Below are 72,089 nucleotides of genomic sequence, written 5' to 3'. Positions count from 1 at the left end.
GATGGGATGGGATGGGATGGGATGGGATGGGATGGGATGGGATGGGATGGGATGGGATGGGATGGGATGGGATGGGATGGGATGGGATGGGATGGTTAGGTTATGACTTACTTGTTGTATCCTCCGCTGGTACATAAGTAACTAGAAAATAAAATTAAATATTATTATTAAAAAATGTATCATTTATTTTTTTAATTGACCCCCCCGCTGATCAACATCCATATGCACCCACCAACCCCTCCCCCTCCTCCTCCTCCTCATTGACTATACCTTCATCTGACTTTTCATCATATGCTGCTGTCTGTGCATCACAAACGATAGCAATGGTTACCACCAGTAGTGCCAAAGTTAGTATAATTTTCATATTTAATTCAATAATAATTGTATTATAATTCAAAACTATTACTTTAATAACTATTGATTGATACACAAAAAACAATATCTCTATTTATACCATTGAAATACACACACATACACACACACATACACACACATACACACACATACACACAAATACACACACACATACACACACATACACACACTTACACACACACATACACACACATTATACAAGTGTTTGAATAGTCTAAAATAATCTATTAAAATTTTGTTATAGTAATTAATTAATTGTCATATATTTTTTTGTGTGGGATTTTAAAATTTATATTTTTTAGTTTTTTTTTAATTTGGATATTATTTTTAAAAAAAAGATTAACTAATAGCCAATACATGTTGCTATAGAATAACTCTAATAATAATAATAAAATATGTTAAGTCACCTGGATATTTATATTTATTTAAATTAATGATTTTTTCAATTTTACATTTAAAATTTACAATCTAAAAAAATATAACATTAATCAATTAAAAAAAATGTGTGCTATCTTAAACTTATAGTTTTTTTAATAAATTATATATATATATATAGTTATAATATTTAGTATTATTAATAAAAAAGATAAGATAATTAATTAAAATGTGTTTTAAATTTTATATAACGTTATAGCAATGTAATTTGTAATTAATCATTTAAAATGCAATATATATATATAATATACAGTATATATATATTATTATTAATAAATTATTGTTAGCTAAACCTATTAAATTTATAATAAAAATAATCTTTTATAAATAATAATTGTTTTTTAAAAAAAATATTATATTTAATTTTATGATTATTAAAATTAAATCTTAAATAATTATTTTAGAAATTTAGTTAAAAATTGAAATTTATAACTTATTGCATTAAATTTATTAAATATACGTTTATTAAGTTAATAAAGTTGATATAATTGATAGTATTAATAGGTTTTTATATAATAAAATATTAAAACCTTTTTTTAACTTTAATAAACTTTTTTATAAACTTAACTAATATTTATATTTTATAATTATAACTTTTTTTTTGCAAAAAAAATATTAAAATATGTATAATAAATACTGTATAATATGAAATATACTGTATATATCTATGTACATATTAAATATTGTATATATTTAATAAATTAAATGTTTTTAAATGCTAATAATTATAATATTTTATTTATTCAGTTAATTATTATTAATTTTACAATCAGTTAAAAAAAAAGTTTGATTAGATTTTAGCCGTAAAAAAAGTAGAACTATTTATTCAACTTTTAAATTTAAACTGTCTGTCTATTTGTCTGTCCTATTGTTAATTATTATCAACATTTTCATCATCGACTTCTTCTTGTTGTTTTTGTTGTCGTTGTTTTTGTTTGCGATTTTTGTTTCTGTAACCACCGTTTCCTTGTCGTCTACCATTACTACCGGTAATACCATCTACTAGACCAGTTGCTTGGTTGGCCATACCTAATAATTAAATATATTAATTAGCATTATAAGCATTAGTAAATTTGTTTTACTAATAATAAAAAAAACTATGCATTTAATACCAAAAATCTAAAATACATACCAAATCCCTTATCCATCATCTGTTTACCCATACCTACGTATATATATATATATACATTACAATATAGCAATATACAACATATAGCATATATATACATATTATATATATATTATTGTTTTATTGTATAAACTAATTATACTGGTATATAATTATAATTTTTTTATAAATCAAAATATATTATCACTTTTTTGCCCATTCCTATATATATACATATATTTATATATAAATTTAGCATTTTATTATTATCATTTATTTATAATAAAAAAAAATCTAACTATCCTATCTATACTAAATAACTATCAATATTTTTTTTTATAATTTAAAAAATACTATATAATATATAATATATAATACTACAAAAATACTACAAAAATACATACCCAACCCTTTGCTGGCTAATCCTGTTGCCATATTCAATCCCTGGCCTACGGTATTCATACCAGTATCAGCTACCTTACCCATCATATCCAGTCCCTGGCCAAGCATACCTGTTCCCATATTAGCCATTGATTTTATTAGATCCACAAATCTTTTTTTACGTAGTTGTTCATCCAAATCATCATGGTCAGCTTTAAAAATAATATATATTTTAGTATTATTATTATCATAATAATGATTATATGTTATATATATATATATTTTTAAAATTTATTTTATATTGTATATATATAACTATAAATTTTTAACTACAAAATAATATACCAATACATACCCATTGGCTGTTTCACCATTTTTGTGCCAATTTCTTAATATATATATATATATATAATTAAATATATAAAATTTTATTATTATATAATTATATAATTTATAAATTAATAAATTTTATTTATTATACAAACAATAAAATAAAACAAACAAAATACATACCCACTCCCTGATTCACCAATTTTTCAGTCATACCCATTCCCTGGTCTACGGCATTCATACCAGTTTCAGCTAACTTACCAAACATGTCTAGTCCCTGGCCAAACATACCTGTTCCCGCATCAGCTACTTGTTTGAATACATTGCTCAAAAATCGTTTTTTACGTAGTTGTTCATCCAAATCATCATGGTCAGCTATAAAAAAAATAAGATAGATAAATATATTAGTATTATTATCATAATAATAATAATAATCATTATATGTATAAAAATAAGTATAGTATATATATATTAATATATTTTTTTTAAAAAACATATTAATTAATTGGAAATAAATAAAATCAAACATATTAGTATATGTATAAAATTAGTATATACTGTATATATATATTTTTTTTAAATAAAAAAAATACAATTTAAGTTATATGTTTATTAATTATAAATAAATAAAATCAAACATATAAGGGGAACGGTATTAAATGGTAATGGGATGGTTAGGTAATGACTTACTTGATGTTTCTTGATCCACCGATGATTCAATTGCTAGAAAATAAAATAAACATATTTATTATTATCAATAAATGTTATATCATTGTTGTTGTTGACCCCCTCTCAACCACATCCATCTCCACCCACACCCACCCCTCCTAATCCTCATCATTGACTATACCTTCAGCTGACTCATCATACGCTGCTGTCTGTGCATTGCATACGACAGCAATGGTTACCACCAGTAATGCCAAAGTTAGTATGATTTTCATATTTAATTCAATAATAATAATTATTATTATATTATTCAAACAATTTTTCTACTTTGATATCTATTGATTGATACAACAAAAAACATGATCTCTATTTATACCATTCAAATACACACACACTTACACACACTTACACACACTTATACACACACATACATACATACATTATACAAGTGTTTGTATTGTCTAAAAATAATTGATTAAAATTTTATGAAAATAATTAATTAATTGTCATATATTTTGTGTGTGTGTGTATGTGTGTCTGTATGTGTGTGTGTGTGTGTGTGTGTGTGTGTGTGTGTATGTGTGTGTATGTGTGTGTGTGTGTGTATGTGATTTTAAAATTAATATTTTTTAGTTTTTTAATTTTGATATTTAAAAAAATAAACTAATACAATACATGTTTCTATAGAATAACTCTAATAATAATAATAATAAATATGTTTTAGTTAAATGTTAAATCACCTGGATATTCATATTTATTTAAATTAATGATTTTTTCTATCTTACACTTTTTAAAATTTACTATCTAAAAAATATAATATTAATCAATATACAGTATAAAAATGTGTGCTATCTTAAACTTAGTTTTGTTAATAAATTATATATATATATATATTATACATATAGTTTAACAAAAAAAAATAAGTTAATTAATTGATTATTTTATTTTTTAAAAAAGTATTTTTATATCATTAAAATTATTAATTTATAATAATCAATTTATTTATATTTTATTTAAAGTTTTTTTTTAATTATTATATTAATACAAGTGTTATTTTTTAATAAATAATTAGTTATTTAACGCGCTAACAACAATATGTGCCGTCGGCACAAAACAATGTATACCTTTGAATCCTAAAGTGTGCCGACGGCACAAAACTAAATAGCCAATCATATGACAGAATTATAATTTAAATTAAATTAACTATTAAACAGTATTATTTACTGTACGTACTTTATGGTTACTGCATAATGCATTGCATTATAGTAAAAACAATAATAATTGTATTCTATTATAAAAACTTTTTTTGTATTACATTTTTGTATAAAATGTTGTAAAAGTTTTGTTATTAATTTAGTATTAATCAATTAATTATTGATTTAGAAAAACATTTGTTGCTATTTTGCTTTAAATATATATTGTGTTTGTGTTAAGACAAGTGTCACACAAGTGTCACAAATGTTAAGATTATATAACCATTAATGAGCTCTCATTTGAGCAAAAATCCAGAAACTTATCAAAACAGAAGTAAAGCCGACCTCAAGACCAACACTCATACCAATAGCCGACGTAAGAGTTCGGCCTACTCGGTGTCCACTAACGACTTCATCACATCGCACCACATCAAAGATTGTGATCAAATCGGACGCTCCGACTGATAGTGAAGATATTATTACATTTCCGCCGACATTCAAACTATTGTTTTTCATTGGATACGAGTCATTGTCTCAATTAAAACCCGAGTTTATCATCAATTTAGGTCTCGTTTTTGAGAAACATCTTAAGACAAAAGCCGAGTTTGTTGCTCGAGAACAGCTAAAACTGATTGATTGTGTCAAAGGATTGGACTCAAAGGTGTCATATCTGTCTAATCAATTCATTGTTGAGCGACAAAAACGACTCATAGCGGTGTCTGAAAACATCAAAATTGACTGATATTTCCTTATTGATTGAGAAGATTAACAAAGATTTAAACATTTGTGTGAAACGTTATTCATCACATTCATAATGTCAAGTCCATCTACCGGACCACTGAACAATGGCCAGACATTAATAGGTTCTGTTCCGACACGAAGAGAGAGCAATAATAACTTTGCGGGTCTGTCATCATTGGACCAGAATGTAGATCAGCCAACAGGACCAGTGACACCACCGCTGCCGCAACAGTCACAACAGTCTCCCAATTCATTATCTGGATTTTCATCGCGACTCATATCAAATCGTAACCGAATACCTGATCTCATAGACATTACCGGTGGCGGCACTTTCACCAACAATACGAGTCTACTAGGAATGAGTAATATAAATTCAATGCATACTTTTGGTGTGGTTGGAGGTTCAGTTGGTGGTCCGCCCGCACCTTCATTAGACATGACTGAGTTTCCTACACTTGGAGGAAGCAATTCCAACAGTGTATGGATTTTGTAATTATTTATAAGTGATTTTGTGTTAATTGTATGTTTATTTTGCAATAACTTATAGCTTATAACCCAAAACTCATCTTCTCGACAACCATATGTAGGGATGGTTAAGAACAATGTGACCAACAATTCAACATCAAATGAATTTAATATACAGAGTGAAGATTTCCCATCGTTGACCGATTTGAATCCTATAAATGACGAATTAGGGCTACTGTTTGATGACGATAGCGATGATGGCTTTAATGTCGAGTTCACACAAACAAATCATAGTGACACTGATGATAGTGATGATGAAAACGAAATGAACAACGAAAACCAAACAAATCAGTGGATATTTGACACACAAGAAGAGAACAATTGGATGCCAGATTTTGACAAATCTTGTGGACCAACAATTGTCATACCGACTGATCCAACACTTATATTTGATAGATTTTTTGATGATAATTTTTTGACAATTATTGTGAATTTAACAAACAAACGCAACCCTAATATTGACTTAAATGTGACTGAATTAAGACATTTCATAGGTATTCAAATTCTTATTAGCCTAAAGCATATACCACGTGAACGTGATCACTGGTCTTCGGGATTCTATTCATCTGATCTCATAAAAAAAACTATGAGTCGAGATCGATATTTTGCTATTAAACGAGGTCTCCATTTTTGTGACGAAGAAACTGGTGACAAATCCGATGAAATTTACAAAGTTCGAATGCTTTTAACGCATATAACACAAGTTAGTCAACATTTGTATGTACCAAAAAAGGAGTTATCCGTTGACGAATCGTTGGTAGCATTTAAAGGCCGTTGGAAACACATACAGTATATACCATCAAAAGCTCACAAATTTGGGATAAAATTTTTCGTATTATGTGAATCAGAATCCGGATACATGTTAAACCTATTGTGTCATTGTGGTGATGAGTCTACTTCGTCAACAAAAGATATTGTTTTGAAGTTACTTGAATGTATGGGTGAAATGTCTGGTCATGATATATATACAGACAATTATTACACAAGTATTGAATTGGCCGAAGAATTGATTTACCGCGGGATGAGTTTAACGGGAACATTAAGAAAAAACCGAAGAGGATTACCACTTAATTTTAAAAAATTTGCCCTTAAATTGTCACGCAAACAACCTGGACCTTTCTACATGAGAAAGGATAAGATTTGTTGTATGGCATGGTATGACAACAAGCAAGTTCTGGCTTTGTCTACACATTTAACCAAAGGGGAAGTCAATATACAGCGTCGATCAAGAAAAAGTGATACTGGTTTTGTAACAATAAATTCACCAAATATTATCGAGAGTTACAAAAAATTTATGGGTGGCATTGACAGATATGATCAACGATTGAGTTATCATTCATATCCTCACAGAGTATTGTATTGGCCACAAGTCATCTGGCATTTGGTTGTCAGCGTTAGCCTCAATAACTCTTTTATTGTATATAAAGACAAGACATCAAAACCAATAAGTTCAAGTGATTTCAAGTATCTAACGGCCCGACGGTTATTGCAAGTAAGCGAGAAATCGATTTCATTACATGCATGTTGTTCTTCGGCGTTAACAAAAATTGACACAAAACCTCTTAAACGTGATTGCGTCATGTGTCGTAAGAAACATATTAGAACACAAACTACATATTGGTGTGGAAATTGCAAAAATTCATTATGCAAAGAAGCTATGTCGATGGATAGAACATGTTTTCAATTACATGTTAATTATCAAAATAGGTATTATAAATATATTTTTAATAAAATTATTAAGATAATTTATAATTTTTTAATTTCATTAGTTTATATTAAATAACTTTTGGGAATCGCGGCCGCCCATTGTTTGGCCAGAGCATATCTTTTTAGTCGATTGTCGTGTTTACTAAACTCAACTCAATTAAACTTCACATTAATGTCAATTACCCACCGATACTATATATTTTTGAAAATGATATCAAAGTTTATAATACGTCGTTACCAAACAAACGAAACAAATATTCATAACAAACACTTAAAGAAAAGTTAGACAACTTTGTTGGTATTCATACGGACGAGACATCCAATGCCATCAATTGGATTCGTGACAATCAATTGTACGGATTGTCAGCACTCGAATTAACCACTTTGGCCAACAGTACAGACAAAAACTATTACGGAGAAGAATGGGTTTCCAGATATACGGCTCAATTGATTCTAAAAACAACAGTTTGTTTCTGAAGAAAGTGATGGCAAACATTTGTACCGAAAGCCGACTCAAACAGACCTGGTATTCAATTGCCGACGAAACTTATGCGGTTTATAAACTCAAAGTCAAACACAAACAATAACTCAGAAAATGAATTGATTGAAACATTTGATTTTATTTTTGATCAAATTTGGAACTCATTGATTTGACTCAATTCATCAAACATTACGACAGCACTGATCACAATCTCTTTAACAGCAAAGTTCATGTGGCCAGAGATGACTTGACCGTCGAGTTTCATTACTGCCGCAAATTCATGACAATCTCGGGTAACCAGCGGTGGCAACAATAAGAAGTTTTTTACAAACATTCGCTACAACTTCGAGTTCGATTATTCGTCTTTTGAGTCGATAGTGATGTCCACTGAACTCAATTCAATTAAACTATACATTAATGTCAATCACCCGCCGATACTATATATGGTTGAAAATGATAGCAAAGTTTACAACAACACGTTTTTGTCACCAAACAAACGAAACAATTGGATCCGTATTATTGTGTCTATAATATCAAAAAATTGACTCAAATTCCTATATATTTCGCACACATTAGTGAACACATTTTAACTTATACTAAAGTCGTTTTATAGTCAATTCAGAGCCCGATTATACTTTGAGTCTTAAGATAACTTAAAAACATTGATTTTTTAATTATTTTTAATTTTAAAATGAAAATAAATTTTTTTGAAAATAAATGCCATAAAAAACGTCTAAATATATTTAATTTACCGTTAATTATTAGTAAAATTTGCTTTAATTTGATTGGTTAATTAATAAAACACTAGCGCGGGCTTTAATAATTTAGTAACATAAGGTAAAAATAGATATATTTGTTAGGATCAAGAGCGTTAAATGTGTTTTTTATTTTAAATTATATAACGTGTTATAGGCGTTACTTTTTTAAAATATGAAAATATATTAATAAATTAAAATTTTACAATTATGTTAGAACAATACAATATTAATTAATTGATTATTTTATTTTCATTGATATTATAGATTTATTAATTATTACATTTTAAAACTAAATTTAATATTGTTAAAAAAAAATATTTTATAATATCATATAAAATATAGATATAAATATACAGATATATAAATATAATTTTTTTTAAATAATTCTTAATTTGAAATTATTAACTATAAATATATAATAAATTTGTAAATTTTTTAAAATCAAAAATAATAAAATAGTAATAAAAATTAACTAAATTAACTGTTATGTAATTAAAATATATTTTGTTTATATAATAATAAATTTAAACTAATATTTATAAAATACTAATAGACTTATTTATTATTTTTTGAAGGTATTTTTCATATAGTTTTCATACAAAACATAATAAATGATCTAGTTGAAAAAAATAAAATAAAATATTTTAAAACAGTCTAAAGTTTTTTTTGAATGATAAATAATAATAATAGATATTTTTTTTTAAAAAAAATAAGTTTTTAATTATACCATAAATATGATGCCAATAACAAACAATATGATAATATTGTCGCTATAAGGTATAGCTTATAAACCAGACAACCATCCAAACAGTTTTGATACCATAGTGTCAATAATAATAATAATAGGTTTTGACATAAGGCGTCGTTCACATATTACGTTCGCACTTTTTAAGAAATCTAGACCACACCCTCCCCTATGTTCGCAATTGTTCGCATGTAGTCATTTAAAAAAAATTACGTTCGCATGTCCCTAACCGCTACCCCCCCCCACCACAAGAAATAAAATATTATCTAAATGCGAACGTTTTTAAAGACTATACCCCTCCCCTCCCCCTCGTTCGCAAAAGTTCGCTTTGGCCAACCCCCCTACCCCTCCACTCAAGTGCGAACGTAATATGTGAACCACGCCTAACATAAATGTATAATAAATACGATGGTATAAATAGTTTTGTCTATTGATATGGGAATAATTTATAGGAATATAGCAAATTGTGAACAAATAAGCCATTATTATCTTAAAAAAATATATGATCAAAACGTTTAATATTTGTTAACTGTATGTTTATAATCGATAAAAACATTATTTAACCAATTAATTGAAAATACTATAAATATATAATAGATGGGGAATTGTGTAAAAAATAGGGATAATATTAGCAAACGTGAAGCCAGTATAAAAAAACGCCAAACATAACCAATAAACAGTGTCTATAATAGCAAAAAAATTAATTAATTTGTAAATAATAATTAATATATTTAAAATATATAATTAATAAATTATTATTATATAATTAGTATTTATTATGCAGTAGTATCTATTATAAAAATTTTCCTTAAATATTAAACAAATTTTAAATATACACTATAGAATTTATATATGTAATTTATTTTAGTTGTATATATTATTATTATTATTATTATTATTAAATTTAAATGTAATTTTTTTTAAAAGAAAAAATCTATTTTTATCTACAGTATTTCTAAAAAAAAACCATAAAAAATTAATGTAATAAATTTATACAAAAAATAAATAAAATAAAAATAATTTTTCAAACCGTATATTTCTTAATAAATTTAGATCGTATTAACAAAACAATTAATATAAATTGGACAATGATTTGATGCCAACGTCCAGGAAATTGATGCCAAAGATATAACCGATGAAATTATTTGAAAAAATTAATTATTTAACTGTTATTCAGTAATCATTGTCAATAAATATTTATATCATATTTTTGTTTATTAACATTAAATTATTATATTATTTTGATTATTATTAATTTTATATCCATTGTATAGTAATAGTAGAGACACTGTTTATGACACCTGTGGTCACCGCTCAGCTCTAAACTCGATAACTAGGGTTGACCTGTAAATTATTACATACTGTCCTATTAGATCCCGAAACCATAATAAGCTGGTACTATATATGTCGACCAAATAGTACAGTCAGCTATCGGTGAACGACCACATATGTCTTACCCACCTGTAAATTAGGGTTGACCTGTAAATTACATACTGTCCTATTATTATTATTATTATCGCCCGATGACACTGTATAAGCCATTATTATATTAGTTGACCAGAATATATATATATATATTTTAATCTCTCATTTAAACTGATTCATACATAACTATACTGTATATATACTGATAAATATATATATATATTATATATATATATATATATTTATTTATTTATAAGTAAAATATTTTTATGTCTTTTTTCTGGTTGTTATCTCAATAATTATGATTCACAATGTTTTTGCAATGTATGAAACCTGAATTTTAAAAGTATTTTATAATATTTTTTTTTTTAAACAAAAATTGATAGCTAGTTATGCTATTAAAAACTTTTAGCACATTTAATGTCTTTTTTATTATTACTATTACTACTGTATTATACATTATTGAAAAATAAAATTATCACTATATTATATCGACATATAGTTACTGTACAGTATATAGTTTAACATAAATATTTACTAAAATATATTTTTACTATTGATAATAAATTTTAATTACTCAATAAGTATTAACATATAAATATTTATTGAAATATATTCAAAAAAAAAAAAAATTTGAAAAAGTTTTATTTACTGAAATCTATACGAACCTTTTTGTGTCTGTGTGTCTGTGTGTCTGTGTGTCTGTGTGTCTGTGTGTCTGTGTGTCTGTGTGTCTGTGTGTCTGTGTGTCTGTGTGTCTGTGTGTCTGTGTGTCTGTGTGTCTGTGTGTCTGTGTGTCTGTGTGTCTGTGTGTCTGTGTGTCTGTGTGTCTGTGTGTCTGTGTGTCTGTGTGTCTGTGTGTCTGTGTGTCTGTGTGTCTGTGTGTCTGTGTGTCTGTGTGTCTGTGTGTCTGTGTGTCTGTGTGTCTGTGTGTCTGTGTGTCTGTGTGTCTGTCTGTGTGTCTGTGTAGCATTTTTTTTGTCGATGTTTGAATTTCTGATTTTATATTCAATGTTAGAGGACTACTAATAATGTATTGAAAAGATGCATCAAAATTTTGATATCTCTTCGGGAACATAGAGAAAATGGCGGCCAAAGTAAAAAATTTAAGAAAATTTTTTTAAAAGTATAGATTTGAATAACGCGTCAAAATCAAGAATAAAAAATATGCATTAAAATTTTGATACGTCTTCGGGAACATAGAGATAATGGCGGCCAAATAAAAAAAATTTTAGGTAAAAATTTTAACTTAGAAATATATAGAGCATCATAAATAAGATATACTGGCTAAAAATTATTTTATTTCAAAAAAGTCGGCAAAAGCATGATTTTAGCTGTTGATTCTGTATACTCAATCATTTGATACCACACATGACATAGTTGAGTATATTTTTTCATACTAAATTATTTGATCTCCTCAAGTGAGTATAGTTGTTTATTTTGTCATGCCTAGTCATTTGATACCACACATGACTATAGTTGAGTTTATTTTGTTATACCGAGTCACTTAATAACCTACATGACTAAAGTTGAGTTTATTTTGTCATACAGAATCATTTGATACCTTACATGACTAAGGTTGTTTATTTTTTATACCGAATCATTTAATAACCTAAATGACTAAAGTTGTGTTTATTTTGTCATACTGAGTCATTTTACTATATGACTAAAACCAACTGACAATTAATTAGTAAACATAATATTTTATGCCGACAAAGTTTTTTTTCTGATAATGCTTTCTAACATTCTTAACTGGTTTTATTATTCATAATAAAATTTAAATTTTTTTAAAAAAATTTATTTATATAATATATACATAAAATATATGTTTATATTATTTACTTTAATACAAATATCTACTTATAATATGAATATATTTTTATTATTACTTTTTTTTTGTTAAAAAATGTTTAATTTTCGCGAAGATTACACCATTAATAATGACAACAACAACACCACCGATGATAGGGATAGGGATGTGTCGACAAAACGCCTAAAACGTATCGGTATCGGTATCTATAGGCAGACAAAAAGTTTTAGTAAACGAAAACTACTGTTCCGTACGGTAGTGGCCATACTCTGTGCACTGGCCCTAACCTATCACTCGTATCTGCTGTTCGACCAGTACTGGAGCGGCAAAACAGTGGTCAGCATTCGCGTCGAACGTATCCAACCGGACGTAGTGCCGGCCCTAACCGTATGCCTGCCCTATGCACTGAGTATGGCCGGAATGGCCCGACAATATCCCGCGGAATTGGCCACCAATTATAGCCGTTACGTACAGATTATGACTGCATTGGTTAACGGATCCGATACTAACGATACACTGCGGCAACAGTTGAATGATATGTACAGAAATTTTCTCAGATTTTATGAACAACAACAAGAAATACTGGTCGACGATCTGATTGACGGTACGGTTAGCATACCATTCAAACGTCTGGACGATCCGGTAATTGTCAAACGCAACGATAATCCGGTGTTTGTCGAGATAAACGGTGTGACCACTGGTGGCGATGACGATGACAACGATGACACGGAAGTATATCAGGATCATCGGCCAATCGTATCGATAGTACCCGAAATGAGTGGTCACATACGCAAATGCTATACATTTTTCAGTCATCTACTATTGGAGCCGAATCCTGTGTGGACCCGATTGGCGTTCAATTCGCACGAAATACGGCTCAATGTCCGTCATCAGTGGCCATGGTTTCCGCCCGCTATCTACGATGAAGGGACAGCCCTAAACAAAATCTATCTGTCCCTACACTCCCCGAACGCTATGCCATACGATATGCGATCGGAAAACTTTCTGAACTTAGATATCAACTATTACTATGAAATTATGTATTCAACAGTTAAGACCCGACTGTTGCCGCCCGACTACGAAACAATGTGCCAGTCGTACGACACCAACGACGACACCAACGACTACTCCCGGAGCCAACATATGCAGTCGCCGCCGATCACCCGTTCCCAGTGTCGACAACAATGCTATCAACAGTATATTATCAACGATCGGCGCAAATGTTGTCAATCGCTAGAAAATGGGACAAAACGTATGGTTAGACATGTATGTCGTCCACCCAAAGCTGCCGCCGACTGTACACTCTGGTCGACAAATATAGTACCGGCTTATATGGTTTCGGGTACTAATAGGACAGTATGTAATCATTTACAGGTCAACCCTAGCTGTGAGTTTAGAGCTGATGTCCAGTGCGAACATAGGTGTCGTAAAGAGTGTCTCTACTATTACTATACAATGGATATCAAAGACTCGATGCTGAAGAAGCCGAAGCCGTTGAGGAAGAGTATGTCTGTAGTACTGAAACATTTGCCACTATTGGATCAGACAGTTGAACACATGCCGGAGCTGTCGATGATATCGTTTATAGCAAACTTTGGCGGCCTATTGGGTATGTGGTTAGGATTGTCGGCGTTTGTCATATTTGATACCATTATTAATATATTTAAATGATATTTATTTTTTATTGTAACGATTATATTATATCTATTATATAATATAAAAATAATATATAGTTATGTATAGTATTATGTTAATGTTTATATAATTATTTTTTATCTAATATATCGTATAATATAATTATTAAAGTAATTACATAATGTTTTAAGTTTTTATTTTAAACAAAATATTAAATTATATATTTATATATAACAAAAATTCTATGAAAAGTTATTTTTTTAAAAACATTTGTAATTTTATTTTCAAATAATTTTTATATTTATTAGTGATGATTACTGAATAACAGTGAAATAATTTATTGAATATATATATTTTAAATAAATATATTACAATTAACAATGTTATCTATAACTATAAATATATTGATAGTCAATAAATTTTTTTTAAATCACAAAATTATTAATAAACATATGATTAACAATTTTACAAACATCGGAAAATTTTTTTTAACAGTTATTGCATTATATTTTAATTGAAAAAAATTTATTATAGATTATAATCAGTTGAATTAATTATAATTTTTTGTGTTTATATGTGAAAAATATTTATTTAATTAATACAGAAAAAACAGATTATATACCAGTATTATGTATTTATTTCGTTATTTTATTAAACTTATTGAATATATTTTTTGGTTTTTTTAAAAAAAAAATTCTAATATCTTATATAAATTTATATAAATATATTTATATAAAATAAAATTATAAATATTATATTTAAAGTTTTATTTAATTAATTTTTATATTATTATTATTATCATCATTTGAATTAATTAGATTTTCATTTTTACTTTTAAAAAAATCAAATATTCATATTATAAACAGTCATATCCTGTTTTTTGGAACTCTCTCTCTCTCTAAATAAATAAATCAATCAATCAACTAATACTTTTTAAAAAATATTTTTTTTAATTATACAAATGTTAAGTTATAAAACAATTTAGTATTTATATATATATATAAATTGCTGAATAAAGTGAAAAACTAAAAAAAAGTGTCGAAACACTAGATATCTATAATCCGTTTATAGGATCTGGTGTTATACACAGTGTGTGTGTCCATTGATATCAAATTTAAAGGTAATATAACACCAAAAAAAATATTTATTATTATTATTTAAAAGTTAATAGTTTAATATATAAATAATTAATTTAAGTTAAAATATAAATAAATTATAATAAGATAAAAATAAAAATTTATTATCATAATACAATATATATATATAGATATCGTTTGATATTTATTTATATATTTATAAATATTTATAAATAAATTTATATATATTTATTAAAATAGATTTATTTGTATACGGTATATAACTTCAATATATATATATATATATAGTATATACGGCTACCAAATATATCTATACATACAATATGGATCACATGGATGACATTGAATTGACCGAAATGGTGGACACAGATAATAATTCAATATCTAATAATAATAATAATGACGGTATAGTTGATAATAGTAGTATCGAAATCCCTACTACTACTACTACCGTTTTGCGTACCTATTCATCAACTAATGTTAACGATAACCAGTTAACTAATATATCAGATAATGATAATTATGATTATGGTTTCACATTAATAGATGCCATAAAAATACTAATATCCGGTTTCGCCTATATTTTTGATGTCGGCAAAGATCTAGGTTTAGCCATACATTTTTATCTAGCAAATGATTATGGGTATGTTTGTTTTTTTTTAATTTTTATATATAATAAATAATAATATTTAATGCATATTAATTTTTTTTAAATATTAGTATAAAGTTGTGCTTGTTATGCAAAACAAAAATTGATTATTGATTAATATTGAATAATTATAATATTTAGTAGTAGAATTAGAAGTTTGAATTATTTTTTTGAAATAATTTATTGAATTTATATATTTTAGAAAAATAAATAATAAAATTTAAATAAATTTATTTTTTCTATTTAAAAATATTAAAAAAAAATTTTAAACTTGGTGGCTATTTAAAAAAAATATTTTATTAAATTACAAATATTTTTCAAAAACTGGAAAAATAATAATCGTTTATAATTCAATTATTATTTTTGCTACTTATCATGTTTTATTTTTATTAAAAAATGTTTATATATAAAATTTTCACAAGAGTTCCTGAAACGACAACAATGTAATAGAAGTCTATATTCATTAACTAAGTTATCATATTTAATGCTTAAAATGACTGCAAAAGGTTAGACATTAATTGTAAATAATGTGATAACTTAGTTAATGAATAGGACTATAATAATTTAATTATAGGATTATAATTATAGGATTATAATAATAGAATAATAATTTATTATACATTGTTATGGTCTCAGGAAAATTTTTTTCATATATATACAGATATTTTTGGTTGACATTACTGTTTGTAATAATACCGTCGCTTATCATAACCGTTATATCAGTCCGTATGTCTATCAGCGATATGTTTACACTAAGCGATGGTGGAATAAATATAGTATACCCTCAAAAAACATGTAGGCAATTGTTTTCAATATTACAATTGGGACCAATTGTATGCTATTTGGATGCATTTTTATATTGTCTGGACAGCTGGAAATTGCGTCGATTTCGACATCAGTCAACTAATTATTCAGATCGAATAAAAAACAATTATTATCTAAAAATTTTGGCCGAAAAGTCGGCCAATTCGTTACGTTTTTATGAATGTCTACTCGAATCGATTCCGCAATTAATACTTCAACTCTATATACTTATTCAAACGTTTGACAATTGGTTTTACGATAATCGCCAATCAGGTATATATATATTTAAATATCAGGGTTAAACAAAAGAGGTATGGTAGGTTTTGATGATTTTGATTAATATTTCAATTGATACTATTTTAGTAAGTGTAAAATTTTTAAAAATTTATATGAATAATTATAGATTAAAACTAAGTAAAATAGTTAAAAATTTTGCTAAAACTTATCTAAAAATAGCATTATTTTATTTAAAATATTCAAAATTAAAAATTATCTAATTTTTGAAACGACAGATATCATATTAGAATTTAAATAGAAGTTTACGATAAAAAAAAGTTAGTTAAACAACAAATATTTATATTATAAAGTTTTTATTAATATTTTTTTATTTTAATTAAAAATTTTGAAAATATTTACAATTTTATAATTACTATAATTAAAACTTTAACAAAAATTTAGTTACATTAAGAATAAATACATATAAACTAAAAACATTAATTATTTAAAAAATTAATTATATATAATCATAGTGTATCATTAATGCTTTTATCAACTATTTTTAAATTTTAAATACATTATTATATTATTTTTTAATTAAAATATAAGCTTTTAGTAATTTATTAAAAATTATTTATATTTTGAGAAAATTAACCTATTTTCCTGGGAAATTACATGGAAAATTTATGGAATTTACATGGGAATATTCGGGAATTTAAAGTAAATTTTAGGGAATTATTTTGTTTGTTCCCTTGATTTTGGATTTATAAAAAAAATTGACGTTTAATAATGCAATAATAGTTCACACCTCTTATTAGACCCCACCAAGTTTTTTTGAAACTTGAACCCACCCTAGACCCCCTCCCCCTAAAATCCACACTTGCTACACAAATTTGCTTAACCCTAATATATATATATATATATATATATATATTTATTTATTTGTATAAATTTATATTTATATAAATATATATATATATTTAGTCCAGTCATTCGATACTTAATTATAATAATTAAATATTTTATTTTTTAAAATTATTTATTTCTATAAAAATCTAGCCATCTTTCAAATAAGTTCATCGGTTATATCTTTGGCGTTAATTTCCTGGTCGTTGGCATCAAATCATTGTCTAATTTATGACATTTTTTTAATTAATACTAAATTTATTAAGAAATATACGGTTTGAAAATTTATTAATTTTTTTATATTAATTTTTTATGTCTTTAGTACTAACATAGATTTTTTTTAAAAATATATATTTAATAATTTTTTAATACCGTATTTACAAATTAATCTATTTTTTGTCGTTATTTAATAGACACTGTTTGTTGGTTTTGTTTGGCGTTTTTCAATACTGGCTTCACGTTTGCTAATATTATCCCTATTTTTCACACAATTTCCCATCTATTATGTATTAATAGTTTTTTCAATTAATTGGCTAATAATGATTTTATCGATTATAACCGTACACTTAACAAATTATAGACGTATTAAACGTTTGGATCATATATTTTATAAGATAATATTGGCTTATTTGTTAACAATTTGCTATTTTCCTATATGTTATCCCCAATACGGTATCAATAGACCAAAATATCGATACTATATTATTTATTATACATTTATGTTATGTCAAAACCTATTATTATTAACACTATGGTATCAAAACTGTTTGAATGGTTGTCTAGTTTATAAGTCATACCCTATACCGGCGTTTATCATATTGTTTGTCATTGGCATCATATTTATGGTATAATTAAAAACTTATTTTAAAAAAATATTATTTATTAGTATTATTTATGATTTAAAAAAACTATAAATTTTTATGTTTTAAAATATTTATTTTTTTTAACTAGATCATTTATTACGTTTTGTATGAAAACTATAAGAAAAATGACTACAAAATATAAAAATTAGTTTATTAGTATTTTATAAATATTATTATAATTATTAGTTTAAATTTATTATTATATAAATTAAATATAATATTTAATTACATAACAGTTAATGTAGATATTATTAGTTATTAAACATTATATAAATATAAAATTGCAATTTTAAATATTGATTTTTTTAATTTAATTTTTTTATAAAATTTTTCTAAAATATTATTATAATTCTAATATTTTTATATAAGTAATAAATTTTATTTATTTTTTAATACAAGTTAATAAATTATACAAAATTAATTTAAAGATATTTTTACTCATATTCTATTAAATATTATAAAATATTTGTTATATTTTCATAAAAAATATTATTAAACATATAGTTATTTTTAAAAATGTTTTAAACTTTTTTTTTATAATTATGTTAAATTTAATAGTAATTATTTTTTTTAATTAATAAAATTATTAGTTTTATTAGTTATTATTTTTTTAAAAATATTAATAAATATAATTTATTTAACAAAATTGAATAAAATAATATTGTTTAATTCAAATTTAATCATATTATAAATTTTATTAATTATTTAAAAAAAACATTTTTAACTAGTTTTTATTTTACTAATTAATTCATTCATTTATAATGATGTGTCTTTATTAAGTAAATCCTAAAAAACAAAATAATAAATTTTTAAACAATTATTTATTTTTTAAAAAAAATATTTAATAAAAAATATTATATATACTTTAATTTTATTTTATTATTTTTGAATTTTATTTTTAAGTGTAAAAACCTTTTGAATTGATGTATAATATATTTGCTGTTTTCTATTCAATGGATATATGTATCTAACAATCGGTGACAATAGACTCGGATCTATATTATCATTACGTTTGCCTTATTTATGGGTTTTCAGTATAAAAAAATTTAGTTATTTTTTAAAAATAAAATACACAAAAACATAAATATATTAACAAACCTATGCATAGACTTAAAATTATGGTAACAAACAATGATATAACTAAACCAATGGTTGTCATCAATAGATAGGATATGTGAAACAGTTTACCAAAACCACTAAATCAGACAAACAAAACAAAATATTTATTAATTAAAAACTTAAATAAATTATTTGTAATAATAATAATAATACTCGGGATTATCGTAGTGTGCGATAAACACAGGTCTGCTAACTGTCGTTGTGTTTGATCCAAACATCAGATGATATTCATGGATCAGATGGACGGCGCACGAGTCGATAGTTGTCGGTAACGCCACTTTAGGTCGCGGTATAATCATTGAACCAATTGATAACATATAACTCACGGATAAACCGGTTATAAAACCAATTAGTGTCGCCTAATTGAAAGTGTATTAGATATTTTAAAAAAATAAATAATAGATATTTTTTTATTAATAATTAAATAAAATTCAGCATGCTAAATTTTTTGTTTACCAATGATGTTGCATAGGGATAGAATATCCCGATAATAAACAATGCAAACATTGGTCCCAGTGTTGATCCAGACAATGCTAACGATGCCTGCATTACTGTGCCGGCATTGCCCACACCATAGGACATGGCTATTGCCAACAGTCCATAGGACATGGCTTTTTAGGGATAAATTAGGAAACAAACAAACATAAAATCAAATAAATAAATTTTAAAAAAAGGTTGTCAGTCATAGCCCATGGCTACTACTACTACTACTACTACCTAATAGCTTAGTTATGTTTAGCGCCTGTCTATCGCTGGCTATTTTCAAACATGGTTTAACTATATCTATCCATGTTATGGTAGCCAATGCATTAAAACCAGATGATAATGTACTTGAAACAGTATAATAATTAGTATTATTATTGATAAAATTAATCAACAACAACAATTTTTTTAGCTACCTAAGCGCACCGCTAAATATGCATGCTACAAATAGGCCGGGCAGTCCCGGATATTTCGATAGTGTGTCCATTACAAAGTAGGGCATCAGTTGGTCGTGTCGGCTGATTAGTCCCAAAGTGATTGGATCGCAATCATGATATTTGGCGTATATAATCATACCGCTTAGTATGGCCATCCCGATCAACAGTATTAGCCCAGGTAGATTCCAGTAGAGGGTACTGTTTTTTGCAGTGGGGTGGGGAGGTAGGGTAGGGTAGGTCAATGACCAGGTATAGTAAATATTTTTAGTTTTATAAAATTAGTAAAAAAAATAAAATAAATACCGTTTGGCTTTAGCCGCCGATTCCATACTAATGTATCGCTGAACCTGTGCCTGATTGATACAGTAGACGGCTGTCCATGAGATGGTTGTACCGATTAGGACGTTCCACAAGTTGTCGTGATTGTAGACATCAAATTGCATACTAAATACACAAACAAACAGTAATATAATATAATAGTACTATAATATACTAATATTACATAATAAATAAAAGTATATATAGTTTTATTATAATTATTATTTTAAAAAAAAATTAATTCAATAATTTTTAATAACATTTTTTTAATTACTTAAAAAACTTGAGTCGACCGCCCATTTCATTGATATGCCATACTTTGGCTATACCTCCGACTTCTGAAATACCCTATAAATTATTTGTTAACAAAAATAAAAATGATATTAAAAATAATATTACATTTTTATTATCTACCGCCCCCCCCCTCCAACTAATTACTTGTATGATAACCATTAGGACACCCAAAAACATTAGTATACATTGTATACAATCAGTCCATATAACAGCTTTAATGCCACCCTTTTTTTTTGGTTTAATTACAAAATAATAATAATAATAATTTATTAACTAATTTAATCAATTTAATAAAATTAAATGTTAAAATTTTTTATATGAAAAAAATATTTTTTAAAAACATACAATTGTTGTATAGAAAGTACAGATAACTCCGACAACAATAATAGATGTCGATATAGATAGTGGGGTAACTGTTTGAATATGAAAAATATTTTTTTTTTAAATAATTAATATAATTATATCATAAATAATTATATAAATAAATATATATACAATATATATATACTAATTTTTTTATAAAAAAATACCGGAGCTTAATGCCAATGCCGGACCATATAAAACAATTGCCATATATGGAGTCTCTCTCGAAAAATAATTAATTAATTATTAATAAATATTATATGAAAATTATGATTAATCATAATTTTTTTTGTGTGTGTATTGCGCTTACATTTGATAAAATAAAACCAACGGTTCCCGCCATACGTATGTACCCGGAGTTAAATCTTTTGGCCAAATACTGGGACATAAAAATTTAATTAAAAAAAATAAATAAAGTAATTATTTATTACTTATATATAATAATAAATTACTAGAATAGTAGTATAGCTCTCTCTCTCTCTCTCTCTCTCTCTCTCTCTCTCTCTCTCTCTCTCTAAAAACTATAACCCCACCCCACCCATTTCACTAACCTCATTGACACTCAATAGTCCCAAACGGTAATAGATGGGCATAAATACTTCGGCGGCCAACACAATGGCCACAATAAACGATATGACCTGAACCGATATCTGGGTGCCCACCTGATAGACTTCGGCCGGCAAACCAAGCAGCGTATTGGTCGACGCAAAAGTGGCCACCAATGACAGTGTAACCGGCAATACTGCCAACTGGCGATTGCCGGTCAAAAACTCGTCACTGGTTTCGCGATTATTACGGCGGCCACTGAACCAAAAGTAAATACCGATTGCCGACGATGTGGCCAACAATAGCCCGAATACAAGATAGTCGACAATTGAAAACCCGGCGCTAATAACCATTATTGTGTTAATATAGATATACTCCTCTAAAAAAAAATTATTTAAATTTAAATTTTTTAAAATATCATAAATTGTTGGTCACCTTAGTTTTTATTATTAATATTATTATTAACTAATTGTATCATAAACTGTATAAAAAATAAATAACTATTTTTTTTAATAAAAAAAACTTTTAAATAAATATTTTACACAATTTTTGTTGTTGTTGTGTTTAAACAACTTATAATAATTAAATTATAATTTATTAATTGATTATTAATTGCTTTAATAGACTGACCAACTTTTTATATAATTTATTAATACAACTAACAAAAAAAATAAATAAAATTTATGCTAAAATAAAATGTAAAACATTTTTAAATTATTGTCCAAAAAAAAATTGGTAAATTATTTAAATTACTGTATTATAATAATAATATTATATTTTATAAGCAAATAATAATGTAATTTAGACTTTTAATAAAATGTATAATTTTTATAAACAAAATAACATAAAAATGTTTTCAAATAATTTAATAAAAAATTATATGTTTTTTTATATACTGTATATAATGTATCATATAGTACACTAGTGCTTAATAAATCAAATTAATAATAATAAAAATATTTTTGAAACGCTTTTAAAATAATATATTACTAATAAAATAACAATAATTAGGTTTTATTAAATGTTTATAAAAAATATATTAAATAACTTAAAAAATAATATTCAATTATTATTATTCTAAACTAAATCTAAATATTATATTTAAAAAAATATATACAATTAAATAAATTATATTTGAATATTTATAATTAAAAAAATGTTTATTTAATTTTTTTATTAATGATAAAAATGTCATATAAATAATAATACATTTGTGTGAATGAATTGGTAGAAAAAAATTCTTATTATTTCAGTATAAATAAAAATCTTTATATTATTATTATTATTATTATTAAAAAGCATTCATTGTTTTTGACCACAAAAAAAAACAAACAAAACATTTTTTTGTCACACATTTATGATGTTAAGACATGTCTATGTGATGACAAAAAACACAAATAATACCAATCCTTTCAATTTCATCAATCAATTGGTCACTTAATTTCAATGATGACAACGACGGAGGCGGCGGTAAATAAGTTGTTGTTTTGACGATTGCTTAATAAGTTTTCTTCATTTAACTTAATACTAGTGTATATTATAAGACAAACTAATTATTTTATTTAAAAAATAAAAATAAAACAAAATGTATGGATCGGTCGATCGGTCGGTCGGTTCCGTATGGAAACAGACAGACAGACAGACATAAGAGACAAACTAACAACTAAACAGAGTTTATATCACACACGAGTGTAGTTGTCTGTGTGCGTGTATGTGTGTGAGTGTATGTATTATTAAAAAAACGCCCGGTGCGCGAACACCGGCGCGCCGGCACTGCCAATCCACACTTGTATAGGCACATCCTATGCTTCAAAAAGGGATCAATTGGTATACCGGAGAGACTACCCGGTGGTACTCCCTGCTGTTGTCGAAGATATACCCTGCTGGCACCTGTATGTCTCTCTCAAAGCAGATTTCGACAGTAACTGCCCGCCCGTTCCGCTAACATATGGCATATATATACGACACACCACTACACTACACTAAACACGCACACACATCCAATCCTATAGTGGCCTCCTATAGGACATCTGATGATAGGCGGCTTCGAGGTATCGCTGGTCAGGGTATGACATCGACCGTTGGTCAGGATAGCCGCCGCCACCACCACCGCCGCCGCCCATCGATCGCTGATCTGCGTACGACATCGACCTGTCCTTCTCTTTAGCCTTTCCTACCTGTGCTCAACAACAACAACAACAAAATACAAAATTAGTAAATATAATAATCATTATTATTATGTAAATATCTAAATGAAAATATATATTATATAAAAGATATTTGAAAAGTTAGGCATACATTACATACATCTCAAGTAATCGCTTTTTTTCTCTCTCTCTCTTTCAACTCATCTCATCTCAAGTCAGTCAGTCAGTCATTATCATCAGATTTTTTACTCTATCTCTCTCTTTCAGCTCAGATACCACAGCAGCGGAACAACAGCTCAGTCATACCATCCATACGTTTTCAATCCATCCATCAAAACATCATTATTATAGGATATAAAACTCACAAAAACCACAAAATCATCAACAAAAAGAACTCATATAAAACTTGTTGTTGAAAAAAATCAAACAAATTATCAAATTTTTTGTTAAAACACACATTTTTTGAACATAAAAATTATTTCCTCTCAATTTATTCACACTTATATTTTTTTTATAATAATAGGTAATTATAATTCAATACACATCATAATTGTCATACAAATCAATCAATCATTACATCAATCATTACATCAATAATAATAATAATAATAATAGTAATCATTACAAACACAATCAAATACAAACACACAGTTATACACAGCATATATAGTATAATATAAATTACATACAGTTTCACATATGTACTGGAGGTATATGACCACTGAAATAGATATCAATATATAATTGTTTGATAATAATAGATGAACAGCTTATGTAGATTTCAAAATAAAGAGAGGGAGGGATAGGGATTCGGGTTCATAATAGTAGTCTATATTATGTGCGTGTTGTCTATATGTGCTTTTTAGGGAGAGGTTAGCGGTGCGGCCGACGATGCGTTCACCGGCACACAGGAGCGGTCGTTTGGGGCGCCACTCAACAGACCCGACTTGACATCATTATTCTGGACATCACCCCCGCCCGCAGGCCAGCCAATGCTCGGTGACGGACCACCGTCCACACCGGCATTGCCCGCGCCCGGACCTGATTGGCCAAACAAGGCTATACCAGCCTGATTGGCAATAGCGGCGGCCAATTGTAGGGCGGCCGCCTGAGGGTTCATATTTAGAGAGCCTAAACCGTACCCCGAACCACCCATAGGATTCTGGCCGCTAATACCCAGTGCCGATAGATTCGGCAAATCAGAGGTCTGATTGCGTTGAGTGACATGCGAACCGAGAGCGCCGCTCCATATCTGCTGATGAGATGCCGACACATTGCCGCCGCCGCCACCACCGTTAGAACCTAACCGATCAAATAGACCGCCGTTCGAGTTCATATAATGGCCGCCGCCTCCTCCACCACCACCGGCCTGCCGATGATGGTGGCCACCAATGTTGGACCCATGGCCACCACCACCTGATCGCTGATCGAACGGCGATAGCGGAGACGCCCCATAATTATAGCCCGAATTCACTGAAAACCCATCATTGAACGTACTGTTCATCTTAGCATTCATCGACAGACCCACTTGGGAACCGCCACCGCCACCATTCATACCGTGCATCCCGGAATGATGGCCGCCGTAGCGGCCATGACCTCCGTGATTAAGATTATGCGAATGATGGCCACCGCTCTTATTATAGCCGCCACCGCCGCCTCCGGACATAGACATCTCAACTTTGGGAACGGCGTTACTTACGTGAACTGATACGCCTTTGATGATGTGATCTTCGCCGCACAGTGTCTGAGCGATTTCCGAGTCGTAAAACGTTACGAAAGCGAACGCCCGGAACGGTTTCGGTATGAATACGTCGCAAATTTCGCCATATTTTGAAAAATAATCGCGCAATTCATCCACTGTAATGTCTTCAGTTAGTCGGCCAACAAATATCTTGCGATTAAATTCGGCCGATCGGTAATCAAAACCGCCGCCCTCTTTACTAATCGGTATACGAACGTCACACCAGCGGCCGTCGATATTGTGTCGTTTCGATATCACTTTAATCTGGACATCGTATTCGGCGAAACGTACGAAACCGAAACCTTTCGATAGTCCGGTTTTCGTATCTTTCTTGACCTGTGCCAGAACTACTTCGCCGTATTGTTCAAAATATTCCCGCAGTTCACTTTCGCTTGTCTTCCACGGCAAACCCAATACAATCAAATCGGTACACTTTTGCTGTATTTTCGCTTCCAATCGTTTTGTTTTGGCCATCGACGGCTCGGTTTGGTCATCGATTTTGCGTTTGTTTTCTGTTTACCGATCAATCAATCAAAGTCATTAAATAAAAACATTGACTAAAAATGGCCGCTAAATTGCGGTCATCATTATCATCAGCGGTTAGACAATAATACCTTTAGGAAATGCACAATAATAGAGTGAGTTGGCCCGCCAGCCCTGTTCGGGCGGCTGCAGTCGGCCATCGGTTAGCCGTACGCCACGAAAAGTACCCGTTTCCGAGTTGCGATACTTCAGTCCACTGGCGCCGGGAAATATCGATGTCAGCGTCGATAGCAATCTGTTTTTATAAGAGAAAAAAAGAGGTATTATTAGTGATATCAGATCAGTCATCGACAGTCGTCTAAAAATCAATTAATATCACTGACACTGAACTGTTTGTGTCCTCTTCGCACGGAATTTCGATCGCTTCTTCGCCTTCCTCTTCGGCCACTTGAATGTATTGAGACATATCACTGGTCACACTGGGCGATGACAGACGAGATCTTCGAGGTATGGATAGGTTGTGTGGTGTTGTGATAGGTGTCAGCTCTATATATATATATATATATATATCAACCGATTATGGGATCAGTTGGTTAAACACACGACACACAGACAGACACTAGGGATGAGATGGTGTGTCCACAGACTTGTAATGAATGAATGAATGAATGGATTGTCTTCCGCGGAAACTACTACTCAGGCGTCGATGGCTACGGGTCGGTAGCGGTGGTGACCAGAAATATCGGTGGACACAGTGTGGTAGTGATGGCCGGCGTTGTTGTTGTTGTTGTTGTTTATGATATGCGATACTAATTGGGTTTGTGTTTAGGCTTTTGTCTTCAATAGACACACACACTCTCTCTCTATACTGATATATATATATAAACTATTGGATAATATTCAGAACCAAAACAATAGTAGACAACAAATGTTTTTTTAGATCATTATTATAATACATTAAAATTTGTATGTTTTTATTAATTTTTTAATAATTTTTTTTAAAAAAATTATGATTACTATTTATTAATACAGTTTTTTTTATTTTTTTTATTGGTTTTGGTAATCCTATTTTGTATATGTCTAATTCAACGCTACCCTTACTATTACATGATATACTGATAGATATATCACATAGATTATACTTAATATACATATATATATATATACAGAAATAAAAATAGTATGTATAATAACTAATGTAACATATATACTGTATATGCTTTGTAAAAACTCCGCCACCCCCCACCCCCCATCCCCCTCCCTAAGCATTAAACACTAATATTGCGCGCATGTATACATACTCTACTGTGTTAATGGGGGCGGCCATTATTGTTTTGGTTTTGAATATAATCGAATTTATATACAATATATCTAACAAGAGAGACATACAATCAATGCTGTGCTTTACTGTACTGTAGTATTGTGTCGAGTGTTTAGGTAACGACATCTACTGTATAGGAAAGCTATAGGAAAGTTCCCTATCATTGATATATGAATGAGAAATATTCCCCCTATATATAAAATGTGGGTTTTTTATGAAAAAATATTGAAATTTTTTTAGAAATGTTTTTTATTTTGTTTTTTTTTTAATCAATAACTCTAAATCTAAATTATTATAAACTGTAGTTAATTATATATATAATTTAGTAAAATAGTTTACATATAAATTCCCTCTTTTTTTTTTAAAAAAAAGTTTGTGATTGAGTGAGTGAGTTAGTGAGTGAGTGAGTGAGTGAGTTAGTGAGTTAGTGAGTGAGTGAGTAGTGAGATAAATATATATATGGGAATTATTTTATAATAATTATTATTTATTTTTTTGTGAGACAATATCCATATGGGAAAATAACTTATCTATTTTTTGTTGGTATCTAAATGTGTGTAAATATGGGGAACTAAAAAAAATATACTAAATAGAGTATATTTTACATAGGGTAAATTATGTACTTTATATTTTAGACTATACTTTAAATGATACAATAGGTGTGGCCTATAATAGGTCTATCCCTTAATATTATAATTTTCATGACAACTACACAGACATCTACTGGTTATTGTACTCATTGTATGTATGTATGTATGTGTATGTGTATGTGTATGTGTATGTGTATGTGTATGTGTATGTGTATGTGTATGTGTATGTGTATGTGTATGTGTATGTGTATGTGTATGTGTATGTGTATGTGTATGTGTATGTGTATGTGTATGTGTATGTGTATGTGTATGTGTATGTGTATGTGTATGTGTATGTGTATGTGTATGTGTATGTGTATGTGTATGTGTATGTGTATGTGTATGTGTATGTGTATGTGTATGTGTATGTGTATGTGTATGTGTATGTGTATGTGTATGTGTATGTGTATGTGTATGTGTATGTGTATGTGTATGTGTATGTGTATGTGTTTATAGGTTTATAAGTTATTGTATTAAACAATAGAGTATTTAAAATTCAATTGAAAGCAATGTTTTTATAGGAAATTTAAAATGTTTGTTAGATTAGTGTAATTAAGTTTACAGTAATGAGATTTACAGTATATGAATATTATATTCAGTATACAATAAATTATATATTTATAAATTTATGTGATATGATATTAATTTTTTTTAAATTACTGATAATAACATTGAAATAATGTTAATAATTATAATTATTATTAATAATGTCAAAAAATATTTATTTTTCTATTAATTTATAATAATTATACTTTAAGTGTGGTTCACATATTACGTTCGCACTTTTTATGAAATCTAGACACCCTCCCTCCCCTATGTTCGCATGTAGTCATTTAAAAAAATTAATTACGTTCGCTTGTCCTTAACCGCTACCTCCCCCCACCCCAGCACAAGAAATAAGATATCTAAATGCGAACGTTCTTTAAAGTCTCTACCCCTCCCCTCGTTTGCAAAAGTACGCTTGGGCTAACCCCCCTCCCCCACCTCCCCTCAAGTGCGAACGTAATATGTGAACCACGCCTATTATTTATCTATATAATCCCATCTAGGTATTTATTTTCATTGTTTGTAAAACATATTACATATTCAATGTATGCATAATATTTTCTAACTAATCCTATTATTGTTTAATTTAGTACTTAAAATGTTAACTCTACGCAAATCGTTAACTTTAATATATAACTATATCATGGTTGCTATAGGGGGTAGGGGGTAAGGCCTCTTACCCCCCCCCCTGAGATCGAGAATTTTTGACTCTTAACCCCCCCCTTGGTTAGTGGTTAGTAGTTAGTGGGAATTTAGTGGGAATTTGTGGGAATTTTCTCAAATTTGGCAAAAATTGTTTAAAAATGCAATTAAAAAATGTTCACCCCCCCCCCCTATATCCCTAAGTTTTTTCGAAATTTTTGCAATTTTACCCCAAAGTTTTTTTTTCGAGATTTTTGCAATTTTACCCCAAAGTTTTTTTTTCGAAATTTTTGCAATTTTACCCCAAAGTTTTTTTTTCGAGATTTTTGCAATTTTACCCCCCCCCCTTATATCGAAAACCTTTCGCAACCCTGAACTAATATATATAGTGTATATTATATATAGTTATATGATATTTACAGTATATAAAAATTATATAAATATAGTTGGACATTAAATATTACATTACTAGTTGATGATATAACTTGACGATAATATTTGACAATACTTGAATATTTTACATTAATTTTTCTAGTTTTGTTGTTTTTTTTAATTAGTTAAAGTTTAAAATTTTAGTATTTTTTTTAAAAAAAATAAAGTTTAAATACAATATAAATATTTGTATGTAATATTGATGAAAAAATTGAATTTTTCTACACAATTATAACACAATTATAAAATCATCCAAATATATTGTATTTATTTATTATTAATTTATTTAAAAAATAATAATTATAATGACTATCAATAAATTAAAATTTTATGTTTTATTTAGTGTTGGAATTTTTCTAACAATTTATGTGATATTAATTATACGGACACTAGATATTGACATCACTAGTAGATACTATTATCCAAATTACCTGTGCATTGATCGACACAATTGGTCAGAGCGGGTGCCGGCATTTGATGGCCAGTCAACTAATGCCAAAAATTTAGTGCCAAACATTGTACACTATATACTGTTTGAAACACATTATATAAATTATGTACACTTTTTGTCTACTCTATCGGTACTGAAAAACCAGAAACCCGATAGTCTATACATTCATTGCGATTGTCGACAACTAGGGGGTGACTATTGGCAGCGTATTAACCGAGTGGCCAACGCAACCAATACTACACGGCTTATTGTACGGGAAATTCAACGACCGACTCATATATTTGGCCAACAGTTGAGTCAATCATTTCACAATTATCACGCATCAGATATCGGCAGAATTCAAGTGCTTCGGGAGTTTGGCGGCATTTATCTGGACAGAGATGTCTATGATGTGAAAAGTTTGGATCCGTATCCCAACTATGAGATGACACTGGACTATGAAATACGTGATTGGGGTTTGAATACTGAATACAAAGTGTTGGGCACACAAACACTGATAGCCCATAGAAACTCACGGTTTTTGAAACTATGGCTAATGTGTTACTGTGATTATCATCCCTGGGAATGGTATTACAATGCGGGCGAAATGCCTACTAAAGAGATATTAGAGAAACGGCCGGATCTGATACACGATGCAAACGGTCAGTTTGCTGCCGATAGTCAGCGTGTATGTCCGCAACTTTACTATCGCTATCTAACCGATTGGCGTCAAACCTATCATACGGTTCATCTGAATATCAGAGATAACTTACTTTCGCCGTTCGATTGGTGTCTCGAATCTAAACGACCGCCGATCTCACGGTTCGATGAATACAATGTCCGCCAATTGAGTACAACATTCGGCGAAATGGCCAGAGATGTGTTGGACTATGAAATATCGGTTACAAACTAAATGATTATAAATTTATATATATATATATACTGTATATAAACTGTATATATATATGACATACTATTGTATAAATAAATTAATTATTAATTTAAATATAATCTCATTTGTATGTAATGTTAAATTTAAATAATTATTAAACTAAAAAAAAATAATAATAATAATATAATTATTATACATAAGATACAGTATATTTTGTAATAATTAACTTTATTTAATATATTTTATGAAAATATATAATAGCTTATTAATTAACAGTTAAAAAATTAATAAAAAAATTTAGTTGACAACTATAATATAATACAAATGCTTTTTTTAGACAAAATTAATATTAATAATAATAATAAAAAAAGTTATTGAAATTAATTTAGAATATTATTTATAAAAATACAAATAATAAATATTATATCAATATATATATATATTAATAAATAGTTTTTAACTCAATTTAAATACATTTTTTTCTATATATTTTTATAACTCTATGTGTCGTATAGTATGATATAATACTTTTAATATTATTTATTATAATTGTCATAAAATCAATGGAAAACTTAGTTTTTTCTATTATATTATAGTCTATGAATTAAATCAATGTTTAATATAAACAATAGTTCATTAATAAAAAAATGTATTTTTTAAACTTAAATTTAATAAAAAAAATAGTAATAATTAATTATTAAAAAATTTATAATAAAACTAAAAAAAAACATTACAAATTAATAATCTGTTATGTAATACATTAAAAATATTATATAAAACATTTTACAAGAAATAAAAACAAATTAGTAAAAATATTAGTAAAACTTATTTAAAATAATAAAAGTTTAATAAGTAACCCGTTATATTAGATTTATAAATTAAAACAAAGTTTTTTTTAAATGTTTGTTTTTTTTATAAATTAAAACCAATAAAATTGAAAATTGAAAACAAGACAAAAAAAATCTATTTAAAAAAATGTGTATAAAAATTGTGTTCAAAAATTTTAGTATCGGTAATGATTAATACCGGTTTAAATTGTTTTTTTTTGTTTTCTAACTCTACTACATATACAGTAGTACTAATACATAGGACTAACAAAAATTTTATCACTAATCCTATTATTTATCCAAACTGTCCTAATTTTACGACAATTATCAATTAGTTTTCTAGTAATCGATTGTTCGATAGCTATTACTTTACTAATCTCTTGTTTGATATCCATGTATGGCATCCTTAATATCTGCAAATATTTTAGTTTTGCCAAACAGTCCACCAACTGATCGGTCAGATTAATGCCCCGAAAGTATAAATAGTAAACATTTGGTATGAAATTCATTGGATTATCCATAAAATCTGGACTAAAATACCAGCGACTGCTTGTTTTCAACGATAGATGTGTTAGTTTTGTCAGATTAGTCAATGAATTGCTTGATATTTCAAATCCATTGGCATCGATGTCATCGGTATTTACTTCAGTGTAACTAAACTCTGGATGAATTGCTAACCATTTTAATTGTTGAAAATTTTTGCCAACAATTTCTAGTGTTTTGTTAAACACTTGAACCGATTGAAACTTTACGTATAGTTCAAGTCGTTTAATTAGCAGACAATTGGTACCAATTTTGACTAAATAATCGTTTGTGAAATCAATATCACTTGCGGTTAAACTAAATGTTAATTGTTTTAATTGCGACATTTGTTGTGCAATTTGTGTCAAAACGTGTCGATAGTCTGTACGCAAAACAAATACAGTGATTACCGAAATCATTTGGCCGTAAACTTCGGTAAACTTTGTTATACTTTGGTTAACCAATTCATTGTTTGCAAAATTTAATGGAAAACTTATTTTCCGTAATTTAGGAAACAATACATCAGTGCTATTGATATCATTGAATAGTAGTGATAACGAGTGAACTGTCGGCGATAAGTCTTCAAACTGAATGTCTGTTAAGTTGTGGCACTTTTTCAGCTCATCGCTAACCAATTGGTCGACTCTGAAGATTGTAATCTTTTTCAATTGTTTCCCATATTTTTCAAACAATTGTTTTACTGTTTTCCTTTGACTCGTATAACAGATCACTAAATCAATGTTTGATTTCTTGAAATTGTATTTTAACCACAAATTGATTGTTTTATCGGATGTACTGATTGTGGCACTGATGGGTCTGTCGACTAACTTCTTCATAATCTTTTCGAGATTTTTATTATATTTTCTTTGGATTTCTTTAAAGTCGTAATTATTATCAAATATTTCGTAGCAATTAATATAGTTATGGCTTTCAAATACCAATCGTTGCCATTGTTTTGATACGGATTCAAGTCTTATCTTATCTCCTAATCTCAGATAAGACAATAGCTGTTGACATAAATCATCGCCAAAACGATCAAACGATTGTCTTCTCGACGATTCACTTCTTAAGCGTATCATTGATACCATCGATGACGACAAACTTATCGCTTCAATTGATGCCATTATATATCTGAAGACAATAATAATTATTATTAGTGAAGAAAATCAATGGCAAACCAAATGTATTAATAATTAAAATGTTTTTTTAACTAACAAATTGATTAAACAATTAGTGATTTAATATTATTATTATTTAGTAATGAATTGAAAACACAAAACAATTAATAAATATTTTGTTTTGTTTTTTATGTGTTTTTGTTTTGAAAACTAATGAGAAAACATTAATCAATTGATTGATTGAAATACAAGTATTCATTGAATTCTATTTTATATTAAACTGTTTTTTTTTAAATATTTAATAAAAAACTGTTCGATTATATTCAAAACCAAAACCGTTAAAATAGCCGTCGACTACAAACACACAGTAGTGTATGTATAAAGCGGGCGCAATATTAGTGTTTAATGCTTGGGGGGGAGGCGGTGGGGGTGGTGGTGTTTTTATAAAGCATAGACTATATGTTACCATAGTTACTATACACACTATTTTATTTGTATGTATATATATTAAGTGTAATCTATGATAAATCTATGTGTGTGTGTGTGTGTGTATGTGTTGTGGTAGGTCTATTTTTGTTTTGGTTTAGAATATAATCGAACAGTTTTTTTAATACAAACAATGCTTTACATTCCTATTGTTTCACATTTTCTACTAATAAACTATTTATATATATATATATAATATAGTGTTATAGTTATTATAAATTTATTAATCTAAATAACTTTTTTAAATATAATTTTAATTAAAATTACAAAAATAGTTAGTGTATAATAATTATTTATAGATAAAAAATTGACTGTAATATCAGTTTAAACTTATACTGTAAAATAATATTTTTATTTAATTTATTATAATTTTTATATATTATATTAATATATAATTAGTTGAATCACAAAATATTAATATCATTTTAAATTATTTTTTTAAAAGTATAATATTATACTATATTATGATAATTACAGATAGTTTTCATAAATGTAATTAAAAAAATTTTTGTATTGTGTTTAATCATATGATATCAACAAAATAATTATTAAAAAATTTAACCAAAAAAAAATTCAGAGAATGATTTTTAAAAAAAATTAAAATCTTAATTATTAAAAATTTGTTAGTTATTAAATTAAACTTAATAATTAAAAATGATATATATATAAATTTATATATATTTTGCTAATATAATAAAAGTTTTATTCCATATAAAAATTATTAGTAAATATTAGTATTATAAACAAATAAATTACAGAATAATACTAATAATTATTATAAATTAAAATACTAATAAAATTTTTCAAAACAACAATAATTGAATATTTCACAGTAAAATAACAATAAATTTGTACTCAAAAAAAATTTAGACTATTTATTAACATTAATACTTTATTATACTGTAGTTTACTGTATATGGTGTGAGTTGTTATCTGTTGTTTTAATCTTATGTTTAAAATATCATTTTAATCCCTTATATATATCCTTTAAAATATGTAAATGATATATAAATTGCTGAAATTACAGTACTTTAAACAGGTTTTGAGTAAATAACAAAAGCATTTATTATTATTATTAACAAAAACATTACTATAAGTTTAGCTTAAAGTTTGAATACATATATAACTGATTTTTGTAAAATAAATTATTTATTAAAAAATATTTATTAAATAAATTTTTAAAAAATATTTTGATTGAAGACTTTGTTTTTTGCTACAAAAGATGGATAGAGACGACGGACCGGACAGTCGTCGTCAAAGTAGAGATAGTTTTGGCGACCGATTTGGCGATGATTTGTGTGGACTAGTAGTCAGTTATCTACCGATTGATGACCGCTTTCGCTTAGAGTGTGTGTCCCGACAATGGCATCGATTGGTGTTTCAACAAAATATATTTACCGAAGAAAATAGATTTTGTATTAAAAATTATGAAAAATTAATGAAAAAATTAATGGAAACACCGTTTAATCAGAGATTAGTAAAAATCAAGTATGAATTGTGGCTAAAATATGATCTAAATATCCGATCAATTAAATTGACGCCCAGTACTGACAATTCAATTGTTGTACAATTGCTTGAAAAATATGGCCTAAAATTACAATCAATAGCTTTATACAGAATCGACAAACAGATTGCCGTTCAGCTCAAGAAATGTCTGAACTTATCGGAGATTATATTCAGAAACTGTTTTACACCGACAGTCGATACACTACAGGTGCTCTTCAATGACGACAATAATATTAGTAATAATAATAATAATAATAACAATAATAATGAAATATCATTTCCGAAACTACGAAAACTAAGTTTTCTAATGTATTCGGCAAACATTGAAAGTTTCAAACGGTTTTGCAATACTTATGGCAAAAATATTTCCGTAATTGATATTAACTTTTGTGACAACAATTTATTAGATAAATCTCTATTGATATCAGTGTCACAAATCAAACAATTAAAACAATTGACTATTAATTCATATTTCAATAGTTTTATTAATACAACTTTTATACCCGATTTGGCAACAATTGGTACCAATAATTGCCGTCAACTTAAACGTCTTGAACTTCAATTGTCCTTTAAATTGGCTAAAGATCTTAACGAAACACTTGAAACTGTTTGCAAACATTTTCCACAATTAAAACGATTGTTATTTCATACAAACCTATCTCACTGTCCAAATAGTAGTAATAAATTAAACAACAAATTTGAATTATCTGTCCGATCATTGAATCGGTTATCAAAACTAACTCATCTATCATTGATATGCAGTTGTCGTTGGCATTTGAGTCAAGATTTTCTTGAAAATCCTATGAAATTCATACCAAATGTTAATTATATACTCTTTCGTGGCATTGATATCACCGACGAATTGTTGGATTGTTTAGCAAAAGTAAAATATTTGCGAACAATTGATATATCTTTTTGGTTAAATGGTTTGCAATCAAATAATTTATCAAATGTTTCCCATCTAATCAATAGTTGTCCTAAAATTATAACAATTTTGATAAGTGGTAAAAAATATTTATAATGTTTTAATTAAATTAATTTTTGTTGTTGAAAGTAATATTGTATTTAGTTATCTAAACGTTTTTTTTTTGAAGTTTTCTTTATTGTAAAACATTTTAACTAATTATTTAGGTTTTTATGTATTTATTTTTTTATAAACTTTTTATTTTACATTTAGTACAATTGTATTATATATTTTTCTAAAAACATATACTGTATATAAATAAGATTTATTTATAGTTTATTAATTATAATAAAATACTAATAAAACATTATATTAATAAATAAGTAGTTTATAAAATACTATATATGATAACATTGCCATTTATTATGTTTATATTTGTAATGTTAATTATAAAATTTTATCACAAAAAAATTAAATAAAATATCAATTTAGTATTTAAAATATTTATTATATTATTAGAATACAAATAAAAAATAGATATTTTTCAATTTATAAAATATTATATTATGTTTATTTTTAATTAAAATAATAAATTTTTGTGTTTATTAACTTTAGATGCAATACGAAAAAATGTTTCTTAAAAATTATGATTAATTATATCTAATGTTAATAATAATAATTATTATAATAATTTTTAAAATAAAATTTAATACAAAATAGTAATTATGTTTTTAAAATTATTATGAATTAATAATATGATTGATGCGATGCGAAAAAAAAGTTTCTTAAAAATTATGATTAAATATATCTAATTAAATAATAAAAAATTTAATAAAAAATAGTAATTGTGTCCTTAAAATTAGCTGATGATTAGTACAGTAATTAGAAATACATTATTTAATTTTATAATATATTTTATGATAAAATATTTTATAAAAATACAAATACAATAAATTTTATATATATATATATATATATATATATAACTGAATAAATTAATAAAATATCTTTTATTATTATTGTATAATAATTTTTTTACTAAGGCTTATTACTATTTAGTTTACAATTTAAAATATTAATTCATCAGTTGAATATATACAGTTGAATATAATATATATATAATATTTTTTATAATAGAAAATTTATATTTTGTAATAATTTGTTTATTTAGTGAAATTTAGTTTTAAATATAATTTTTTTTTTAAAATTATAATAAAATAATTTATTCAATCATATATTGATATACAGGAAAAAATAAATAAATTATAATAATAGGTACCCGGTAATTTTAGTTACAACAGGTGAACCAAATATACTATTATGTCAATCATTAATACAATAAATGATAGTAAATATGACAGTTAAACAAATTTATAAAAAATCAAATTTAAAAAAATAAATAACAATTTCTTTTGTAAAATAAATTTATTCAATATACATTGTGTAAATGTATTTATTGAAATTAACTATAAAATTTTTTTAAATATTTTTTTTTATATAAAAAAATCTATTCAATAAAATGTTGCATAAATTAAATAAATTGAATAATAAATTATATTTTTTTTATTAAACTGAACAAATATATCGTATTATAATTATTATTAAATAATTATTGTTTATTCATACAGAATATTATTTTATTTTATATGTATGATTATAAAAAATAAATTGTGATATATTGTATATAAATATTAAATGCATAGCAATATATAAATACAATTTTGTTTCAAATTTGCTGTAAATTTAAATACAAGTTTAAAAACAATGCTATCATTGATAACCAGTTGTCGTTGACATTTGAGTCCAGATTTTCGAGAAAATCCTATTAAATGCATACAAAATGTTAATTATATACACTTTCGCGGCATTGATATCATCGACCAATTGTTGAATTGTTTAGCAAAAGTAAAAAATTTGCGATCAATTGATATATTTTTTTTTTGGTTAAATGGTTTGCAATCAAATGTTTTCCCATCTAATCAATAGTTGTCCTAAAATTACAATAATTTTCATAAGTGGTAAAAAAATATTTATAATGTTTTAATTAAATTAAATTTTTTTTATTAATAGAAATACTGTATTTAGTTTTGTAAACTTTTTTTTGAAGTTTTCTTTATTGTAAAACATTTTAATTAATTATTTAATAAATAATTAGAAATATTTTTTTAAAAATAAATTTTTAGTACAACTGTATTTTTTTTATTAAAACACATATTGTATATGAATAAGATTTATTTATAGTTTTATTTTTTAATTATAATAAAATACTATACAATATCATTGCCATTTTGATGTTAATTAATAAATTTGACCACAAAAACATAATTATTAAGTAAAATATTAATTTATTATTTTTAACATTAAGTTTATTTTATTTATTTTTTTTTGTTTAGAATACATTTACAATACAATTTACTACAAATAATAGTAATTGTGTCCTAAAAAAATTTATAACTAGAAATACATTAGTTATTAATTTTTAATAAAATTATACACTATTACATAATATTGTATAAATACAGATACAATATTTTTTTTTATATACATATTACTGATTAAATTAATAAAATACTATTATTATTATTATTTGTTGCTAAGGCTTATTATTATGTAGTTTATAATTTTAATTATTAATTGATCAGTTGAATATATTTAGATAATATTTTGTAATAATTAGTTTATTTAGTGAAATTTTAAATATAATAAAATAATTTATTCAATCACACATTGATATACAGGAAAAAATAAATAAATCATAATAATAGGTACCCGGTAGTTTTAATTACAACAGGTGAACCAAATATACTATTATGTCAACCAATAACTAATACAATAAATGATAGTAAATATGACAGTTAAACAAATTTTTAAAAAAAATCAAATTTAAAAAAAAATAAATTATAATTTCTTGTGTAAAATATATTTATTCAATAAATACATTGCAAATGCAAATGTATTTATTGAAATTAACTAAAAAATTTATTTAATAATTTTTTTTTTTTAAAAAACAATCTTTTCAATAAAATGTTACATAAATTAAAAGTGTATAATAAATCTTTTTTTTTTTAAATTAAACTGAATAAATATATCGTATTATTATTGTAATAATTATTGTTTATTCATACAGAATATTATTTTATTTTATATGTATGATTAAAAAAAATAAATTATGATATAAAGTATATAAATATTAAATGCATAGCAATATATGATAAATACAATTAGTATATCATTTGTTTGTTTCAAATTTGTTGTAAATTTTTTATTACAAGTTTTAAATAAGTTTATTATAAATAATGTATAAGTTTATGAAAAACTGGTTGAAAATGACTGACAGACAAAAGCGCCGAATAATTATAAAATTTTTAGTGTTTGTTGTCTGCGGTCTACTGTTTGCCTACCAGTCCTCTCTGCTCTTTGAAGAGTATATGAGCGGCAAAACAATAGTTTCAACAAAGTATACACTATTGACCAATGAATCCCTGCCAGCATTTACACTATGTTTTCCCTATGCTTTACGTATGGATAGTTTGGCCGATCGGTTCCCCGAATTAAGGGACAAATATTCAAACTATAAGAAACAAATTGATAGTGTCGTTGATAGTGATTACGATAATACAACATTGATTGCTAATTTAACGGCAATTTATGATGAGTTTGTCAGCTATTATAATGATAAACGTTTACCACTAAGTGATTTGTATAAAAGTAACCTAACGGTGCCATATCTATCCACAACCGATTCAATTAATGATAATAATAACAATACAATTAATAGTCAATATTTATCGGTATGGATTAAACTCATTCAAAACGACAATTTAACAGATATAAGTGATTTCCAACCAATTGTTTCGTTTACGTGGTTTAAAAATCCTAGAAAATGCTTTACATTTTTTAGTGAACTTAATCCCCATTATCGACAATATAAAGCGAATTTAGATTATATATATATTGAGGTCAAACATAATAAATCATGGTTTCCAACCACATTGTATGACACGTGGAAACCGTATCTAATAATGCATTCATCTAACAACACTCCTTACGATTTATTTGGCGATAATATATTTTCGTTAAAAATGAATTATGGATATCTGATCGGTTATTCAACTGTTAAAATCAAACGATTGCCGCCCACATGGGATACCAACTGTACTGAATATGATATATATAATTACCGGTATAGTATAACCAGTGACGGTAACAAAAAGCTACCGCAGCCGCCTCAGCGCACCCGATCTGAATGCAGATACAGATGTTTTCAACAAAATATTGCTAACAGTAATAGTTGTTGTTATTATGACACTAACAACACTATTAATGTCAAGTGTAATAAGTGTATTCAATGGAATAGTGGACTAATACCTGAATACCTGGCCGATAATATGTCCACATGTTTTGCAAATAAAAGTTGTATAATACGTTTTCGAGATAAGTGCAATAAATTGTGTGCCGATCCCTGCTATGAGAATCACTATGTTATGAATTTATTGGACAAAATTAAATCTAAATCTACAGTTAATAACACTTATAATCGATGGGATAGCTTTGTTAACGCCCATATCCAACACTCAGTCCATTTAGATCAGTCAGTAGAGCACAGCCCCAAAATGACTTGGATTGAATTTCTGTGTAATTTAGGGGGTCTAATGGGTATGTGGTTGGGGTTGGCCATATTTTCTATATTTTATTTAATTGTCAAAATATTTACTTAAAATACTAATATATTTAATCGACAAAATTTTTTTTTATCATTTGATAAAAGCATTTAATTATATAATTATAAATTAACTAAAATATTATAATTAAATTCTATTAATAATATTATAATTATTGTATAAAACATTAGTATTGTATTATAAAAATATACTGTAATATTAATATATAAATTAGTATTATAACAATGTATGATTTGACTTATATAATGTACATATAAATAGAGTAAATAAAACTAATTTTTAATTGTAATTTAAATAAAATTATGAAATTTATAAAAAAACTAATTTATTGTTATTTCATTTCAAAAATATTTTTTTATATAAATAATAAAAATACTGTAAAAATAATAATTTGTTTTAAATTTATATTTGATAATAATAGTATCTAAAATAAATTTTTTAATAAAATATAATAATTAAAAAATTACTGTACATTACAAGTGAAAAGTAATGCATAAGTATTTGAGTTATTATTAATAATAATAGTATTTAAATATCATTTTTAATTTATATTATCCTTTTTTCAATATAAAATTGAAATAATGTATATAAAAATGATAAATATTTTATAATATTTGATTTAGTATTGAAAACTTTATTTACATAGAAAATACATTATTAAAGTCAGACATACATAAAAGTGTTTTCAGTTTAAAAAAATTAATTTTATTGAAAATTTTGCTAAGGCGTGATTCACATATTACGTTCGCACTTTTTAAAAATTCTAGACCCCCTCCCTCCCCTATGTTCGCAATTGTTCGCATGTAGTCATTTAAAAATATTACGTTCGCATGTCCCTAACCGCTACCCCCCAGCACAAGAAATAAGATATCTAAATGCGAACGTTCTTTACCCCTCCCCTCCCCCTCGTTCGCAAAAGTTCGCTTTGGCTAACCCCTCCTCCCCTCAAGTGCGAACGTAATATGTGAACAACGCCTAAAAGAAATGTATAGAGACGTCATATTTTAATTAAATTATTTTTTTATTTATAGAAATACTTAATAATTTAATAAATAATTATAAATTTTTTATTTTACTTTTAGTATAACTATATTTTTTATTAAAACACAATATTGTATATGAAATAAATTTATTATATTAAAAAAATACTATATGATATCATCGCCATTATATTAATTATTAAATTATAAAAAAGAACTTTTTATTTTATCTTTAGTACAATTGTTTTATTTATTTTCAAAAAACACATACTGTATATAAATTAAAGATTTAATTATAGTTTATTTATAGTATAGAAAAGATAATTTTAAAAATATTATTTGATGTCATCGCCATTTTTAGATGTTAATTATTATATAAAATTTGAGTCAAAAAAAACAGTTAAAAGTAAAATATTAATTTTATTATTATTTTACTATTTTTTTACTATTTAGAATACAAAACAAACAAAAACATCATGATAAATAGTTTTTTTTTCAATTATCTTTATAAAAATAAATAAAATATTTATAATAACTAAGAAAAAATAAAATAAAAATATTATACATATATAATATATTAATAAAAATTTTTGAAAACAAGCAATTTTTTTTTTAATAATTTATTAGTTATTTGTTGTTGTTGTTGTTGTTGATATAATCTATCATTTATCTACCATTTCCATTATCTACCATTTCCATCATCATCATCATCATTTCCATGATCACTATCTTGAGGTTGAGGTTTATTCCCCTTATTAGAGAAGCGAATAATTGCATAATTTTTTTCCCCGTTGTTGTCATCACTATTAATACTATACATAATTGTTGTTAGGATTACTATATTAAATGAAATAAAATAAAAAAAATAATTATTTAAAAAAAAAACAATTAATATTTTTTTAATTAATAAACAGATAAATCAATATATACTGTACTATATTATTATTATTTTATAACATAATATATATATATATGAGATTAATATTATTTTGTATATAATAATTAATATATTATTACCAAACAATGTGATAGCAATTAAACAATATTTAGACATTTTTTTGGTCTTATTTTTTGTTTTGTTTGCTTTTTTAGATTAGTCTCTGTCTTATGTATAGTCAGTGAGTTGTTATTCACTTTAAACTTTCAAAGTATACTAAATACTAATTATTAAATTATTTATTTTTTCTAAGCAATGATTTATTTTTAGTAAAAGTTAATTAATTCAAAATTAATTAATTCAAAATTTATTGCGACTTAAAAATATTTATTTTTAGTTTTCTTTTTTTAATAATAATTATAAACATATGTATTATAATATGTTTTTCAATTTCTAAAACAAATATTAAGTTGATTTTTTTTAGTTAAAATAATAATAATAATAATTTTTTCGTGTTTATTAACTTTAGATGCGATGCACAAAAAAAACTTTCTTAAAAATTATGATTAAATATCTAATGTATAATTAAATGACAAAAATTAAAATAGAAAATAGTAATTGTGTCCTAAAAATTAGCTTATGATTAATAATCAGAAATAAATAAATTATATATAATTACATAATATTGTATAAATACAGATACAATAAATTTTTATATATTACTGAATAAATTAATAACATATTATTATTTGTTTCTAAGGCTTATTACTATAAAGTTTATAATTTTAAAATATTATTTGAATAGTTGAATATTTATATATTTATATATTATAGAAAATTTATTTATGTTTATAATTAAGTTTATTTAGTGAAATAAGTTTTAAATATTATCTACAAAAACAAGTATAAAACAATGTACCTGTAGTTTTGCATTTGAGTTATTATTATTAATAACATTAATAATTATAAATATCATATTTAATCAGTTGTATCCTATTTTTTCAATATATAAAAGTGAAATATTTTATATGATATGAACAAAAAAATTTGTAATTGAATTAGTATTGAAAACATTATATTTAATATACATTATTAAAGCTATAAACAAACAAACAAAAAGTGTTTTCAGTTTATTTTAAATAAAATTATTTGTTTTCAAAACAGTTGTACTAAAGAGGCATCAGAAGAGATGGATAGAGACGACAGACAGGACAGTCATCTTAGAGATAGTTTGGACCGATTTGGTGATGATTTGTGTCGACTATTACTCAGTTATCTAACATTTAGTGACCGGTTTTGCTTAGAGTGTGTTTCCCGACAATGAAAACGATTAGTGTTTAAACAACAAAATATCTGTATTGAAAACAATAGGAAATATATGAAAAATTATGAAAAATTATTGATAAAATTAATCGAAACACCAATTGATATCAACAACTCATTCACTAACAATAAAATCTATGACTTATGTCTAAAATATGATCTAAATATCCAATCAATTAATCTGACGATCAATAATGACAGTACTATTGCATTGAAATTACTAGAAAAATATGGCCACAAATTGAAATCAATTTCCATCCATAGAGTCGACCAACAGATCGGCGATCAGATCAGGAAATGTCTGAACTTATCGGAGATTATATTCAATAGAAGTTATGATAATCCAATCGATAGCCTAACTGTGCTCTTCAACAACAACAACAACAACAATAATAATAATAATAATAATAATAATAATAATAATAATAATTATAATAATAATTATAGTAATCAAGTATTGTTTCCGAAACTACCAAAAAATAACTTTTTGTATATATTTGGTAAACATTGAAAGTTTCGAAAAGTTTTGCAAAATTTATTCAAACAATAATAATATATTCAGTTCATTGATATTAATTTTTGTGAAAATCAGTTATTTAACAAAAAAAAAACATATTGTCATCAGTGAAACAATTGACTCAATTAATACATTTGAATATCTATCGATAGTTTTCGATAGTTTTGTTATTAATTTTATAGTTTTATATCCGATTTGATAGCAATTGGTTTAACTAATAATTAATAACTAATAAAAATATTATTTCCAATTGTTTATTTTCATAAAACATTATTTGGTTTTTCAATTTACTGATTTGATTTGTTTAATGATTTAATTAATAGTTTAATCGAAATCTGAGAAAAAATTTTAGATAAATTTTACAAAAAAATAATAATTTCTAACATTTTTTTAAAAAAATAATTTTATTTATTTAGTTTGTTTTATGATTGTTTGTTGATAAAGATAACTACTTTTTATTTGTTGTAAAAACATTTTAAATTATAATTATTAATTTCTTATAAATTTTGTTTTCATAAACTTTTTATTATAACATTTACTAGAAATGATTTTAATTTTTTTAATTAAATTTGTTTCAATATATCTATGAATAAGTTATTACATATTTTTATAAAATGAATTACACATAAATTTTTAAATAAATAATAAAATCATTTTTGATTTCAGTTGATTTTTGATAATCATTTAGATTAATTAATTATAATAACTATTATTATTTTTGTACAGATAATTATTGATTAAAAATATTTTACATAGATTAAAACAAAAAATTTTTTTTTAAGCACTGTGTGTTGTTAATTTAGGTTGGTTATAGCAGTGAGTGATTTTTTAATAACTAAATTAGTTAAATATATGTATTTAAAAAATATATTAAAAAATAAAAATTTGTATATTTAAAAATTTCTTTTTATTTTAAGAAAATTTTTACATTTATTTATTAAAACGTTCATTAAATATTTTTTCTCTAAATTGTTTTTCTAAAACGTATGATATATTTTCTTCAATTAGTTTACATTTATATTCATGTATACGTCTGTTCCATATAATCCAATGCCAGTTAGAAATTCTTGCTTGTTTTGAAGCATATGACCAAACATACATTGTTTTGGTTTTAACATTATCATTAAATCTAACAGATTTCATTATTTAATTTTATTAATTATTTTATCATTTAATAATCTGTTATGTAAAAAAAACTTTAATATATTTTTAAAAGAATAATTTCTTGTTCTAAGTAATATATAAAAAAGAGAATAATAGCCACATGTAGTAGATAAAATGCGTTGCAATGGTATGTGATTAAATATAAATTTGTTACCATTTAATTTAATAAAAGTATATATTTCTTTATGATATGGTTTTTTACCAAATGAATCAAAATATTCTATAGGTCCAGTGATGGGAACATAAATAGCAAACCAATGCTCACCAGGTTGTGTTGATTTGTGTGTGTTAACAATAAATGCACAAGGTTTATTAGTTTTCAAATAAGTTATTTTATCTAAAGGTAAAACTCCACAAAATTGATTTTTAGCTATTTTATCTTGATTAATAAAACTTAATAAGTCATATGTGTTCATATTTAATAATCAGTAGTTATATTTCTATTTTCATCAATTTCAATAGTATTATCAAAAACAGCATAACAAATTAATTTAATAGCATTAGCTAAATTTTCTGAAAATTTTAAATGCACATTAATATATCCACTTTTAGGTAAATTAATGTATTTATCTGTAAAGCTAAAATCATTATTTAAATTAAATGCATATAAACATAAACCATTTTTATAATTTTTAACATCAATAGGTGATGGATTATTAACAAAGTTATAACCCAAATTTAACAATAAATCATGATATTCTCTAGAAAATAAATCAGTTGTATAATTTGGTTGATATGGTAATTTTGGAACCATTTCCCCATTAACATTCAAAACTAAGTGATTCAAATTAAAATTTTGAAATCTCAAAGGATCTCTGTAACTATTTCCTCTATAAGCAGCATCATCAACCATTCCTAATATAATTTTACTAGGCAATTGGCCGAGAAATAAATTATCTATATTAAAAGTTGATTGTCCTTGTGTCAAATTAATTACTTTAATATTAGGTCGTTTTACTGGATATAGTGCATTAGATATTCTTAATGCTTGTGCGTGTGCATTAAGTAAACTTGGTGTTACCTTTACTTTCCTAGCAAAAATACTCATATCTGTAATTTTTAATAATGGATATTGATCTGCTGTCATTGCTGCCTGTTCTGAAACTGTTGGCCATCTTTCATTTGCTTTAGTAAACTCTAATTTAATAGGTACACCACTAATAAGTAATTTGTTTGATGTAAAGATTGGCCCATGTAATTTTCCATAAAATTGCATTGATTTACTAGAATTACATAACGTTACTAAATGTTCATTTGGATTTTCGTAATTATAAGCTGGTGTCCAAAATGTTGTAACAAATCCTGACGGTGTTACGCTCCCATTTGAATAATTTGATTGTTTAGTAACTGCTTCAATAAATGACATATAATTATAATTTTGTGCTGCCTGACTAACTAATGTAGAGCCTAAGTATATTGCTAGTTGATCAAATGATGTATTTAAAATATAATTTGTTGGTGCAAAATTATTAATTGCCGCACCAAAGTTTGTCCCATCTCTATTTGTTAGTTTGCAAGTAAGCATTAAATAAATATTTTGCATATCAATATATTCGTCTGCTGATGCTTGAATTTCAAAGTCAATTGTGTTTGAATCAACAACATTTGATTTTGGTCTGTATTCAAGTAATTGTTGACTTTCTATTGCTCCTTGAAACTTTACTTTTTCAAACAAATTTAATTCTTCTTTTAATATTTCTGTTGCCATTATTAATTAAAAATATTTAGTTTTCGTGTTTTCTTTCTTTTTATAATCCTTTTTTTCTTAAACTTTTTTGATGGTCGTTTTTTTATTGATTTATTTAAAGAATGTTTTGTTTTACTTAAACGTATTTTATTAATTAATTTTTTTGATTTAAAACTTTTTGATTTTTGCGGTAAGAAATCAATATTTGATGGCTCTATTTGATTAATACCTTGAATTGGTATACCAGCGCCTTTTTGATTACTTTTTACTTGAGCACAATAATAAGAACTATAATCCATTTTTTTAATCATGTAAACATATTGATTACTTTTACAGAACTAAATTATAAATGATAATGTGGTCTTAAAATTATAGTAGCAAAAATTTTTCCTCTACGAAAAGTTAATACATTATTTTCTTCATCAGTAATTATCAAATTAATTGAGTTAAATTGATTATATTTTAAAGGAATAAAATTTTTAATATTAAAATCATATTTTATAACTTCTTCTTTTTCGGTACAGTTTGTCGGAATTATTCTTAAAATATTTGTTTTTTTATTTTGATAATTTGAATCAATAATTAAATTACAATAAACTATAAAATAATTTATATTTCTTGTAATACTTAAAGGGCGAATGTCACTTATTATTTCATTTCTTTCACTAAGTGTTGTTTTGAATATTCCAGGTTCATACTCATTTAAATGTCTTTTTTGAGATTCAAAATTTTCATATAAATTAAAATTATCAAATAATTCATCTCTTTCTCCAAGATAATAGTTTTTAAAACCTAACAATTTTTTTAAATTTTCATTGAAATCAATGTAAAATACACCTCTTAACAAAAAATATTTAATTTTTTTCTGATTATTTTTTATTGGTAATTTATTGATTGGTTTTCCCATATCATAATAATCTTTATCTGATATTATAATATCATCATATAAATTAAACCATTCTTTAGTTGGCATATAAAAATTACCATTTTTAATTTTATATAAATTTTTATCTTTATCAAAATCAAATTCTATGTTATTTATTGACCATTCTATTTTTTTAAATAAAACTTTTGGTAAATTTGATGTTTTTGATGAGGGCATAATATAAACAGTTGGATATTTACTTTTAATATACTGTTCAATTTTTGAATTAATTTTATTTATGGTATCTTTTAAATTATCTTTCCAATGAATTTCTTTATTATGTACTATTTGATATTCTTCAGTTATATTTTCACCCAGGGAATAAGTTGGGTCAAATTCAACAAGATATTTGGTTATATTACTTAATTTATCTTGGTCAGTATCAACAAAGTCATTTTTTATATCTCCATAAAAAGTTTCAGGTACCCATTTAAAATGAAATATTAATTTTAAATTTTCTAATGGCTTTTTTAACTCAAGTTTTTTCGGTAAAATTAGCTCAGTTAAAGCACATTCTTGAGGTTGTTTAAATGAAATTGGAGGATTATACTCTACCTCTATAATACTTTCATTATTATCATTAGTTAAATAAAAATATTTGTCATCATTTTCAAAATAATTCATTTTTATTAAATTTTTATTAATTCATTCGCATAATATGAACCTCTTATTATAAGGTTATTTTTATCTTTAATTTTATATTTATAATAAGGAGATGTAAATAATATTTTATGAATCATAAATAATTCTTCACTATAATTAGGTATATATCCTTTCTGAAAAATGTTTCTTAATAATTGTATTCTAACAATATCACCAATTTTAAATTTTTGTTTTTCTTGTGATTTATAAATTTTAAATAAATTTCTGTAAACATATTTTTCATTATTTTTTGTAACATCAATTGGTTTATATTTTGTTCTACTATGTACTGTATTATTATAATTATTTATTACACTATCAAAAACATTAATAAATTTATTAGTTTTATTTTTATACATGTATTTATATAATTTAGATTTTAATGTTTGTATTAATCGTTCAACAACTCTAGCTTTAGCTGTATCTTTTAAAACTAAATGTTTAATGTTTCGCCACTTTAAATATTTTTTTAAATATTTATTAGTGAATTCACGACCAGAATCAGTAGATAATATTGTAGGTTTTCTTTTAGTAGACTTAAAAATTTTTAAAAAAGCAGTTTTTACATTTTTAGCCGTTTTATTTTTTAAAAGTTTTGCCCATGCAAATTTAGATAAATTATCAATAACAATTAATATATATTTATAATTTTTGTTTGCTTCAAAGTGCTTTATTTCCATAAGATCGGCCTGCCAATTATGATCAATATGTTTAGATACAATTGGATTTCTATTAAAATTTAATATAACTTTATGATGAACTGCATAAACTTTTTGCTTTAATAACCAATTTTTTATATAAGATTTAGTAATTAAAGGAACTTCATTTTTTACAGATTTATATAAATTATTAATTCCACTATAACTTGAAGATAATTTAATATTATAATAATGTTTTGATATTATTTTATTAATATTTTTCCCAATTAACATCTTTTAAATTTAATTTTTTAATATTACGTAAATTATATTTTTTATTAGTTTTCAAAAGTTTCAATTTATCAGTAGAAGTTATTTTAGGACTAATTTTTAATTTATTAGTGGACGTAATTTTTGGACTTATTTTTACTTTATTGATCGATTGTATTTTATCTGAATTATATTTCGGTCGCTTTCGTTCAGATGGTGTAGAAATTAATTCTCTTTTATTACGTCTAAATGGATTTTTTACCAAAACAGGATTAAAATCATCAATAATATTTGATATTGGTAGTTTTTTAGGTATTTTACTACGTATTTTTTTAGACTTTTTTACAAAATTTAATACATTATCTGGATCAATAATAGCTGGCAAGTTTGTTATTGCATTAGTTACATTAATATAATCTTTTTCTTCTATGTTTTGAAATTTTCTTTTAAAAACTAAAAATCTTCTTAAAGCTTCGGCATATAATTTTGCTTTATCACGTTCATTATAATTACTGTTAAGAATTATATAAATTTCTTTATCCAAATTATTTATTTGTAATAAATTTGGATCTGTTTGAATTTTTTGAATATTCAAAAATTCATTAGTTTTATTATCAGTAGATAAATCTGAACTTACAAGTTTCATTTTTTTAAAGCTCATTTTGATTTTAATTTGTTATATAATTTTTTACCAGCATATTGCATTAGATGAGATAACGCTTGCTGAAGTAATATTTTTAGAATGATATTACCACCACTTTGATTTAAGATTTTTTTTCGTTCTAAAACTGTTGATTTTTTTGATAGTTTGACTAAATAATTTTTGTAAATTTTTAGTTTTTGAAAATCACACTTGATTGAAAATCGGCACTAATTTCCATATAGACAGTTTTTTGCTATCTCTGATATAGCATTTATTACACATTTGTTTGCTTTTTTTATTATATTCTTTCTATTTTTTAACGTTTTTGCTAAACTTAATCTTTTTAAATATGGCAAACACTTTAATACATTATTAAATTTATTATTTTTTAATGTATACAACTTTTTCATTATCACCAGGAAATATATTAGTTCTAACTCTCATATTAATAGAAGTATTTTGATCAAAGTCTAAAAATAAATAACTAAATGGTTTATTTTTAGTAGCATCTATATATGACTCATAAATAAATTTAGGATTTAAACTGTCAATTTGATTACTTAATATTTTTACTTGTAAGCTTTCTCGAGGATTTGACATTAATATAATATATGTTGAATTTGTTGAAATATCTCGCATATATTTATTTTTTGGAAATAAATTTTGAATTAATAAAATTACAGTAATATTTTTATGATGAGATGTCTTAGTAAATAAATCACTTATTAATAAATCATTTCCAATTAAATGCATACTGTCATCAATAATTAACAAATTATTTTCATGTTTAGAAAAACTATCAAGGATATTATTATCAATTTTATCAATTTTTTGAATACTTATTTCATGGACTTCATTTATATTTGGAAAACCCTGACCCGAACAATAAATTATTTTGTTAAAATAAAATCCATATAATTCATACATATTTTCTAATAATTTGACAACAAATGTTGTTTTTCCAGAGCCTGATGGTCCATAAATTAAAAATCTCCTTGGATGTTTAAAAGATATATCATAAATATTCATTTTATATTGATGCAATTACCTTGCAAATTCTTATATAAATAAAAATGTTGAAAAAGATTCGTAATTAAAATGGCTTTTATTATTCCAAATTTTGAAAATATAAAAATTATAATTTGTTCAAATAGGTTTAAAGTTGATTGTGAATTTATTTTGCGTGAAATTGGATTTTGTTATAAAAATATAAGCGGTTCAATACCGTTTAATTGTCGTATGAACAAAAATAAAATTGACGTAACTAATCAATTTTTAATCGATTATTTAGAAAATGAAAAACATGGAATAAAATTTAATAAAAAATTTGAATACGGTTTATCGACAAGTGAATTTATTTCTGTATTAAAAACATTATATCATTTAAATAGTGATAATAATGCCAAATATATTGGTATTTGCAAAAACGACGATGGAATAAAAGGATTGCTATATAAAGCTGGATTTGGCCAACTAATTGTTGAACTTGAAAACCTTGATATATTTAAGTTGTGTGAAAACAAAATTCCATCAGATGCTGAATTAATGATTATACAGACAAAAGACTTAAATATAAATCCATGTGCAATTCACGACAGACTACAGTCAACTTATAAACCTTTGTGTGCTAGAACTAAAGCTGAATATCTATTCACATATTGTAAATCATTAAATGATCAATTAAAAAATCAAGTTGACTCATCAGTAACTATACAATAAGTAAATGTCATTTGCTAATATGAAGCCAATAAGAGAAGATCAACCATCTCTTAATAAACTTTATAAATCTGAATGTACACGCAATACTGTGTACACTATATTAAATGAAGAATTTGATTGTGTATTTGATAGTTTATTGAAAGCTGCAGAAAATATTAAATCTTTGTTAGGATCTCAAGCTATTCGCAGTAAAGATGATATCAAAGAAATGTTTATTCAATATGGGTTTCCATTAGAAAATCTAAATGATTTGAAAAATATACTAAACACCTTAAAGCATTGGAAAAGCGTAGATGTCTGTGATTCTTCAACTACTAATATAACCGAAAATTATGAGGATGTTATAGACGCTATCTAGTAAGTAAAATTGGGTCAAATTAATTATATATTACTAATTGTCTCAATTTTATTTACAGAAAATAAATCAACTGAAAATAATTAATATAATGCTTTATTATAATATTTTTTACAAAAATTATTTTTATATAAATGATTAATAATTTTTTTATATATTTTTTATAAAAATTTCCCTTCACCATAATTAATAAAATAATTATATAAAAGTAAATGTATTAGTTTTATTCTTTATTTGTCCGATGATCCAAATCCTTTAATACCTCGTTTTGTATTTAATATTGGACCAACAAATGCTGTCAAATCTTTCTGTTCTATAATAGCAATTTGAGCAATTTTATCACCAAAAACATAGCCAAAGTTATCCATGCTGTTATTTATTAATAGTACTAATATTTCCCCAGTGAAATCAGCATCAATAATGCCTGCGCTTACATCAATTCCTTTAATTGCTAAAGAGCTTCTTGAGAATATTTTTCCAAAACAATTGTGTGGTATTTGCATTTTGACGCCAGTCTTGATTAATTTTCTTTCACCTAGAGCCAATGTTCCTACTTGGTTGCAAAATAAATCATAGCATCCACTATCAGGTGTTGCCTTAGTTGGTAATTTTGCACCATCTTCTAAATTAACACGTAACTGTTTGTCTAATAATTAAAAATTAGTTAATATTTATTAATTTATTTGTTATTATATACCTCTAGGAACAAGACAATTTGATGTATAAGTCGATGGTCCATTTAGTCCTCTTTCTTCTCCTTGTTTTAATTGTGCAATTAAGGAATATCCAATTTTAGTATTTTCTAGTAATATTTTCCTTTCAATTAGAGATTGATTTGATAAACCTAAACGAATATATCTTGTGTCTGAGTCTACCCAAAAAAATTTACAAAATAATTTTATATTATTTAACTCTAAATTTGGCATTAATTCTCCCAAAGTATAAGCTGGATAATTGTATTCATTTTTAATGTTTATAACAAGTCTATGATATGGTTCGATTACATAAGTATCAACTGGTATTATATTTAAGATTCCATAACATACGAGTTTTATCATTTGAATTGTTTTTATTGTAACATTATTTATGTTGCAACTTTTGTTAGTTTCAATAATTGTAGCCTTTGATTGTTGATTGAAATTTATATTATTTTTATTAGAATTGTTATTAACTCTAACATAGCCATGAATTGTTTTGTTTTCAGCTGGATTATCATCAATTATTATTGTTTTATTAGTGTCAATAACATTATCTTTAACATTTTCTTGAATATTATCTTGAATATTATCTTGAATTTTTTCTTGATTATTTTGATTATTATCTTTAATATTATTAGTATTATTTGATGTATTTATTTCTGTAGTTTTGGCATTAGTATCGTTATTTTTTTTTCTTTTTCATTATCTATAAAATTAAAATAAATTATAATATTTTAAAATGACCAAATGGTAGGCTATTGATTCCATTATTCATTAAATAGGTTTTATCATCAAACGGATGCATTACGAATTTATTTAATTTTAAGGTTTTAAGAATATGATTTTTTGATTGAATTCGATTCATTTTTGTATTGTAATAAAGTTCGTTAAATAAAACGTTATGATAATTTGAGTGAGATAAATAATTATTTATTATAGATTTATTAATACCTTTAGCAACTTTTTTATTAAGAGTATTATTATATTTTATTGAATATAATTTACTTTTTAATCCGATAAATTCGTTAACAATCATATCACCATATTCAGATTTTAAATAGCAAATTAATTTTTTATTTTTTTCACTAAATAATTCATGTGATTTAGAAAAATTTGAAAAATCCATTATAGGAAAAAATTCATTTTTTAAATCTTTATAAATATCATTAGTTTTTATTTCATAAACTAATGAGTCAGTGTCTGTATATAATAATTGTATATTAGATTTATAATAATCTTTAAATAAATTATAATGCATTGAATACATATATGCTTTTGATAATTCCAAAACTGAAAATCCAATACTAATAGGTTTATCTAAAGTAATATTTATTTTTTTCATTTTTATTAGTGATGTATTAGGTGATAAAATTTGAAAAGTTTCATAATTAATTTTTTGAACACATTTTTCAGCTTGTTTCCAATTTAGAGCTAATTTAATATCCATGTGTTTGCGTTTATCTTCAATGCTTTTTCCAAACACTGAATTATTCATCAATTTATACAAATCTTTTTCAAAATCGTTATTAGCTTTTTTTCGTAAATTAGTATTTAATATTATGTAAGACTTTAAAAAATTGTCTTGTGTGAATGAAATACCTTTATGTATTTTAGATAATTTTAATCCATAATTTAAATATAATTTTAAATTTTTAAAATGTATAATATAATTTTTCTTGTCATATAAAGTTAACATTAACTTTTCAGTAGCTGTACGTTTGTAACCGTATGATTTAAGTTTTTGCAATAAATTTTTTTGATAACTACTTAGTAATGTATTTGAAATTTTCTTTTTTTCAGGTGCTAATGGGAAATCTTTATGGTACTCATGTAAATTCTTTGGATAAATTAAATCACATTCAAGAATATATCCTTTTTCAGTATTTGTATCAATATTATACCAATCAATATTATTTAATTTACTTATCGATTCCCATTTGAAATTTTTTAATGGTAACTTTTCGCTTAAACTTTTTCCATATAAATTGTTAACATCAAAATGAGCTAAGAAAATTTCAGGTTTATTTTGATCATAATCTTTACAATACTTGTTATTTGCTAATGAATGTCTTTTCATTGTATTACAAATACCACCTCTTATTCCTTTTTCTATAAACATATACATGTTGACATCTGTCATTAATTCTATTTCAACTTTTGTGTATTTTAAAGCTGCAGTCCATGCTAAACCAGGTATGCTATAAAAGTGAGTAGCCTCGAGTTCATATGTATTATATATAGTATTTCTAAATGTTTGAAAAATATCAGCGAGCAAACATGTATCTAGTAAGCAGTATATTTTTTGATATTCGCCTAAAGATTTAATATTAAATAATGACCATACATTTTTAGCAAATGAATAGTCTTCTATACTAATAGATTTATCAGTTAAAGAGGAATAAAATGCTTCAATAGGTGGTAATTTTTTATCATTTAATTTGTCCCATGAATCCATGTATTCGTATGGGAATACACCTTTTTTAAAAAGAATATCTATATTTTCATTATTTTTAAAATATTTTTTAAATACTTTTGTTGTTATTTCAAATTTCCCATTTGAATTTTTCAAGTTATTAACTAATTTATCCAAACTTTCGCTTAAGAATTGATATGAATCTAGTACTTGTATGTTATCAATACTAAAAGATATAAATTTTTCAATACTTTGTGGTATTATACTACATTTTTTGAAATATTTTGAATTTAGACTCGAAATTATAAAATGCGAGTCATAATTTTTTAAATTATGTAAAAATAAAGGAATTTTTTTTTGGTACTTGATAACGTAAATTACATAAATTATGAGCAGCACCTCTATATAAACCAGTTAAGTGATCATGGTCGTAAACTTTATCATTATTTAATAATTTTTTACATAAGTGACAAACAATTGATTTTTTATGCTCTTTATATTGTGATTCATTCATTATCATGTTATTTGTGTTGCATAATTCACCACTTATTCTTGAATAAATTAAATATAGTGTATCAATAAAATGGTTTAAACAATTAGGTCCACGATAAGATTTATTATAAAAAATATCATTATTATTTTTAATTACAATTATCGAATATCCGGATGCAATGTGGTTATGAGTTTGAAATGTTTTAGTATTAATTTGTTGTTTGTCTTTTATTAATAAAGATTCAAAATCTGCAAACATTACATATGGTGTTTTATACATATATTCAATTTTTTCAAATTTCATTATATTATTATTAGGCATAGATATTTTTGTTGCATTGAAATGTTGACAACACTTTTTATGTTCTTTCAATGACATTTTATTGCGATAACCTGTCATACAGTTTTCACAAAAATGATGACAACTAGAACTATAACTACCACAAACAGCATTGAAATTTTTTATTAAATAATAATGGTTTCTATAAAATAATATTTTTATTGTATGTTTAGAAGTTCTTTTAGATATATATAAAGGTACTATTGAAAAATCATTTACTATTTTTTCGTATCCGTAAATATTTATTCTTATATTTAGATGTTGATTATTAGTTTCAAATTTTTTAATTAATTTAAGATCAAGTGGAAATTCAATATTGTTTAAATTTATATATTTTTTAAAAGGTAAAATTTGTGTTAATTGCTCAATTCTATGACGTTTTTTATCGTTGTATTTATAATAATTATTTGCAATATAAGCAAGTACGCAATACAAAAAACATTTATTATCATTTGATTTAATTGAAATTATTGCGTGTTTATTTAGTAATTGTTTTGGTAAAATACTATTAACACATCCACCTCTGATTGGTTTATAATTTGCTATTCTTAAATCAATTCTGTCAATTTCACTAATAGTCCACCCGGAACCAACAGCTTCAAAGTTTGAAATTTTATTATCCATAAAATCGACAACATTATTTATTAAATATTTAAAATTTGAGTATTTATTCACAATAAAATTTTCACTTATAAAGTATGAAATAGTATAAATTTTAATTCCATTAACTTCTTTAAAAAATGTAGTTTGTATACAAAGTTGAACTTTAATAGAAGTTAGAGAATTTAATATAAATATTAATAATTCTTTTATATCTTTAAAATAATACATAAAAAAATCAGCAGCTGTTTTGAAATCTTTTTCAGGAAACAACTCGTACTGCATTAAAAAATTTTTGAATGCATGTTTGCTTAAATGAAATTTAGATTCTAATGGTAATGTAGGCATTTTAAATTTGCCAAGACCAATTTGTTGATTTTCTGTAATTTTGTGTTTAATAAATGTTGATAAATTGTTAAATTTTTTATTACAATAATAACATATAACTGGAAAAATTATATTTAAACATGATGAATAATGCGTTCTAAGTTGCTGAGATGTTTTAAATTTTATTAAACAATAATCACATTGATTATTAGTAATTTTATTATTATGATTTTTTCTCAAATGTTGTATATATAATCGATGAGAGTAAAATTGTAGTCCACATATTTCACAAATAGGATTCTGATTATAAATAGGATCCATGTTATCTATTTAAAATGAATAAAATTAATATTTTATTAGCTATACATCTTATAAATATATTATTAATTTTTATATGTTTATATAACATCACTACAACAAATGATTCTAAAAAATTACTTGATTATGATTTAAAAAATCAATTTGATAACTGTTATTTAACTGTTCATAATTTTGTGTCATTTAACACAAGTTTAAAAATTAATAAAACTGATATTTTAATGGATATTAATAAAGCCAAAAATAATTTTAATACATATGTATCATATTATTCGAAACCATATTTAATTCAAATGATAAAAAATTCATCGAAAAATTGCTTATGTTGTGAATAAATAAAACAAATAAATTGCCAAATTAATTTATTGAAATAGTAATTAAAATAATACATTAATATAAAATAATAATAAAAAACAAAAAAAAAATAATAATATAAAAATACAAATATGAATTTTAAATTAAAACCCAAAACCTTAAATATTTAGTATTATTTCATAAGTTTAAGACGGAGTAAATGCAGCATGATTATTATCTGCTAGTGTTAAAACATTTATGTCATCATCAGATATGACAAAGCTGTAATCTCTATCATTTCCAAACGCCATATTGAAATCTTCAATAGTAAATTTCGGCAAAATTTTTAAGTAAATATCTTCAATTTTGATGCAATTTTTTAAGATGTATTCAATATATCTATCTATAAAATACCAATCATTATCAGTAATTTGTATTTTATTTACAGATTTGTAAGCAATATCGTAAATAGCCCATATTTGAGTAATAACTCCTGGATAAAACATTAAGTTTATTGGGATAACTTTATGAATTTTGTTTGATAATCCAAGAATATATAAAACCAAATTAATAATGACAAAATTCATTGATAGCTGAAACGGTTCTTTAACTTTTTTCATTTCCTTTTTGTTACAAAATAATATATGATCCAAAACTTCTGTTGTACTAATAGCATCATTCGCACAAATAGGACATTTTAAACGCAAAATTCTACGTTTAACATATGGTACTGGAGCTATGAATAGTAAAAAAATAGATTAAAGTATATATAATTTATAATATATATATTAAAATAACAAACAAACGACAATTTGTAAATGATAAATAATTAAAAAAAAAGTTTAAAATTAAAATTTAAAAAATTGATTAAATTAAAGTATTTTATTTAAATTGAAAACATGTTTTTCAAAAATTATTTATAAATTATTAAATAAATCAATATACATTTTAAAATACTTAAAAATTTTTAAATATTATAGTTTATCGACTTTTCGGTCAATTAAAAAATTTTTTAAAATTAATTTTATTTAAAATAATAAGATTTTTTGATTACATAAAAAATATTGTTTTATTTAGTATACTTAATTTAAATTAAAAAATATTTATTTGTATAAATACAGTAACTTTTTAGCAATTTAAATTGGCAGGCAATTATAATAGATATCTAAATGTCAGGCATTTTATCATCTATTTAGGTATTTACATGACTGGCATTTATTTACTATTAACCCTGATTATAACATTTACTACTAAAATTAGTTTATCTATTAGGTCTGTTTGTTTTTATTTTGAATATTTTTAATTACATTTGTATGTATATTTAAATATTTCATTTGCAGTTCAATCGCACGGATTGTATTTTTAAAATATCTTGTTTTACAAGTTTTTAAAAGTTTATTGTACTGTACACTAGTATAGTACATATAGTATATATATATATATATATTATATCATTAATAAAACATACAAAGTTTTTATTTGTTATATATTTATGAAATGATATTATATTTTTCATATTTTATGTGATGAAAATTTAACTAAAAATTTAGTGCAATTTTCCCCATTTATATTACATAGCTATCATATTTACTATTAAATATACTGTATATATATTATTTATATATATATATATATATATATATATATAAATCTCATAAATAAATATCATATATTGATATTTCAAATATATTATATAAAATTATTGCATTCAATAGCAATAGTACTCTCAAATATTCATAGTTAGTAATAATAATAACAATAATTTATTAACTTGTAAACAATTGTCAACAACATTTGATAAATTGCGATATAATTATTATATTTAATATAATAATATAGTTTTTTTTATTTGATAAACATAGATATACGGCATAACATATTGAATTAAAAAAGCTAATAAATAGCTTATAATTCATATAAATTTGTGATAAAAAATAATATTATATGCAATAATAACTCCATAATTGGTTTCAATAATAATAATAATATAGTGAACGCACATAACATTTATATATATAAAAAAAATTATAGTATAGTAACCGATAATGGCCACCATTACCAGCAGTACCTCAGCCACAATAGGCAGTCCAGTTATTATCGATAGACCCGTGAATGGCGGTCATCATCAGTCAGCACTCAAGGTTTCTATGGTGGCCGGACTCCAGTGTTGTCCCATTTAGCAACAACAGCAGCTACAACAGCACCGGTATCATCCAATACAGAACCGCCACCGGTTCAGGCATACGTACTGAGACTACCCGACCATCAGCGAGAACTGCATCGATTTATTTATGAACTTTATGACAGTGTTGTGCACACGTATGTGACCATCCGTCTCGATGACGACCAGTATATCAAAGCTCATAAACTAGTTTTGTCGGCCTTTTCCAGCTATTTTCGCGATGTATTGGCCCGCATACAGAACCCGAGCCAATACCCGGTTATTGTGGTCAAGGATATGCACCATGAAGATCTCCGGTCGCTCATCGAGTTTATCTATAGGGGTTGCATAACGGTTCCCAATCATCGATTGCCACAAGTACTCAAATGTGCCAAACAGTTAAGGGTTTGTTTGAAAAAAAGTTTATTTTATTGTTTTATTTATATAAAAATATTTTCTCAATTTTAAAATTGTTTTCCAATATTTACATTTTATTAATATATTGTAATATGTCATTCATTAACTACATTACAGTTATAGTTAATAGTTTTATTTGAGTTAAATATTTTTGTTTTTATTAATAATAGTTATTAATGCCAAATGAATATTTCATTAAAAGTGAATTGAATGATAAAAACAGTTTATTTTTAAAAAATATATATATTTATTATATGAAAAAAATGAAAAATAAAATTCAATATATTTTTGTATTGCACTATAAATTATATAATTTATAGTCAAATTAATAATTTTTATATTATATATCATTTATATTATATATATATATATATATATATATATTAAGCATAAAATGTTATAAATGTTTATCTCTAATAAAGTACTTTAGGTTTAATTGATAAAAAAAATTATATCATATTTAACTAACAAAAAAAGTGTTAGTTATTTACTAACAAAAATAAAAAAAATGAAATATGTTTTAATTGATTGCTAGGTTTTTAATACATATATTAATTAATATTAAAAATAATGATAAATACTATTATTTTTGCTGAAATTATATATATATATATTAAGTATAAAATATTTTAACAACAAAAAAATATTATTTAAATTGAATTGAAATAAAAATGTTTTTAATTTTTATTATTTAAAAAAATAGTTTTTCATGTAATATCTTGTATTATGATTATTGACATTACTTTTAATTAATTTGAAATATGAAATACAAATAAAATAAGGTTAAAAAAACCATATTTCAAAAAACAGTATTGAAAATTTATTCAATGATTATTTGACTAACATTTTCTATATAAAATTTAATATAAAGATAACATTAAAATTTTTGATTATATTTAAAACTAAAACAATAGAAAACTTAGCACAAACACATAGATTTATCATAGATTACACTTAATATATACATACAAATAAGTTTTTTTGTATAATAATTATATAACATAATAGATACTTTGTAAAAATTGTAAAAAAAATAATATTGTAAGCATATAGTTATATTATTTTATTTGAATATCTATTGTTTTGGTTTTGAATAAAATTTTTATATATATATATATATATATGTATATAGAAAATATTTGGTACTTTTTATACTTATATGTTATACTATAAACTATTTAATATTGTATGTAAAAAAGGTTTTAAATAATATTAACAAAACAATAACTGCCATCTAATAAATTCAAATAAAAATAAAATTATTTTAAATAACAGTATTTAAAATTATATTAACAGTAATATTAACTAAAAAACATTCAATGATATTATATTTTTATAAATTTTTAATTAGAAATTTAATAAAATATATATAAATTTATTTATTAAAAAGTTTAAAAAAATATATTTATATAAAAGTATATTTTTGTTAATATATATATTATAATTTATATTTGTTTAATTAGTAAAATTAAATAAAATTTCAATTATATATTATACAATATAACAAACATAAAACTATATAATTTTTTGAAATATATTTATTGTTTTTGTTTTATTATTTAATAATAATTATATTGCGTTGTGTTACACTAATTCGTAGCCACTGTTACGCCACAGCGGTCCGATACGAGCTGATGAAACACAACCGGTACCTATCCGTAAACAGATACCGTCCAAGTCTGACGACTCACCGTTGAGTTAAAATAAATTGTAATCCGTATTGTAAATGAGTATAACAGTATTTATTTGAATAATAATAATAAAAACAAAAGTACAATAAATTTATATGTAATCCAATGGTATTTTATTAGGTTTGCAGTTTAATGCAAATCCTAAGCACTCTTTAGGGTTAACTGGTTTAAGTCTGAACCCAACACTTCATAACCAAATGAATGGTTTACAGCAGTTTATATACTCTCAAAATCAATGGGACTTATTGTTTGCGCACAACACCTATTGGTGTCGTGTGCAAACATGCCGTGCCTTCCCTAATATAAATTCATATACTATACTTAATTCCCAATAAGAATTAAAGAAATTAATTAATTAATAAAATATTCCCATAAAAATTCCCTATATTTTCCCTATATATTCCCTTAATATTCCCTATGTTTCTGTTAGGTGTTAACCCACTTAATAAAAATAGTGTTGTATATTTTGTATTATAGACGGGATAATTATCCGGTCACCCGGGTAATCATCCCGTTTCAATATAACTAAGCCTTTAGGGACGGGACTCCTGGTTTGTCCCGCCGGGACGAAACCGGGAATTCCGTTCCCAACTCTATTAATTAATTTTGTTAGTGTCGGTGCCCATCAATAGATGGCGCCACCGACACTATATAAACATCTTTTCCTGACAGTATTGTAGTAACAAAAAATAGTAATAATAATAATCAATAATAATAATAGTCAGTATAATTATAATAGTAATAATAATAAACTAATAATAACAACAATAAATAACAATAATTATAATCAGTATTACAATAGTATTTACCTTAGTATTGTTTTACAATGTATTGAAACCAAAATAGTATTAATCCCTTAAATATCTAATAGTATTAAATTCAGTATTAACGCACAACACTAGTCACTTATAAACCACAACAATATTAAATAATAGTAATTAAAATTAACAACAATAACAATAAGTATTAAAATAATAGTATTTAAAATTGTGTTATAACACAAAAGTATTACATAGTATTACTACATAAAATCCTATACAGTATTATTAAACATAATTATGAGTACAAATATACTTATCAGTATTATTTTACATTTTATCAGTAATTTAAAGTTATATTTAATTTACATAGTCAGCATAGAAGATAATTATGAAAATGTTATCTCTATGCTGACCTCCATATAATACATTTCCCCTCACTTTAAAACGTTTCTGTCCTCAGAAACAACCATCCCCTCGCGTTGTCTGCTGATGTTACCGTCGATTGATATCACCTTTAAGACCGCGTTGACTAATCCTTTATTGTTGTTTTTCTTGTTGTTGACGTTTCTTGTGATTGCCGTTTCCTATTTCGTCCATGATCTTATACTTTTCTTATGACTCTCATTAATCCAATCCTGTCATTGAATGCTAAGGCGTCCCCCAGTATCCCAATAACGGCCATTTTAGATGGTATTTTCTTGTCCTTATCCTTATCGTTAATAGTCCCTTTAGTTACTTTTTCGATTACGTTTAGTCAACGATGTCTTTACTTTTCGTTTTGTTCATCATTTCTTTTAACATCAAGAATGTCGACTATTCTATCCTTGTTAACTTTTTATTGTCCCTCCTTACATCACTGTACGGCTCAAATACAGTTAATTCTCTTTTAACTTTAAAGTTATCCATTGTATTCTTTGTATCAGCTTTTTTTTGAATATTTGTTTTCATCATAATTTTTGTAAATTGTTTTATTAGTAAATATGGTTTCAATAACAAGAGTGATCAGTTCTGTCTATTGAAACAACGAGCCCTTCTTCAACCGTTTGCGCAAACATATGCTCAAACCGGAGCATATCAGCATATCCTGTATAACGTGATTCGTTAACACGATAACGAAACATACAGAAGGCCTTATTCCAGACGGAAGTCATTCAAACCGTCTATTTCTTAAGTGTAATGGAGTCTTATTTTTTGTTGAGCTCAAAGCAATTTTAAAGATCTTGACTTTTTCTTCCAAATCCCAAGTCCATTCATCCGATATGATTTTAACTATTTCTCTTTAAACTGTCATTAACATAAATTTTGAACTGTATTGTCTGTTTTATTAAATAGATTATTAACTGTGATTATAATATTCTGTATTTTTGGTAGTTTTAAAGATTATAACTGTTATTAGATTTAAATGTGATTTATTAGATATAATTGTTTTTAACGACATTTAAATAACAATGAACTTGTATCCGTAAAATCTATCCGAGATTTTACTCAATGTCCCCGACATTACCAGTGGCCACTAAAATAAGTTTATCGTGCTATTCAATTTTAATTTACTTAAAAGACACAATATAAACTTGACGTACAATGACGTAATTTGCTTTGACTCCATTGACAACTTATTCATAGAGATTTATCCTTAATCTCTATTGGATCCAATTAATCAGATGATTTCATCAAATGTTTCAGCTTATCGATCTCTTTATTAAGTAACTGAAAGTATCGGAATTTTTTTTTGTAGTATTTATGTACTCATTTCCAGAGATCCATCCATTATTTGTTGTAATTAATTTATTTCTTCAGCTGATCCAATCATCTATTCTAATATTGCAATATAATCCGTTACGCTGTGAAGTAGCGTTTTAATTTGTTTAAGCGATTAATTCTTTTCAAATTTCTTCCACATGTGTTTTTATCTCTATCATTGACTACTGACTGCTGTCGACTATACTTTCATTTACAATGTGTAAATTATTTATCTCTATATATTGTCCAAATTTATTTTAAATTTTAATTTAAATTTTGTGTATATTCCAGTATTTTATAAAATATTGTTTACTATTTATTTTGTCACTACATTATTATTGATTTGTTTAGTTTATAGAATTTTCCGTTGACTATATAGTATCGTATGTTGTTTCTGTTTAGTTTATCCACTGTTAATTCTATGTGATTATTTGATCTGTTTGTCTATATTTGAATTATGAAAATCTACACATTTTTGTACATCACTATTCATAATGATTTTTATCAGTCATTTTAATTGTTCGGTTGTTTCCTATTTTGCAACACCTTTCGACAGTAGTTTCCATTGACGTCATTTGTTCCAAATTTCCTGTTGACCAAAACTGACAACCACTATTTTCTATATATAATTTTTCTTTTTGACTATTCCGTCACATTTTGTTTCTATTGACCAGTCCAGTAATTACTCTTTCCGATGATCTCTTGTCATCTTTTTTGATTGTTGACCATTTTTGTTAATTATTTAGTCTGTCTACCATTTTTGTCAAATGTTTGTCGGTCATTATCAATAGACATGTTTTTATTTATTTTCATTATTATTTCAGTAATTGTTTTCATAGACTTTAATCTATTACTTATATCGATCAGTCGTCCCTATCTGACATCTGTTTTCATTATTCGACCACTGTTTTATATGTCGACCTATTCTTTTTCTTATTGTCATTTTTTCAGTTAATATCACTTGATTGGCACCCTTTTAAATAACAGTTTATTGTCTTCATTAATATTTCATTTACATTGTCCATCGTGTCATTTTTTCATTTGACTTTATTGTAATAGTCCATTTTTTTGTGTAACCTTTGCAAGTTTTTTATTCATGGATTATGATGATTTCTTTTAGATTGTAATCAATTAATTTTTTGTTTTTAACCATTATAAATCGACGATTATTTCACATCATAATCTTTTCCATTATCTCCGCAATCCTTGATCAATCAAATGTTATCATCATCCCCTGATGTCTTCTTAATTTTTTATTTAATCAATTAAATTGACTATATTTTGTTTTCTAGTCTTTTATTATTTAAATTGTAATCTCTTTTTTTTCTCTTTTCTGACCGATTTTGTCGAAAATGATTTGCACTTAATTATCCTCTAATATTTCCATTTCCATAAATTTTAAAATTTTGTCGTAGGTTATTCGTTAGTTAATTTCCTATTTCTCAGTTTTATAATCAGTTTCTTTAATTTTCAGCTCCAACTACTTTTTTAGATTCACTTGTTATGGTGAAGCGAACACTCATCATTAGCGCCATATTGGATAAATATTACATTTATTTATTAGTGTTTAAATAAATTTTAATTAGTATTTAATTAGAAAACAGTATTTAATAATTTTGATTTATTTTATGTCGATTAATATTAGACAATTTATTAAATTGCATAAACCATTTATTACTAATTTTTTTGTAAAATTGAAAATAAATATTACAAAAAGTATTTTGAATTAATCAAATAAATATTGAGAATCTATTAATTTTATTTGAAGTTCTTTATGACATCGAACAGCTGCTGTTTCGCGAACGGCTTCCGTAGTCGGTCCTTCAATTCTAAATTTGATGTTTAACATTGGGATACTAACAATAATTATATAAATTAATTCTTTATCTACAGTTACAGTGTGATATACAAAATCGTTTATTTCTATATTATAATAGTTTGCTAATGCTCTATAATAATATGGTGATAATTTAGATTCGGTGCTTGAAATTCTTATCATTCCCAAGTCCTTTGGCGGCGATATCATCATTCGGTTGTTGACTTTCACAATTTTTGTTTCTTTAGTTATTAAAAAGTCTTTAAGGTTTTTATGTCGAAGTACTGAATCAGTTCCTAAGTATAAAATACCCAGTTGTGATTCATTTGTTGCTTGATTGTTGTTTGACGTTATTAATGCTTTGATAATAGGTCGTTCACATGAGACCAAGTATGTTCTTTGCAAATCATTTAAGTTCATTATGTCAATTTGCATTAGTTCAGTTATTAAAAGAAGATAATTTTTGCTCCAAACAATATCTCTTATTGGTGCGCCAAGTGTACAACTAAAACATTTATGGAGCGTATCGTTTCGATAGATTTGAATATTCCTTGAAGTCGTTGTTGGAACATCTGGATTAAACAGTTCTGCCAAAATAATATAATTCGTTGTTACCACCATTTTGTGTTCGGCTGCTATGTTACCATTAATTACAACAGGAGTTTTAAACTTTTGTTTGATGACATTACCAGTAATTTCTATTTCATAAACTTTAAGTTGTATCACTTTTCTCTCGTCCGTTTTTAATAATAATATTGCTCGTAATGTGAAAATTGATTGTCCGTCTTTCGATGTATTATGTTTTGATAATGCATCAAATGCGATCCCTTCGGCCTCTCCTGCAATACCTGTTGCGTAGCGTACATTCACTAAGATGTTGTCATTAAATATTAATTCGTCAATTTGTGTAAACTTTTCTTTTGTGATAATAACAAATTTACGGTGACATTCATTGAAAATTGAAATAATTTTACCAACTTTATATGTGTGAGAATAGATTTGTTGTCCATTTAATTCATTGTAATATGCAATTGTGTTGTCAGTCGCTGCTAATAAGTGATTAATTTTAACACCACTTTTAATAATTTTTATCGGTGCGTTCATTTTCTGTTGTAGTTTAAAATATATTGGTCTTAGTGATCCGTTATTAAATGCTGCAATTTGTCCAGAGTTAAGTCCAATGAAAAGTTTTTGATATCCAGTATTAAAGGTACTAACAGAACATCTAAGTCTGTTATACGCGTCAAAAGTAGAGCCAAATGGTACACTGAAATTAAATTCACTGTTTTGTCCGATAAATACATCGTCGGTTGATTGTCCATAATGTGTTGCTGGTGTTTGATTAACTACTGCTCCTATTTGGTGGTTCAATTGTGGCTCATTTTTTATTTCCGTGTTATCTCTGATACCAATGAGTACTGGTTTGATTTCATCCGCAATTCCTGTGTCCACTACTTCGGCGTCTTCTTCGTTTGTTGCGTTTTCAATTACATTATCTGCATTGCTTGTATCATTCTCGTCATCCGCATCATTTGAATCATAGAAGTCGTCGTAACATTCATATGCCATTAACTCGGAGTATAGATTATTTCTTAGAGTTGTCAGATTTGTTGGATGTCTATAATCACTGTATGTGCTTAAAAAGTATTCAGGTGTTATCTCATCTTCAGCGTTTTCTATATCCATTTCTGAATCACTAGAGATGGTAATTACTTCAATATCATATGGATCGATTGGGTTATTAATTCGTGAAGTTGACGGTTCACAATAAGGTAGGTTCACTGAATTATTAGTTGAATTATTATTAAGCGGCACATTATTGTTGGCATCATTTGTCCGTTGATTGTTTCCATACGAGTCCATAGAAGAGTCACTGTTTGATTTATTATTAGCCATCTGTTATAAACATAATAAAAAAATAATGGTTATATTTAATGAATACATTTATAGTTTTTAAATCACAGCGAGCTTTAATGAGTCATAATAGCGCAATTATCCCCCAATAGTTTAATAGATTTAGTGGTAATTATTAGTTTATTAGTTTATACCCCCAACATTATATAAGGGTTATTATGGTAACGAGTGTTTATTATTAGTCGGGTCTTTATTATTAGATATTAGTCGAGTGTTTATTAAATATTAGTCGGGTGTTGTTGTTGTTTAGCCATCCTCGAGCTTCGGAAAACAGCCGTTGTTTGATGAAGTGTTGGGTTCGTCCTTAGTCCACACGTCTGTCAGCTACCATCCTTTGCAGTTGATAGACGTAGAAATTTTGAGTTCCAGTTTAAGAACTCAGTTAGGTGTTGACTCGTTTAAGTCAATCACAGCGATCATTACATGTCATTCGCACCCCTCAGCCGGTTTAAACCAAGGCTCTCATTCCTCCCATGTGAGGTGAGAAGATCAGAGGATTAGTGTCAGCTTTTAAACCGACATCCTCTGTTGACAAAAGCGCTGTGCTACCATTCCCTCGGTATGCACATGCCTATGATCTTTTTTTGGACCTTTAAGCCCTATTTATGAAGAGTGACTTTGCTTTAAAAGTCTACTCATCACTGTGCTTGGATTTGCGTGTGAGTCGGTAGGTTCTGTTTAAAGAACCTTACCGACGGTGTATAACAGGTAATGTAAGTAAAACTCCAGTTAAAGAGCTGTGCTACCGGTAATAGTTGAGTAAATCTCACCGCTTTAGCCACCACATGCGTTGTGTTACACTAATTCGTAGCCACTGTTACGCCACAGCGGTCCGATACGAGCTGATGAAACACAACCGGTACCTATCCGTAAACAGATACCGTCCAAGTCTGACGACTCACCGTTGAGTTAAAATAAATTGTAATCCGTATTGTAAATGAGTATAACAGTATTTATTTGAATAATAATAATAAAAACAAAAGTACAATAAATTTATATGTAATCCAATGGTATTTTATTAGGTTTGCAGTTTAATGCAAATCCTAAGCACTCTTTAGGGTTAACTGGTTTAAGTCTGAACCCAACACTTCATAACCAAATGAATGGTTTACAGCAGTTTATATACTCTCAAAATCAATGGGACTTATTGTTTGCGCACAACACCTATTGGTGTCGTGTGCAAACATGCCGTGCCTTCCCTAATATAAATTCATATACTATACTTAATTCCCAATAAGAATTAAAGAAATTAATTAATTAATAAAATATTCCCATAAAAATTCCCTATATTTTCCCTATATATTCCCTTAATATTCCCTATGTTTCTGTTAGGTGTTAACCCACTTAATAAAAATAGTGTTGTATATTTTGTATTATAGACGGGATAATTATCCGGTCACCCGGGTAATCATCCCGTTTCAATATAACTAAGCCTTTAGGGACGGGACTCCTGGTTTGTCCCGCCGGGACGAAACCGGGAATTCCGTTCCCAACTCTATTAATTAATTTTGTTAGTGTCGGTGCCCATCAATAGATGGCGCCACCGACACTATATAAACATCTTTCCCTGACAGTATTGTAGTAACAAAAAATAGTAATAATAATAATCAATAATAATAATAGTCAGTATAATTATAATAGTAATAATAATAAACTAATAATAACAACAATAAATAACAATAATTATAATCAGTATTACAATAGTATTTACCTTAGTATTGTTTTACAATGTATTGAAACCAAAATAGTATTAATCCCTTAAATATCTAATAGTATTAAATTCAGTATTAACGCACAACACTAGTCACTTATAAACCACAACAATATTAAATAATAGTAATTAAAATTAACAACAATAACAATAAGTATTAAAATAATAGTATTTAAAATTGTGTTATAACACAAAAGTATTACATAGTATTACTACATAAAATCCTATACAGTATTATTAAACATAATTATGAGTACAAATATACTTATCAGTATTATTTTACATTTTATCAGTAATTTAAAGTTATATTTAATTTACATAGTCAGCATAGAAGATAATTATGAAAATGTTATCTCTATGCTGACCTCCATATAATACAATATTAATGATTTTTTAATATAAAAATTTAAATAATATATAACAGTTATAAAATTAATTTATAAATATAATTTAAATTAATTTTTGAATATAATTAAAATTAATTACGTTTGTAAAATATATTGATGAAAATTATTTATTTATAACGAAAATTATAATAAAAAATAACTGTATTTAAAAATAAAAAATATAGTGTATATATATAACTAGAGTTGGAAAAAATCAAAAAAAAATAAAAATTGTATTTTAAAAGATAAAATTGTTTTAAAAAATAAAATCAAAAATACATATTTATTAGGGTTGTAAAATATCTTTAAAATTATATAAAATTAATAACCATAAACCAAAAAAATTAATCAAAATTAAATCAAAAAATTAAATCAAAAAATTAATCAAAAAAATATCAAAAATTCAAACAAAAAATTAAACAAAAAATCAAAAAATAAATCATAAAATATAATTAAATTTTTAATACAATTTGAATAACTAAAGTATTTAAAATTTAATTTAATCAAATATAATTAAATTTTTTAATAAAATTTAATTATTTTTCAAATTTT

At 25.3% G+C, this 72,089-nt stretch overlaps 7 protein-coding genes across 7 annotated transcripts in view; 3 read left to right on the top strand and 4 right to left on the bottom strand.

Annotated features, from left to right (window-relative positions):
• The window catches only part of LOC128958012 (uncharacterized), a 1,941-nt gene extending 1,524 nt beyond the window's left edge, over nt 1-417 (bottom strand). Inside the window, exons 1-2 of the mRNA XM_054303827.1 lie at nt 271-417; nt 112-141 (exon numbers count right to left, since the gene is read on the bottom strand). Of these exons, the coding sequence (XP_054159802.1) occupies nt 112-141; nt 271-364 (124 nt within the window). The 5' untranslated portion in view covers nt 365-417. The remainder of the gene's footprint in view (nt 1-111; nt 142-270) is intronic.
• Nucleotides 418-1,554: 1,137 nt separating this feature from the next.
• On the bottom strand, nt 1,555-3,624 carry LOC128958009 (uncharacterized). Its single transcript, XM_054303824.1, has 7 exons — nt 3,480-3,624; nt 3,320-3,352; nt 2,813-3,004; nt 2,655-2,687; nt 2,323-2,511; nt 1,943-1,975; nt 1,555-1,839 (listed from the first exon to the last, which is right to left on the bottom strand). Exons 1-7 carry the CDS (start codon nt 3,568-3,570, stop codon nt 1,682-1,684), a joined length of 729 nt encoding a protein of 242 aa, XP_054159799.1. The 5' UTR covers nt 3,571-3,624; the 3' UTR covers nt 1,555-1,681.
• A 2,716-nt stretch (nt 3,625-6,340) lies between these two features.
• LOC128957315 (piggyBac transposable element-derived protein 4-like) lies at nt 6,341-7,938 on the top strand. The gene is made up of 3 exons (XM_054303054.1): nt 6,341-6,527; nt 6,603-7,340; nt 7,739-7,938. Exons 1-3 carry the CDS (start codon nt 6,341-6,343, stop codon nt 7,936-7,938), a joined length of 1,125 nt encoding a protein of 374 aa, XP_054159029.1.
• A 7,797-nt stretch (nt 7,939-15,735) lies between these two features.
• On the top strand, nt 15,736-17,400 carry LOC128957314 (XK-related protein 6-like). Its single transcript, XM_054303053.1, has 3 exons — nt 15,736-16,055; nt 16,723-17,138; nt 17,378-17,400. The coding sequence occupies exons 1-3, from the start codon at nt 15,736-15,738 to the stop codon at nt 17,398-17,400; spliced, it is 759 nt and encodes a 252-aa protein (XP_054159028.1).
• A 2,206-nt stretch (nt 17,401-19,606) lies between these two features.
• LOC128957312 (sodium-coupled monocarboxylate transporter 1-like) lies at nt 19,607-22,763 on the bottom strand. The gene is given in 14 exon segments (XM_054303051.1): nt 19,607-19,636; nt 19,763-19,866; nt 19,949-20,087; nt 20,164-20,328; nt 20,426-20,580; nt 20,687-20,799; nt 20,869-21,087; nt 21,193-21,333; nt 21,482-21,555; nt 21,646-21,726; nt 21,847-21,914; nt 22,032-22,083; nt 22,175-22,315; nt 22,416-22,763. Coding segments are annotated over 14 exon segments (1,830 nt in total).
• Nucleotides 22,764-25,148: 2,385 nt separating this feature from the next.
• Nucleotides 25,149-27,652, bottom strand: LOC128957998 (TAR DNA-binding protein 43-like). The gene is made up of 3 exons (XM_054303813.1): nt 27,165-27,652; nt 26,913-27,076; nt 25,149-26,810 (listed from the first exon to the last, which is right to left on the bottom strand). The coding sequence occupies exons 1-3, from the start codon at nt 27,245-27,247 to the stop codon at nt 25,420-25,422; spliced, it is 1,638 nt and encodes a 545-aa protein (XP_054159788.1). The 5' UTR covers nt 27,248-27,652; the 3' UTR covers nt 25,149-25,419.
• LOC128957310 (uncharacterized) lies at nt 27,450-31,694 on the top strand. Its single transcript, XM_054303048.1, has 2 exons — nt 27,450-27,540; nt 30,745-31,694. The coding sequence occupies exons 1-2, from the start codon at nt 27,450-27,452 to the stop codon at nt 31,692-31,694; spliced, it is 1,041 nt and encodes a 346-aa protein (XP_054159023.1).
• The last annotated feature ends 40,395 nt before the right edge of the window (nt 31,695-72,089 follow it).

This window comes from Oppia nitens, unplaced genomic scaffold (genome assembly GCF_028296485.1).
Source record: "Oppia nitens isolate AA-2021 unplaced genomic scaffold, nextdenovo-longstitch-racon4-pilon3 scaffold3_pilon_pilon_pilon, whole genome shotgun sequence".
Taxonomy (NCBI): Eukaryota; Metazoa; Arthropoda; class Arachnida; order Sarcoptiformes; family Oppiidae; genus Oppia; species Oppia nitens.
This window is presented reverse-complemented; position numbering and strand designations above follow the sequence as displayed.

Excerpts from the sequence above, each read along its gene's own strand:
- LOC128957314 (XM_054303053.1), top strand. The coding sequence starts at position 15,736 with ATGGATCACATGGATGACATTGAATTGACCGAAATGGTGGACACAGAT. Across the intron at positions 16,056-16,722 it reads TATCTAGCAAATGATTATGG|ATATTTTTGGTTGACATTAC; the intron begins GTATGTTTGTTT and ends ATATATATACAG. Across the intron at positions 17,139-17,377 it reads TTACGATAATCGCCAATCAG|ATATCATATTAGAATTTAAA; the intron begins GTATATATATAT and ends TTGAAACGACAG.
- LOC128957998 (XM_054303813.1), bottom strand. The coding sequence starts at position 27,247 with ATGTCTCAATACATTCAAGTGGCCGAAGAGGAAGGCGAAGAAGCGATC. Across the intron at positions 27,077-27,164 it reads GAGGACACAAACAGTTCAGT|ATTGCTATCGACGCTGACAT; the intron begins GTCAGTGATATT and ends TTATAAAAACAG. Across the intron at positions 26,811-26,912 it reads TTATTGTGCATTTCCTAAAG|AAAACAAACGCAAAATCGAT; the intron begins GTATTATTGTCT and ends ATCGGTAAACAG.
- LOC128958009 (XM_054303824.1), bottom strand. The coding sequence starts at position 3,570 with ATGAAAATCATACTAACTTTGGCATTACTGGTGGTAACCATTGCTGTC. Across the intron at positions 3,005-3,319 it reads GGTGGATCAAGAAACATCAA|CTGACCATGATGATTTGGAT; the intron begins GTAAGTCATTAC and ends TTTTTTTTATAG. Across the intron at positions 1,840-1,942 it reads GATGATGGATAAGGGATTTG|GTATGGCCAACCAAGCAACT; the intron begins GTATGTATTTTA and ends TTTAATTATTAG.
- LOC128957310 (XM_054303048.1), top strand. The coding sequence starts at position 27,450 with ATGGATTGTCTTCCGCGGAAACTACTACTCAGGCGTCGATGGCTACGG. Across the intron at positions 27,541-30,744 it reads ATATCGGTGGACACAGTGTG|ATATTGACATCACTAGTAGA; the intron begins GTAGTGATGGCC and ends TACGGACACTAG.
- LOC128957315 (XM_054303054.1), top strand. The coding sequence starts at position 6,341 with ATGAGTCGAGATCGATATTTTGCTATTAAACGAGGTCTCCATTTTTGT. Across the intron at positions 6,528-6,602 it reads GTTGGTAGCATTTAAAGGCC|AATCCGGATACATGTTAAAC; the intron begins GTTGGAAACACA and ends TATGTGAATCAG. Across the intron at positions 7,341-7,738 it reads ACGTGATTGCGTCATGTGTC|AAAAGTTAGACAACTTTGTT; the intron begins GTAAGAAACATA and ends AAACACTTAAAG.